At 33.6% G+C, this 71383-nt stretch overlaps 7 protein-coding genes and 1 pseudogene across 16 annotated transcripts in view; 6 read left to right on the top strand and 2 right to left on the bottom strand.

Moving 5' to 3' along the window:
• LOC115995797 (titin homolog) overlaps positions 1–3905 on the bottom strand; it is a 4334-nt gene extending 429 nt beyond the window's left edge. Inside the window, exons 1-7 of the mRNA XM_031234942.1 lie at positions 3489–3905; positions 3279–3394; positions 2636–2754; positions 2358–2520; positions 2044–2264; positions 898–1207; positions 1–797 (exon numbers count right to left, since the gene is read on the bottom strand). The exon at positions 1–797 is cut by the window's left edge and continues 429 nt beyond it. Of these exons, the coding sequence (XP_031090802.1) occupies positions 1–797; positions 898–1207; positions 2044–2264; positions 2358–2520; positions 2636–2754; positions 3279–3394; positions 3489–3650 (1888 nt within the window). The 5' untranslated portion in view covers positions 3651–3905. The remainder of the gene's footprint in view (positions 798–897; positions 1208–2043; positions 2265–2357; positions 2521–2635; positions 2755–3278; positions 3395–3488) is intronic.
• A 2994-nt stretch (positions 3906–6899) lies between these two features.
• On the top strand, positions 6900–11227 carry LOC115995626 (pentatricopeptide repeat-containing protein At5g66631). Of its 2 annotated transcripts, none has more exons than XM_031234722.1 (3): positions 6900–7033; positions 7950–10182; positions 10744–11227. In XM_031234722.1, exon 2 carries the CDS (start codon positions 8012–8014, stop codon positions 10058–10060), a length of 2049 nt encoding a protein of 682 aa, XP_031090582.1. In that variant the 5' UTR covers positions 6900–7033; positions 7950–8011; the 3' UTR covers positions 10061–10182; positions 10744–11227. The 2 variants fall into 2 exon arrangements, with proteins under 2 accessions (XP_031090582.1, XP_031090583.1); XM_031234723.1 differs by having other exon boundaries at positions 10731–11227.
• Positions 11228–11994: 767 nt separating this feature from the next.
• LOC115996398 lies at positions 11995–17329 on the top strand. 7 transcript variants are annotated; one of them, XR_004093610.1, is made up of 5 exons: positions 11995–12104; positions 12547–13668; positions 13781–13919; positions 14785–14895; positions 14987–15074. XR_004093610.1 is itself a non-coding variant. In XM_031235604.1 (4 exons), exons 2-3 carry the CDS (start codon positions 12548–12550, stop codon positions 13917–13919), a joined length of 1260 nt encoding a protein of 419 aa, XP_031091464.1. In that variant the 5' UTR covers positions 11995–12104; position 12547; the 3' UTR covers positions 17147–17329. The 7 variants fall into 7 exon arrangements, 4 of the variants coding, with proteins under 4 accessions (XP_031091464.1, XP_031091463.1, XP_031091462.1 ...); XR_004093609.1 differs by having other exon boundaries at positions 14714–14895; XR_004093608.1 differs by having other exon boundaries at positions 14714–14895; positions 14983–15074.
• Positions 17330–23339: 6010 nt separating this feature from the next.
• Positions 23340–35534, top strand: LOC115997649. 2 transcript variants are annotated; one of them, XR_004093770.1, is made up of 6 exons: positions 23340–23526; positions 23963–25087; positions 25200–25248; positions 34271–34378; positions 35084–35264; positions 35356–35534. XR_004093770.1 is itself a non-coding variant. In XM_031237244.1 (3 exons), the coding sequence occupies exons 2-3, from the start codon at positions 23964–23966 to the stop codon at positions 25336–25338; spliced, it is 1263 nt and encodes a 420-aa protein (XP_031093104.1). In that variant the 5' UTR covers positions 23341–23526; position 23963; the 3' UTR covers positions 25339–25479. The 2 variants fall into 2 exon arrangements, 1 of the variants encoding a protein (XP_031093104.1); XM_031237244.1 differs by lacking the exons at positions 34271–34378; positions 35084–35264; positions 35356–35534 and having other exon boundaries at positions 23341–23526; positions 25200–25479.
• LOC115997655 lies at positions 26358–28878 on the top strand (annotated as a pseudogene).
• A 2998-nt stretch (positions 35535–38532) lies between the features above and the next one.
• Positions 38533–40802, top strand: LOC115997650. Its single transcript, XM_031237245.1, has 3 exons — positions 38533–38714; positions 39149–40273; positions 40386–40802. Exons 2-3 carry the CDS (start codon positions 39150–39152, stop codon positions 40522–40524), a joined length of 1263 nt encoding a protein of 420 aa, XP_031093105.1. The 5' UTR covers positions 38533–38714; position 39149; the 3' UTR covers positions 40525–40802.
• Positions 40803–41532: 730 nt separating this feature from the next.
• On the top strand, positions 41533–44118 carry LOC115997654 (probable 2-oxoglutarate-dependent dioxygenase AOP1). The gene is made up of 3 exons (XM_031237249.1): positions 41533–41918; positions 42848–43172; positions 43688–44118. Exons 1-3 carry the CDS (start codon positions 41533–41535, stop codon positions 43931–43933), a joined length of 957 nt encoding a protein of 318 aa, XP_031093109.1. The 3' UTR covers positions 43934–44118.
• Positions 44119–61927: 17809 nt separating this feature from the next.
• Positions 61928–67317, bottom strand: LOC115997651 (gibberellin 3-beta-dioxygenase 1-like). 2 transcript variants are annotated; one of them, XM_031237246.1, is made up of 4 exons: positions 66755–67317; positions 65476–66109; positions 63497–63572; positions 61928–62556 (listed from the first exon to the last, which is right to left on the bottom strand). In XM_031237246.1, exons 1-4 carry the CDS (start codon positions 67249–67251, stop codon positions 62525–62527), a joined length of 1239 nt encoding a protein of 412 aa, XP_031093106.1. In that variant the 5' UTR covers positions 67252–67317; the 3' UTR covers positions 61928–62524. The 2 variants fall into 2 exon arrangements, with proteins under 2 accessions (XP_031093106.1, XP_031093107.1); XM_031237247.1 differs by lacking the exons at positions 61928–62556; positions 63497–63572 and having other exon boundaries at positions 65327–66109.
• Positions 67318–71383: the final 4066 nt, after the last annotated feature.

Genomic DNA, 71383 nt, shown 5'->3' with positions numbered 1-71383 from the left:
TGCTTTTTCTGGGCTGCAGTCTGTATGGAGGAGGGTTCCGGGAGGGAGTGTTCTTGGCTTTTACCGCCGTAGCTGTTTCTTCCTGTTTTTCTTCGTTTTCTTCATTTGAATTGCTTTTTTCGTTCTCTTTGGCTTTCACAGCTTCTTCTTCTTCTGCATCATTCGATTCTGGAGGGTAATTAAGATCGAGCTTCTCAACATCAGCAGTTCCATCCGTGCTTTCCAACAGCATATGAAGCCATTTTTCAACGTTTCCTTTCCCACGTTGCTTTCTACTCTCTTCATCCTCCTCTATTTCCGGTTCATGGAAACCTGGGAACTCGAGGTTGACAGATGTCCCCTCCAGAAGTTTTTTCTCGCCCTGGTTTTCATTCTCGACATCCACTGCATTTGTTCCGTGTTTCTCAAGTTGTTCCGGGATAGGTTCTTGCTCTTGCTCTTCTTCGATTGCTGATAGTTCTGCTTCTGATGCTTTCTGTTCTTCCTCCAAGAAGACTCTCAATTGCTTATGAATTTGATCGCTCGAGCTTGAGTCTCTGTCGGGTAAATATAACACCATCTTTCCATCTTTTTCTTGCAAATCATCATTATCTTCAACTAGGATATCCATTCTTGATCTTTTTCTTCTCTGCTCACATTCCGGTTTAACTTCTTGTTCTAGCTCGTCTCTCTGCTTATATTTCCGGTACAATTCTTTCTCTGCAGAATCACAGATTGCTCTTTGAGCTTCAAGCCTTGCCATAAGTGCATTACTTGCAGCCAGATTCAATCTCACTTGTTCTTTATACACAACACTCCTGCAAACAGAGAAACAATCGCAGAAATTCCAATAAATTTCGATCCATCACGAGAAATTATTTTAGGCAATGTCTTTACGAGTTTAACAATGGATCTTACTGATGCATGGCGTCTCGAATCATCTTCTCCAGCATTGCTCTATGCGAGGACTGTGCCTCGGATAGCTTGCGACACTTCTCTGCACGCCGCCTTTTCTTGATCAGAATCAACTCCAAATCTTGGATGCTCGCTTTCTCCTCCTCGGCTTTCTGCTTCAACTCGCTCACTTCATCGTCTAATTTCTGTATTTCTCCCTGCATCTTTGCTGCTTCTTCGCGCTGTTTCAAAGAGTTTCGGGCAATCACAATGGCCTGGTATGGATTGCTTACCATGTCAGGAGCTTCATTTTCTTTCAGTTTCTTGGAAGTTGCTGCCACACGAAAAAAGAGTCATTGGTAAGCACAGAAGCATTATATTCAGCTCAATCATAGGTTTTGCCTTCAAAGATTTGTGTTAGGATCAAACGCTATTATGCCAAAAGTCATTGGTAAGCACAGAAGCATTATATTCAGCTCAATCATAAGTTTCGCCTTCAAAGATTTGTGTTAGGATCAAACACAATTATGCCAAAAGTTATAGCTAGTAGCAAAATACAACTTTATTTTTTTTTACTGCCACACTTTCAAGAGGCTGGGTACGGGACTTGACCCTTCATTCAGATCACCTACCCAAGTGCCCAACAATCCTCCTAACCACCTGATCTGGACTTGGTCATTCACTAGCCTTCGCCCAACAATTTATAACTCTAACACCAATTGTTAGCATCAAGCTCTTATTACTACGCCAAAAGTAGCAAGACAAAATTTTACATTTTTATATCGTCACATTTTTGAAAGGCTAGATTTTTAACTAGCTCTAACACTAATTGTTAGCATCAAACTCTTATTACTACGCCAAAAGCTATAGCTAGTAGCAAGACAAAATATTATTTTTTTATGTTGTCACATCTTTGAAAGGCAGGGTGTTGAACTTAGCCCTTCACTTTCATCCAACAATTCCCCCAAGCCCCTTAACATCTGCTAGTTTACCAAACACTTATTATTACGCCAAAAACTATAGTTAGTAGTGACTATTGAATGCGCAATTTTATTTTTTATACTGTCACATTTTAGAGAGATAGGGTGCTAGACTTGATCGTTTAGACCTCCGTCTAACAATCCCCTAATCATCTGGTGCACAGTCTCGGTCCACCAATATGAAACTAACCTATTATTGGGGTGCTTGATCTTGGCCTTCTGTTGATGTCCAAAGACTTGAGAGCTGAATCATAAGATTCCCTCCTGCTGAGAACAACAGCAGCTGGAGCAAGGCCTATCTTCTTTTTCGATTCCATGTAATGTTGAGGGAAAACATGGGAATCTACTGTCTGAGATTCATTCAACTCTTCATTTTCCCCTTCTGGAAACAGCCATGAAAATCCCCTGTGCCTGAAACAACAACAACAAAAGCCTGTCATCAAAACCATCTTCTCCATGCAGCATTTGCTTCAGAAAACATCATCAGCAGAACAAACAGCTCACCTGAAATCCGAATTCGTCGAGGCAAAGATGGATAAAAACTGGTTTATGGATAAGCCAACTTGAAGATCCCACCAAGGTATGAGAAATTCTAGCTGGTTATGCTTTTTCTTGCAAACTTGCCACTGTAAAATTCTTAGATTACTTGGAACAGTTAAACCCCCTCCTGCATATTACCCACGAAACAGCCATGAAATCACAGAATGTTCTAACAGATACTATGAAGGGCAACTTCAGACTCATCAAACATAGAACCCAAAAAGCAGTGTAGTGTAGATTACTTGAGCAAGGAAACCAATGATCAATATGCCATGCCAGGGGTGAAGCTGAATCAGCATGATAGTACACAACATTTCCATATGGATCTACCCGAAACATTTCAGGATCAAAGCCTGCATTCCTGCAATTTTGCAATAAGAAAAAAAAAACCCATTGATCAAACTTCACCTCTGAAAATTCCAAACATGAAAAACAGAGAGTAAAAATTCAATCTTTTTTTTTTTTTTTTTTTTTGATGACGGGAGAAACCCAAGCTACTGCCCGAAGGTGTACCCATGGAAAAAATTCAATTTTTTTTTGGATGATTAAAAAAGCCCCATAGTCACTGCTTGATGGCGCGTAAGGGGTAAAAATTCAATCTTTTTTTGGGCGACGAGGGACACCCGATATTGCAAAAGTTCAATCTTTTTTTGGGTGACGAGAGAAACAAGCAGCTACTGCTCGAGAGTGTGCATGGGTCAAAAGTTCAATTTTTTTGGATGATGAAAAAATCCATAATCACTGCTCGAGGACGTGTAATGGGTAAAAATTCAATCTTTTGGGGTGACGAGAGACACTAGAGAGTGTAAAAATTCATTTTTTTTTAGGTGACGAGAGAAACTAGCCGCTACTACTCGAGAGGGTAAAATTTAAATCTTTGCATACCCAAGGTGGTTGAGTTGCTTCCACAGGAGACTGACAAAAATCTTAGCCTTTGCTGTGGGTTTAGCATTCGGATCAATGATGGGAAACATCTCATCCAATTCCTTCGATCTCAAAACCTGGGAAAATCCGAAACGATCAAGATTTCATAACCATGGCAGCTAAATAAGAGAATCATAGAAATTGCAGAAACCAGAGAAGCGTTTTAATTACCTCTTGGGGAGGCAGGGCGTAAGGAATGAAAGTGAAAGGAGGGGCGCGGCTGTAAGGGCTAAAGCTTCTGTCTTTACACAGCATAGCAAACGCTTTCGGGTAGCCGAGGTTGTCGTCGACCGCCATCTCATCCGCCGTGAAAACGAAATCTCCGGCCGCCATTGTTGTCAGCGATAGAGTTCACAGAATTTCTGACACAGAACTAGCAGTGGTACTGGTTTTGATGATTTGGAAGAGAAGACTATAACGGTCGAATTTTAATTTTTTTTGGGTTTGTTTCAGAAATTTCAAAACAACGTGCAACGGCTAGATCACCTTACCTAACGTTGCCAGTAGATGAAAGACTTATGCACGTGAAAGGACGAAACTACCCTTAGTGGGCCCGATGGGAGCCTACTGGTAATTGTTAATTGTGATGAGTTGAGGGTGTTTTAGTAAAGTGAAGTTGATGCCTTTTTTTTGAAGTTGATGCCTTTTGACTCCTCATTTATCCTAGGTTTGAGCCGTTGGGATATTACATCTGTACTTGTCCTTTGAATAAAATGTTTGTGAGTGTTGACAAAATCTAGTAAAAGCTCCTTTATGGAGAACAATTATGGTGTTTGGTTGGGACATAATTACTCCCCTCCCCTTCATAAGCACCAATATATAAAGTGATATTCAAATTTTAAATGTTATGTTTTAATCTTATAATTATTAGAGCAACTTCAATAGTTATTGATTTTTTGTGGTTTTTGATGTGTCAATTAAGAAAGAGGGGAAGAAGAGAAAAAAGAAAAAAGAAAAAAAAAACAAATTTGACAAAAAATAGAAATATAACATTCTCAATAATTTAGTATTTCTGAAGTAATCTAACATTCCTTAACCAAACTGCCTCTAAAGACTCAAATCTCAATTCCTTACACAGCCTCACTCTAACATTAAAATTATTTGAGGAATAGATGATACGTTCTACATCAAGGAATACTTGATTAATTAGTTCATAAGTCATTTGTCAAAGTTTCATTATTAAGTTAGAATTATAGTTCATTGGCCAATTAACCTATCTATGAGCCAAAATTTGTTACAAGATTCCTCTCTATTTAGAAGCTTTACCTTTGGTTTTATCACCACTATCGTATTAGGAAATTAGGACGATTCCTCTCTATTTAGAAGCATTACCTTTGGTTTTATCACTACTATCACCACTATCGTATTAGGAAATTAGGACAAAATGTAGTATGTGGTTCACATGTTATCTTCCAGACACCTCAATCGCCAGCACCGGCGACAAAAATACTAAAATGCCAACGCATGCATGCAAATTTTTTAGATTCAAATAGATAACTAGGAGGAACCTTCATTTCATTCGATCTGTTATCGTAGTTGATTTGGGTGAAGATATTAGGAATCCTATAAGTAATTTGTGTAAGCCAAAAATTTGTATGAAATTGTTTCACGGATCCTTGTTGGTAAGACGGTCGTGTTACGATTAAATTTAATATTTATACTGAAGAATGTAATAATAATAAAGAATAAAATATTTATTACTTATATGAAAAAATGTAATACTTTTGAAGGAGCATTTTCCATTATAAGTAGCAAACACTTGTCAACATTACGTATAAGGGAAAATGTAATACTTTTGATGAAGTACTAAAAAAAAAAAAATTTGAAAATAATGTTAATAGTACTAAATATGTTATATCATCCCATGTACGTGTCGACGTTGGAGTTATTTACCAGCAATTCTATATATATGCAGTATGGAAACCACAAGGCACTGGTATTCAGATTATATTAGTGGCGCAATGCAAAACATTAGTTGGCTCATTTATTTGTTTATTATTTTGTTTGTTTTTGTAACATTTTACTAACGTTATTCTTACTAAAATTCTTTTTATATGATACAATTTTATCTTATTTATTTATAATTTTTCATTATAGGTAGTCGTGATAAACAAGCATGTTACGAGGCATAATAAAAATATATAAGATTTGATACAAGTTATATGTGATTATGTGTCATTATATTTTTCACAAATTTTAATTTTATAAATTAATTATATTATTTGTGCTTGTGTTCTCTTATTAGCCCTCAAGGATAATGCAACAACTTCATACGACTTAACTAAGCAAAAACATCTAGTGGTACGAAGTGTCTCTCCTAAATGAGAGGTCATAGGTTCAAGTCTTTATGATCAGATATTACACTGTAACAAAATCAATAGCGCAAAAAAAAAAAAAAGTAACCTTAGCAAAAGCATCTTAAATTTGAGTTCTCCGTTTTAGTAGTGTTGTTAATTATGTTAAATTTGTTAGGAGATAAAAGGACTATTTTCAGTTTTTCTTTCACCTTTATATGCAACTAGTATTGTCCCGTGCGATGCACGGATAAGTATTAAAGATTTCTTTGAAGCGTTATAATTAAATGTTAAAGGTATTTGAAGAACAAAAAAGAAGGCATGATAACAATTTAATGGTTTACAAAAAAAATAATTGTCATCTTTATTTTTATTATCTAAATATATAATAAAAAAATTTATCCATGCATCGCACGGGTAATTGAACAATTATTTTCTCTAATTCAAGTAATGAAAACATCAGAAAACATAATTGATCCAACAAATTTCATCAATTGCGCTATATTATATTCGATGCACGATATGTAATAACTCACTTAATGTAATTGTCAATTATTGTCCTTTAGTCTTAGCTAACAAAACCGAATCATCTGATATAAAGAGTATTTAATAATTTTACTTATTAAAAATCACAAAAAATAAGATTTTAAGCAACATAATTTTTTAATAGGAGAGTGTTTTTCAAATTTTACCCAGCAATAAGAATATTACTAGAGCATACAAGAGAAAACATTAAAATTATTTGAGGAATAGATGATACGTTCTACATCAAGGAAATACTTGATTAATTAGTTCATAAGTCATTTGTCAAAGTTTCATTATTAAGTTAGAATTATAGTTCATTGGCCAACCTATCTATGAGCCAAAATTTGTTACAAGATTCCTCTCTATTTAGAAGCTTTACCTTTGGTTTTATCACCACTATCACCACTACCGTATTAGGAAATTTGGATGATTCTTCTCTATTTAGAAGCTTTACCTTTGGTTTTATCACCACTATCGTATTAGGAAATTAGGACAAAATGTAGTATGTGGTTCACATGTTATCTTCCGGACACCTTAATCACCAGCACCGACGACAAACATACTAAAATGCCAACGCATGCATGCAAATTTTTTAGATATATATATAAAACATAAAAGATAACCCTAATTATGTTACATATCTTAATTTTAACTAAACATAGTAATATAACATTCCTTAACCAAACGGTCCAAACTGCCTCTAAAGACTCAAATCTCAATTCCTTACACAGCCTCACGCCCTCACAGCCCCACTCTCGCCTCTCTGCGTCCGCGACTCTGCGATCGACTCTGCCTCCGACGACGTCCGGCCCTCCGTGCCTTCACGGCTTCACTGCCTTCACCCTTGTGCCTCTCAGTTATCTGCTTCTGTCTACTCTCGTCTCTCTAGTCTCTCTGGTAAGTTTTTGTTGTAATGCAATTTGTGATTTTGTTTTAGTATGGGTAATTTTTATTGCTAGGTAATGCTATTTGTTCTAGGTAATTTTTATTGTAATGCTATTGCTAGGCAATTTTTATAAATTGTAATGCTATTTGTTCTAGTATAGGTAATTTTTATAAATTTCAATCCAGTACTTCGGTTTTTTTAATGCTATTTGTTATAGATGTCAACAATGAATTCAATGCTTACTGTTTAGATTAATTGATTATGTATAAATTATAATATCTGAGATTTTATATACTCACTTTTGATTAACTTTTGGATGCAAGTAGCAGGTCTGGAATCTGAAATGTTGAATGCTGATGATCTTTTAGTTATGATTGAAGATTGAAGCATGTTCAATGATGAATTGAAAATTTGGATTGTGTTATACTGTTATCACTTATTCTGTTATTCACTTTGTTTTGTTTCTTATTGAATGTGTTATTATTTATGAAGTCATTGGGACTTGGCGGTTTATGAAGTCATTGATACATGGAACATGTCAGTATGTTTATTATCATTGCCTCATTGGCACTTGACAGTTTGAACTTTGAACTTTGAATCTTGAAAATTGGAATGGTAATTTAGTATTGTATGTTTACTATAAAATTATTTAAAATTAATGTGTTTGCTACACATCTTCGGTTATTTGGTTATCGAAATAACCGATTTGGTTTCGGTCGGTTAGCAAATGTTCGGTCAGTTATGAAGCCTAAAAAATCCCCTTTAGTTAGGGTTTGTTTTATACTTTATTTATTTATTTATTTATTTTTAATTTTCTTCTCTGAAAGAGTGAGCCCCTCTATCCCATTCTTTTGCATATGTACTAAATTCCCAATCCCTAATAGGAATATTATGCCATAAATATTTCATTTATGGTCGTGGTTGCAGAATTGCTGTGACTACTTAATTTATGGTTTTGGTTGCTGCATTTTGTGTACTGTGGGTGCTGTATGAGGACGGTCAACAAGTTTAGCTTTGCTCGGGGTTTGGTTTGCGATTGTGGCGGCTACATGTTTCTTGGAAGATTCTATAAGATAAGTGGCTCATTGAGCCATTTAACTTTGCAACTTCGTCATTTTTCAGGAACCAAAGATGTGAACAAGGTGGCCTTGTACCTAGAGAGGGCGAGGCTCATTGATTCTATAAGGCTCAGTCTTCGGTCAGATTCTGCAGAGTGTCTTTCCTCCCTCCTTAGAAGCCCTGCTTTGGACTCTTTTGTAGTCACGAATGCTCTTCGTTCAGCGCCTTCTCCTGATTCTGCACTGTTTTTTATTGAATCTCTAAAAGCAATTCCGCATTTTTCGCACACTACAAACACCCTTTATGCATTGGCTAAGATTCTTGCCAAATCAGGGCAGACGGGTAAGCTCAGAGCTCTGATCAATGGTATTAACACGGGCAAGTTCACCAATGTTGCACGTGTAAGTTATATGGACCGTATGCACTGGTATGCTGCTGCTGGAGACCTTGATGAGGTTTATAATGTATGGGATGAATGGAGGGGAACCTTGCAGAAGCATCCGTGTACAGAATCTTACAACATTGTGATTGACCTCTGTGCTAAAAAGGGGAAGGACTCTGATGCCGTGAGGGTTTTTGATAGGATGATAAATGATGGGGCGCTTCCGAATTCTAGGACATATACTGTTATAATTGATCATCTTGTAAAATCTGGGAAATTTGATTCAGCCACAGAAGTTTTCCGGATCTTGCCGCAGATGAGGATAAAGCGCACATTGAAGCAGTATTCTATCATGGTGGGAGCATTCATTAGCATTGATCAATTAGATGCTGTCAAAGATTTGTTTGATGAAATGAGGGCTGATGGAATATTGCCTGGTCGAGCTATGCAATGGTCATTGCAGCGAATGCAGGAGGCAGGTTATGATGAAAGTGTTGATGAATTGATCAGAGAAATGCTTCCAGATAGGAGGATTAAGAGTATTGCATATTCCATGGATGCTAATGAGGATGATGAGGAGGAGGAGGAGGAAGAAAATGCTGACTGTGTTTCTGAAGATGCTGGAGATCAACTTCAATTGAAGCCATGGCTGGACCCTGCTGCTTTGACTAGTGCCTTGCAGCATTGGGAACCCGAGGAGGTATCAGCATTGGAGGATGCAAAATTTGTGTGGACAACTCGGTTAGTCTGCAAGATGATCAGGAACTTTAACTCTGCAGAAACAGCATGGCAATTCTTTTGCTGGGTTGCTTATCAACCGGGATTTACTCATGATTGTTACACAATGTCAAGGATGATTACCAAGTTGGCTCGTCATGGCTGTGTCCATTTAGTTGATAAACTTTTGTCTAAGATGGAAAGAGAGGGTTTTAGGTTGTCATTTAGCACCCTTAGATTAATAATTGATTTCTATGGGATTTCCGGTAATGGTGATGCTGCTTTAAAGGTCTTCCACAATGTAAAAACAATATGTGGTCCTATTTCTAAAAGCAGTCAGTTGATTCTGTATTCATCTCTCTTGAGGACATTAGCGAAGTGCAAAAGGAATTCTGATGTCATTACAGTACTTGAGGAAATGATTCTACTCGGGATTTCTCCAGATAGGCAAACATATTCTGGATTGATGCACCATTTTGCCCTTCAAGGGGATATCAAAACAGTGCAGAGACTCTTTGGAATGGTTAGGCAGGGTGGGTTGGAGCCCGATGCTTTTATGTTTAAGGTTCTCATCCATGCTTATTGCAAGTGTGAGAGGGCTTCTCTTGCACTTAGAATTTTCGAGGATATGTGGAGTTGTGGGCAATTGCCTGATGTCACAACCAAAGACTTGCTTGTCAAGAGTCTCTGGAAAGAAGGCAAGCTCAGAGAGGCTGCTGCCGTAGAAGAGCGAAGCGAGGAGCTAAACAATGCTCTTCCACTTGCTTTACCTGGGCATATTTTCACCATGAACTCTTCAGACCTCAGAAGAGTCTATGAGATATACTCTAATAGTTTTGCAACAATGAATACTTTGGATATATATATGGATCAAGTATAAGGAGCTAAACTCTTTATTTCACCATCTTTTATGCATGAGGTGGAGCAAATATGCTTACCTATTGAGCACTGCTTTGAGATGATTCATGCTCAATCAAGCTAACACATAGTCAAAAGACGGAGGTAAATCAATTGAAACCTTTCTACTACTTTCAATATTTTGTCTTATAGAACTGATGTCTCTCCTCTAGGACCTTCTGTAACTGGTCCTCTACATATTCATGATCAGAATTTTAATGTATAGATTGTCAGCACTTTGAACTCTTTGCTTTAGAGGATCAATTTTAGATGTTTTTACTACTCGAGGCTTTTAACTCTTAGATGAGGAAACCAAGGTGCATTACCTCACTTTAAACATCAACAATTCATTTGATTAATATACTTGAAAAACTTTTTTTCTGAAGTAGATGCCAGTGCTTCCCATGTTTATGTATATAGTTGATTTGTCAGCTGTAGTGGTAATCCTCTACTTATATAATGAAATTTAAAATAGCAACTGCTTATAGGTAAAACATTTTTTGGGAAGAATCGTTTATGAGGAAATCGGTGATGGAAACCCTCGAATTTCAAACTAGATCCCTATTTTTTTTTGTGATATGTATCAATGATGGAACTTTACTCTTGGTTTGATTTCTACTCTCCCCTTTACTAGATATTATCAATGATTGTAGATTGTTGCATCAGGTGAAAGGCAACGAAACAATTTGGTTCACTTACCATTGATGCTGTTTGATGTTCTTTGAAAGATTTTCTCATTGTTTGGGTACAAGCCATTGCATGAATATTCTGTTATGACAATCATGGTTTATGGACTTATATAATATGATGAGATCATGCTTAGTGGGACAAGCAGAGCAATTCTTGGTGAGACCAGAAGTATGAGTTGAAGATCAGACATTGTCTATATCAGATTTCATTTCAACCATAGAAGTCTTTGCATCAGAGGATGTATTGGACTATTGGGTTTAATTTATTGGTGAGAATTGAATATGGGGAATTGTTGATTGGAGACTAGTTAGTTACATTAAGCAAGTAGTAAATTGTATGAATAAAAATTAATTTTTTTGAGTACTACTGACTCTATGGAGCTTGAACTCATGACTTTTCATTTGGAAGAACCACTTCATGTCACTAAAGGTTATTGGTAAATAAAATTAAATTAATATCATTAATTGTTTCATTTAATTTTTTCAATAAGTAGAGTTTGACACATGATAAACTGACTAGCAACTCCTTTTTTTTTTTTTTAGAGTGTTATATTTGGGGAATAACAATTAAGCCATTGAAGAACCGAAGAAGAAAATAGAGGAGAGAGAATTAGGGTTTTAAATTTTGACTTCAAAGGGTCAAATGCTTACATATAGTCCAAGTATGATAATAAGAAAAAAATATAAATACACATGACATCTCAATCAGTGCAAACCTGTTGTTAACCTGCTAAAAATGCAATGCTAATTGCTCTTTTTTTCCAGTTCCATAGACGAATTTGAAACTTATTCTTGATGGCTTAATTGCTATTTACCAAATAGTTCAATGACATATTTGTACATTTTTTCAAAAAAAAAAAAAAACATTCTAAACTATTATTTTTTAAACACTTTTATTTTATTTATTTTTTGTGAAAATATCATTTTATTTCTTCTCATGATATTTTCTATTTTAGTAAGGACATTTTTATCTTTTCATATTTTTATTTTGTAATTTTTTTCAGTTTCGATCGGTATAATTAGTTTATAACTTTAAGTAACTTCTGATTTTTAATATTCATATTTGTCAATACTAAACAATCTATTTATTTTGTGGAAAATATTTAAGGAATGAAATTAAAATTCTATAGAAAATAAATTATTAAAATATTTTTTTCCGTTTTAGTGGGTAGAAAAGAAATTACTAAAATACTATAAACCCAGAGACGAGAGAGTCGGTCGTCTCCTTCGGAACTCCTCGACGACGGTGTGACGCAGCGACGGCACTCCACTCCAGTAGTCCAGTCGGCAGTCTACAGAGCTCCAAGTCGTCGGCCAGCATAGCCATTAGCCAGTCAGGTAAATAAATTTATTTTCCTGCCTTTTAATTTAATCTATTTTGTTTAATTATTGATGATCTATGTTAAATACTTGGATTGTTCTAGTGTTAAAACTTTATTGTGCATATATGCATATATCCAATATATATAAAATTATTTGGGGATGCGGCGGGGAGGGGTGTATGAGATCCATGGGGGGATGGGGGGATCCATGGCCCAATATTAAGCTACGGTATTAGAATTGAATTGAGGAATATAATATGGTATAATGCACTGGCAGTTAGTGATGAAGACGAAATTTTTTTAGAGGTATTGTGTCTTTACTGTGTTTAGAGTTGCCAATTTGGAGATCTGCTTCTTTTACAAATTCTACTGTGTTTATATGTGTTATTAGTTTTGATCTAATTATTTTTGTATAATTATGCATCTATGTGTTTTGTTTTTAAATTTTCTTTTTCCAGGATGGCGGAAATCTCAGAATTCAAATATGCTTATTTCATTTCCGGAGCAGAAATAATTCGGATTAAAATCCCTATGACATCTAATAGTTTTAAACCCGAAGCCGAGCTTGTGTTCTCTAATCCATCTCAACCTCTTCCATTAGAAATGGGACTCTTTAGCCACAATCACATTGTATATATGGTTGGGGGCTACCATGGCCGTAGGGCTGTGGGCGTGGACAGCCCTAAGGTTGTGGAGGCGGATGGACTTCAATATTTCGATCGTGTTTATATGTTTGATCCAACCAAGTTCGACGAAATTCCGCTTGAAAACATTAAATCACTTCAGAACTTAAACTTAAACTGTGAACGCATGGTGTATCCTAGCGTCATTCGAGCTGAGGATCGGATTTACCTGTTGTCACTGCGTGATTTTTTTTGTGATCATTTGGACATGATCGGACCTGCCTTCGATTTTCAATACTTTGATCCAAACAAGAATTTGGTTAAAACCCTGCCACCCCCACCCGTCCTACGTGATTATAAAATGGACCTTGTTCGTCTTGGCGCAGATTGTCATTTTTTCCTTAGAGGTTATATATATGTGTTTATTACAGACGCCGAGACTTGTTTTCAAACATTTAAGTTCAACACAATAAATTCAGAATGGGAGGATTGCAAGTCCATGGTGGACAAATTTAAAGAGAAAAATATTCCTTTTCCCTTCTTACATGTTGGCGATATGGGGATTTCGAATGAATTGGCTGATAACACTTGGATTCTAGTCGCCCTTAATGGTGATGCTCTGCCCATTGCATATAATGTTCACCTTAGTGACAAGGGTGATATTGATCCTATATCTCATAGGGTTCTAGCTGAACTTTATACTTCGGATGTTGATATGTATGGCTTAGAAAATGATTGGAAACAATTAGCTGATATGGGAGGTGGAAGGTTTTGTGTGATGTGCTGTGCTTTAGATGAAGTTTTTTTGATATACGGCTTCAAAATTGATTTTGAACTTGAACACACCATTCAAAGGGATAAAACTAAAGAGAGTTCGTCATCTATTATTTTCAAAATGGAATTCAATCATAATTACCCCATCCCTTTGAAGCGTTCACTTACCGGTTTCTGTATAGCGTAAGTACACACCACACCCCACATTCATTCTTCTCATTCATGCTTCTACTTGTGTGAAAAAGCTTATAATTCATTCTTTTGATGTCCTAATTGTTTGTATATTTATTGCCAGCTCTGCTCCGCCTCCTCTTGCATCTCCCGACAATGAAGACCAAGACAAGAATGATAGGAAGAGTAAGAGAAAAAGGGGGAGTAGATTGTTTGTATATTTATTTCCAGCTCTGCTCCTCCTCCTCCTCCGGCGTCGCTAAGTAAGTTTTCTTCTTCTTCTTCTTGCGCTTGTCAACTTTGCCAATTCTCTTTAATGCAACTTGGAAAAACTTTAAAATTTTCATTTGTATGTTTTATTTGCTTAATATAGTAATCAACAGTGTTAATTTATTGGGAACAAAGGGTATGTTTCTTATTTCTTACTTAATGTGAAGTGTTCAAACATTGATAAATGTGTTTCATTCTTTCTTATCTGGCTTTAAGTTGTTCTTGATGGCTTATACATTATACGTATAGATATGTACGTAATGTGGTAAATTATAAAGGAAAACTAGCTTTAGCTACACAAAGTTTGCAATATATATATCTATGTAGTGCACATCAACTCATCAAGTAGTGTGTTTATACAAAATGTTTGAATGGAAAGAAGAGGATTACCTTGAAAACTGCTTTCATGTTTCCTGTGTTTATACAAAATGTTTGAATGGAAAGAAGAGGATTACCTTGAAAACTGCTTTCATGTTTCCTGGAATTCTTTTTGCCGTCTTCTTTATTTGTACTGAATGCTCTGATCTTGGTTATGAATATTTTAGATTCCATTTCTTTAACTACTTCCTTTAAACTTAAAAGAATACTTTTTAGTTTCTTTTGATACTCAATCATGGTTGAAGAACCATTTTGATAGATGTCCAGTTTAAGATTCAGACTTGGCTGTCTTGTAAGAAGAGAACTGAAGGAAATAATCTGGATTTCTGACCACCTCAAGGAAGATTCTTCATAATCTCATTATCACTTACCTTTTTTTTTTATTTTTTTATTTTTTTAATTTTTAAAGAAGGTGATTTTATTAGATAAGCCGGGTGAAAACGAAGCCCCTAAAATCGTACATGAGTGGAAGTTTAACAGTGACAGGTAAAGAAAAAAAGGAGCCAAATATAAATGGTGAGCTACTGCAAAGGCCTTGCCGAAGCAAGAGCGTCTGCAACCTGGTTAGCCTCTCGGTAGTTATGCATTAAGGTGTGACAAATATTTAATGCTGTGTTGACTTCTTCGTATAGTGTTGTTATATGTTAATAGTAAACTTCCCCGCTTGTTCTGGGTCAGGAAGGCACGGGAGCTGGTTCAGGGGAATTTTCACTTTAGAAAATTGAACTCGGTTTCTCTCGAAATTCTTTTCACCAAAAGGGTTCACTTGCCATTCGAGTTATCCGATTGGATTATTATATAAATTGTTAACTGATTAAAAAAAATGTCAATCTTAATATGACAAGGTCTTTTTGGCCATTTACATAATATTCTTCCTTATATAAAATGTTTTAGTTGATCCAGTTTATTGTCAGTCAAAGCATTTTTTAAGAAAAAGAAGACTATGCAAATAACTTACCAAAGAAATTATATCAAATAGGGGCCCACTCCTTTTAAAAAATAAATAAAACAAAAAGAATTAACAATTTTCGTCGTAATAATAATAATAATAATAATAATAATAATAATAATAATAATAATAATAATAATAATAATTTATAGAACTATTCATTAGGATTTGGAAAAAGAATTTTGGCTTTTGAAAACCAAGCTTAGTATTTAAATGGCAAATTGTACCGTGCACCACGTACCTAAACGACGTTGTTTTGAGCATTGTAAACTAATCCTCTATTTTTTTAGAAATCACGTTTCTCGTTTCGCCCGGTCTCTGTATTTATGTTAATATTCTGTGTATTCCAGGCAATCATTCTGTGTATTTTAGGCAACCGTTCTGTGTATTCTAGTCAACCGTTATGTGTATTCATGTTAGTAACACATGTGATGTTTTTGTGCATTCGAATATTTAGGAGGATGAGTTCTGTGTATTTTGTGTCAATATTCTGTGTATTGTGATGTGTTTGTGCATTCGAATGTTAGGAAGATGAGTTCTGTGTATTTTGTGTCAATATTCTGAGCAAACATTCTGTGTATTCTATATAATGATTATGTGTAGATAATGAATTCCCTGGAGTTATTCGCGTCCGCGTCCGCGTCCGCATCCACTAACATCTGTGTATTTTGTGTCAATATTCTGTGTATTCTAGGCAAACATTCTGTGTATTCTAGGCAAATTTTATGTGTATTATAGATAATGATTATGTGTATTATAGATAATGAATTCCCTAATGTCGTTCGCGTCTGCGTCCACTAACACCAAAACGACGTCGTTTTACGTACGTGGTGCACATTGCTATGTGCACCGTGGTGCAGGGTATAACGATTGTATTTAAATGGTATGGGCTTAAGAATTTAATAGTTATAAAATGAGTTTAGAAGGCTATTCTTATATAGATTTTGAATAGTAAAATTTTGATCCATAAAATAATTTTTTTAAAGATTTCATAGCAAAATATTTGTCTTGAAACTATTCTCGTCAAAATATTTATGGTAAAAAATAATTTTATTTTGGGAATATTTGTACAAATCTATCTATACTATATATAAAAATAATATCCTCCTCTAAAATTTTCCCGCCCAAACGTAGGGGCATTTTAGTAATATGATAATTAATTAATTAATTAATTAATAATAATAATAATAATAATAATATAACTTCCATGCAAATTTCTGCCTTAATTGCACCTAATTGACAGAAAATGAAAAAGGAAACCTAATTGATTGAAAATGAAATTAACCTCCAAATAAAACAATGAACACGTACATTTTTTATGTATTCATCAAATGAGATTAATTTTTTTTTTTTTGTAATTTACAAATTTTAAATATTTATTAGTTAAGTAAACAATAATTTTATTGAGATAAATCCATATCTATATCTATCTATATCTATATATCTATCTATATAAATAAATAAATAAATAAATAAATAAATATATATATATATATATATATATATATTAATAATAATAATTTGTAAAAATTATTCCAAAATTCCTATCTCAAAATTTATTCTCCTCTTATTAAATTTATTTCCTTAAATTTAGTGACACAATTACCTAATCTTACCTTAATTAATTTGGCTAATTAGGGGGCTAAATTGTGTAGGGCCCTCCCTCTCTCTCTCTTTATAGCTATAAATACAAGGAGAAACACAATCAGTCACCACCACTAATTTTCATCTCTCTTAAGTTCTGTTGTTTTTTGTTTATATAAAAGCATCAATATTTACATGGGAAGAACCACCATTCTCCATAGATGTGTAATATATTTGTTGTAGCACTTTTGCTCTTCTCCTCATCTCCTTTATCTCTGCATTCTCCAAATTCATGAATCTCTTCAACAGCCCACCGATTTCTCCAATCCCCACCAAACCTCCATCCCCTCTCTGCACCTTCGCATGCATGGATTGAGAAGGGGTTTTGTCTATGGCACTGAAGTAGGGAATTGCAGGGCTGATTGTGTGGATGGGAAGAGAATTTAAGCTTTGCTTTATAGCGTCAATGGCGTGAGCTTCAAGCTCATAAAGTGAAGTGATTAAAAGGTATTGTGCTTTGGCACCATTGATAAGTTACAATTTTTTGGATCACAGGATCTCAAGGTCTTCCAAGAATTGTTCAAGAGTTTACCATTATCATTTCTTAAGTATGCTTTAAATAGGCTTAAGTAGTTAATAGTTGATTGATTTAGTGATAGATAGATGATAGCTAATTGTGTTAATTATTTTTATCCGTTGATATAAATTGGTATGCATAAGAGGAGGTATTTGGTAAATTTAAATAAAAATTTAATAAATGCAAGTACTATAATAATCAACAACTAAGAATAAATTAGATTTTTAAAATGTTTTTGATTGATTTAGTGATATATTGATTTGGTAATATCCTACAAATAATTCACAGATTATTACGTCCATACAATTATGCAAATTATTTCAATTCACATGTTATTACACATATAAAATTATGCTAATGGTTGCTTTTGAATAAAATATTATAATCATGGTAATTAAGAAATTAATTTACACATTATACTTTTATTAAATTGTTTTTTATACTTTCCGTTATATAGATTTTATCTAATCAATTAAGAAATTAATGGTACACATATTACATAATAATTAAAGAAAATTAAACAAAAACATATTCGGACATAATTATAGAAAATTAAATATACACATATTCTGTCTATAATTAAATGAAATTAAACATACACATATTTGGACATAATTAAGGAAAATTAAATATACACATATTAGGTCTATGATTAAATGAAATTAAACACACACATATTATTCATAATTACAAACGTGTATTTAAATTTTCAAAAAAAAAAAAAAACAAATATGTATTTAACACTTTAACCTTACTATGGTAATTAAACATAGAGATTCTTTCATTTGATTATTATATATTTTTTTTTACTTAAAATAATATCAATCTTACTATGGTAATTGAGACTTTTCCTAATATAATTTTTAATTAATCAATTTCAACATGCACGGATATATAAATCTTATAATTTCAAATAAATGTATATTTTCAAATATTAGAATTGATTATAATTTCATCACTAATTTTATTATTTAAATATATATAAGATTGCCATTCAATTCACAAGGAAGACAATTTCAATTAACGCTTTCATATGCAATGTCACAAGGAAGACAATTTCAATTAACGCTTTCATATGCAATGTCTATTAATAGACAATTTCAATTAACGCTTTCATATGCAATGTCTATTAATAAAATTCAAGGGCAAAGTAACAAATATGATCTCATGTTAAATTGTTATTGAGTAAACCAGTTTTTATCGATACTCAATTGTATATTGTTGCATCTAGAGTTAACCATCCCAAAGGTCTCAAAATTTGTATTTGCGGTAACTTTAGAAGAAATTGTACTTCAACTAATAATATAATTTACCAAGAAGTTTTTAATAATTTTTAATTTTAAATAATTTGTATTGAAATTTTAATTAAAAAGTTTTAATTTTAAATAATTTGTATTGAAATTTTAATTAAAAAGTTTTCTTTTAACTAATTACCCATCTTAAATATCAATTCATATTTTAATTTTAACTAATTACCCATCTTAAATATCAATTCATATTTTAATTGTAACTAATTACCCATCTTAAATATCAATTCATATTTTAATTGCAAATATCTATATTCATAACTTTTTCATACATATTTTAATTGCAAATATCTATATTCATAACTTTTTCATATTAAATCAACATAATTATTAAATAACGAAACTATATAAATGAATAAATCTAATATATTCTTTTCATATATGAAAATAATCTAAATATTTCAAATTATTAGTCCGTGCATCGCACGGGTATCATTAAATCGTAACATTATTAGTCCGTGCATCGCACGGGTATCATTAAATCGTAACAAATATTTTCAATCATACTATATTATATATATGCTATCAAAAAATACACGAATTATGAATTTTGGCTGAGATACAAAAATTACAAATGTCAATCATATTATATTATATATATGCTAATATATTACGAATGTCAATCATATTATATAATAATAATAATAATAATAATAATAATAATAATAATAATAATAAGAATAATAATAATATAACTCCTATTCATATTTGTGCCTTAATTGACACCTAATTGATAGAAAATGAAAAAGGAAACGAAAATCCCTAATTGACTATAAATAAATAAATAAAAAAAAAGATCCCTAATTGATTGAAAATGAAAAAGAAAACATAAATTAATCATTAATACTAGAAAATGAAAATTGAAAAAGGAAATGAGAATTACTAATTGCCTGCAAATAAAAAAATGATCCCTACGCCATGCCTATAAAATGATAGGATCGAACTTGAGTTTGCCTTCCCACTGTGCACTACTCAAGAGATTCAAGAATTTAATCCTCTCTCTAAGGTTTTTCCAAGAATGGTGGTTGTCGTCATTCCCGGTCTTGATCGTCGTCGCCATTAACATTTCCATTGATCTGTATCCTCTATCGGTTTTCTTCCTATTTTCTAAGTTTCCCACATGTATGCATATGTTTATTAGCACGTCTTGCGTGTGCAGGAACATGTATGCATATGTTTAAAGATGGGTCCTTTTTTGTTTTTAAGTCCTTTTTATGTGATTTATTTTTGTATATACGTGATGACCTAGCATTGAATCAATTACTTGGACTTTGATGAAATGGTGGAGAAATGACTTAGCATTCAAGTTATTGTTTTTACTATTCAAAGAAAAACAAAAACAAAAACAAACCAACAAAAAACAAAAAATATAAACATATGCATCGATTGAATTGAAGTTTGAGGAATTACCGGAATTAGAAATGCGAAACAAGAACTTTTGCAACCTTTTCCCCTGAAAATTGAAGTACATGCCCAAACACTTCAGCCCAAACAATTTAAAAAAAATATTTAGCAAACAATAGAAAAGAAATATAAAAAACGATCCATAATTCAATGATTAATATTAATAATGTTAGCTGTAAAAATGAAAAATGAAAAAGGAAACAAAATTAACTTATGAGAAAAAATAGAAAACATAACGGAATTAAATTACCAGGAAACGGATTAATAATAATAAGGTTACTAATAAAAAGGAAAATCCTAACAAAATTTCCATTCCGTGTTTTCCCGTCCAACCACTTCTATCCAAACAATAGAAAATGNAAATTATTAGTCCGTGCATCGCACGGGTATCATTAAATCGTAACAAATATTTTCAATCATACTATATTATATATATGCTATCAAAAAATACACGAATTATGAATTTTGGCTGAGATACAAAAATTACAAATGTCAATCATATTATATTATATATATGCTAATATATTACGAATGTCAATCATATTATATAATAATAATAATAATAATAATAATAATAATAATAATAATAATAAGAATAATAATAATATAACTCCTATTCATATTTGTGCCTTAATTGACACCTAATTGATAGAAAATGAAAAAGGAAACGAAAATCCCTAATTGACTATAAATAAATAAATAAAAAAAAAGATCCCTAATTGATTGAAAATGAAAAAGAAAACATAAATTAATCATTAATACTAGAAAATGAAAATTGAAAAAGGAAATGAGAATTACTAATTGCCTGCAAATAAAAAAATGATCCCTACGCCATGCCTATAAAATGATAGGATCGAACTTGAGTTTGCCTTCCCACTGTGCACTACTCAAGAGATTCAAGAATTTAATCCTCTCTCTAAGGTTTTTCCAAGAATGGTGGTTGTCGTCATTCCCGGTCTTGATCGTCGTCGCCATTAACATTTCCATTGATCTGTATCCTCTATCGGTTTTCTTCCTATTTTCTAAGTTTCCCACATGTATGCATATGTTTATTAGCACGTCTTGCGTGTGCAGGAACATGTATGCATATGTTTAAAGATGGGTCCTTTTTTGTTTTTAAGTCCTTTTTATGTGATTTATTTTTGTATATACGTGATGACCTAGCATTGAATCAATTACTTGGACTTTGATGAAATGGTGGAGAAATGACTTAGCATTCAAGTTATTGTTTTTACTATTCAAAGAAAAACAAAAACAAAAACAAACCAACAAAAAACAAAAAATATAAACATATGCATCGATTGAATTGAAGTTTGAGGAATTACCGGAATTAGAAATGCGAAACAAGAACTTTTGCAACCTTTTCCCCTGAAAATTGAAGTACATGCCCAAACACTTCAGCCCAAACAATTTAAAAAAAATATTTAGCAAACAATAGAAAAGAAATATAAAAAACGATCCATAATTCAATGATTAATATTAATAATGTTAGCTGTAAAAATGAAAAATGAAAAAGGAAACAAAATTAACTTATGAGAAAAAATAGAAAACATAACGGAATTAAATTACCAGGAAACGGATTAATAATAATAAGGTTACTAATAAAAAGGAAAATCCTAACAAAATTTCCATTCCGTGTTTTCCCGTCCAACCACTTCTATCCAAACAATAGAAAATGAAAATTTATTGAGGAAACAATAGAAAAGGAAATAAAAAAGGGTCCATAATTTACTGATTAATACTAATANTAATTAAATATTTTATTAGTCAAATAATTAATAAAGTTAATTTAGTAAGAAAATGTAAAATGGAAATGAACTAATATCTATTAATTGGTAATATATTGTTTTTATATTCACATATCAATACTATTAATAAAAGTAAAATCATCCTCTTCAACTTTCCTGCACAAACTAATATTACTAATTAATTGGTAAAAAAAAATTAATAAAGTTTAATTGGTAACAAATTTTATTTACCAAATTCTGAGAATAATTAAACCATTATAATTGTGAGAATAATGGAAACTGAGAATAATTAAACCATTATAATTGTGAGAATAATGGAAACAAAGAATAATTAAACCATTATAATTGTGAGAATAATGGAAACAAATTCTGCTTAAACCATTATAATTGTGAGAATAATGGAAACAAATTCTGCATAATAAATATATAAGAAAATTCCTTGAAAACTATGAGTAGTTTTATAAGAAAAAATAATTTACTAATTATTATTTACACAAATAATAATATTTTGAATACTTATCTATACTTCTATATCTATACTACTATTAATAAAAATAAAATAATCCTTTGTAAAATTCCCGCCCAAACAATAGTAAAGATAAAATGGAAAAGAAAACTGATTTTACTAACTGATTGAAAACATAAAAAGATTCTAATAGAAAAGGAAACGGAAATTNCAAATTGGAAAAGTAAAAGGATATTACTAATTAAATGAAAATTGACTGAAAATTATTTAAAAACTTAAAAAAATAATTACACCATCCTTTTGAAAACTCTAAGTTATTTAAACTTTAAAAAATTAATTAAACATGGGTTATTATATTTTTTATAATAATTACAATTAATTTATTCAAATATGGGGAGGAAGAAAAACTAAATGTGATATGGTGAAAATAAATATACTTAAGGTATAAAAGTATAATTGCACATATATTAGTGTAATTGATTAATAATAATTGTCTAATAATTATTATGGTAATTAAGCTAAACATTGGTCATATTACATAATATAATATAATTAAATTATTTTCCATTTTTCTCATATTTATTTTAGTAATAATATAATTACATATCGATATTTTATGATAATTGTAAACAAACAAGTCATATATTATTCAATTAATTGTGTAATACTTTTGCACTAATCTTATAATCAAATAAATGTATACGTTCAATATTAGAATTTTTTTTATAATTTCGTCTTTATTTTTAATATCTAAATATATAATAAAAATAAATTGCGCTATATACAACGGAAGTTGGACAATTATTTGCTCTAATTCAATCTAGGAAAACATCAGAAAACATAATCAATCCAACCAATTTCATTAATTGCGCTATATAATATTCGATGTTAATTACAATTTATGTAATTGTATATCGATCCAAATATTCTTAAAATATTATAACAAATTCATTCCTTGCAACGCACCGGCGAAAATACTAGTGCAATTAACCCAAAAAACCTAATACCCTTTACGACTTTACCCATTTCCCCTAAAATGCCTAAATCTTAAACTCTAATTTCCCCTTCCCAAATTACAATTGCAATTTGCAAACTCAGAAGAGTACCTCGAGACGAGAGATCAGAGTCGGTCGTCTCCTTCGCAACTCCTCCACTCCAGTAGTCCAGTCGGCAGTCTCCAGACTCCAGTACAGATAAATAAATTTATTTTCCTGCCTTTTAATTTCATTTATTTTGTTTAATTATTGATGATCTGATCTATGTTAAATACTTGGATTGCTCGAGTGTTAAAACTTTATTATGCATATATCGTATATACTGCCAGTGTATGTGTATCCAATATATATTAAATGCGGCGGGGGAAGGGTGTCCCGTCCACGAAAAATTTCCCGATGGCCCAATGTTAAGCTACGGTATTATAAATGAATTGAGGAATATAATGCACTGGCAGTTAGTGATGAAGACGAAATTCTTTTTGGTAGTGTGTCTTTACTGTGTTTAGAGTTGCCAATTTGGAGATCTGCTTCTTTTACAAATTCTACTGTGTTTATATGTGTTATTAGTTTTGATCTAATTATTTTTGTATAATTATGCATCTATGTGTTTTTTTCTCTTTTCTTCCAGGATGGCGGAAATCTCAGAATTCAAATATGCTTATTTCATTTCCGGAGTAGAAATAATTCGGATTAAAATCCCTATGACATCTAATAGTTTTAAACACGAAGTCGAGCTTGTGTTCTCTAATCCATCTCAACCTCTTCCAGGAGGTATGGGACTCTTTAGCCACAATCACATTGTATATATGGTTGGGGGCTACTTTTTCAAAAGGGAGGTGTGCGTGGACAGACCTAAGGTTGTGGATGTGGATGGACTTCAATATTTCGATCTTGTTTATATGTTTGATCCAACCAAGTTTGAAGAAATTCCGCTTGAAAATATTAAACCACTTCAGAACTTAAACTGTGATTGCATGATGTATCCTAACGTCATTCGAGCTGAGGATCGGATTTACCTGTTGTCACTGCCTGATTATTTTGGTCATAATTTTGACATGATCGGACACGCCTTCCATTTTCAATACTTTGATCCAAACAAGAATTTGTTTAAAACCCTGCCACCCCCACCCGTCCTACGTGATTATAATTTAATGAACATGGTTAGTCTTGATGCACGGTGTCATTTTTTCCTTAGAGGTTATATATATGTGTTTATTACAGACGCCAAGACTTGTTTTCAAACATTTAAGTTCAACACCATAAATTCAGATTCAGAATGGGAGGATTGCAAGTCCATGGTGGACAAATTTAAAGAGAAAAATATTCCTTTTCCCTTCTTACATGTTGGCGATATGGGGATTTCGAATGAATTGGTTGATAACACTTGGATTCTAGTCGCCCTTAATGGTGGTGCTCTGCCCATTGCATATAATGTTCACCTTAGTGACAAGGGTGATATTGATCCTATATCTCATAGGGTTCTGGCTGAACTTCATACTTCGGATGTTCATAAGTATGGCAGAGAAAATGATTGGAAACAATTAGCTGATATGGGAGGTGGTAGGTTTTGTGTGATGTGCTGTGCTTTAGATGAAGATTTTTTGATATACGGCTTCGAAATTGATTTTGAACTTGAATGGACCATTCAAAGTGATAAAACTAAAGTGAGTTCGTCATCTATTATTTTCAAAATGGAATTCAATCATAATTACCCCATCCCTTTGAAGGGTCAACTTACCGGTTTCTGTATAGCGTAAGTACACCCCACACCCCACATTCATTCTTCTCATTCATGCTTCTACTTGTGTGAAAAAGCTTATAATTCATTCTTTTGATGTTTTAATTGTTTGTATATTTATTTCTAGCTCTGCTCCTCCTCCTCTTGCATCTCCCGACAATGAAGACCAAGACAAGAATGATAGGAAGAGTAAGAGAAAAAGGGGGAGTAGATTGTTTGTATATTTATTTCCAGCTCTGCTCCTCCTCCTCCTCCGGCACCGCTGAGTATGTTTTCTTCTGTATTTGCTTAATATAGTAATCAGCAATGTTAATTTATTGGGAACAAAGGGTATGCTTCTTATTTCTTACTAAATGTGAAGTGTTCAAACATTGATAATTGTTTCATTCTTTCTTATCTGGCTTTAAGTTGTTCTTGATGGCTTATACATATGTACGTAATATGGTAAATTATAAAGGAAAACTAGGTTTAGCTACACAAAGTTTGCAATATATATGTAGTGCACATTAAGTAGTGTGTTTATACAAAATGTTTGAATGGAAAGAAGAGGATTACCTTGAAACTGCTTTCATGTTTCCTGGAATTCTTTTTGCTGTCTTCTTTATTTGTACTGAATGCTCTGATCTTGGGGGAGCTGTTCCATTTGGAACTATGTTTGATTTCGAAGGTATTTGAGCATCCTTAAATCTCCAGGCGAGCTGCTCCGATCTATCTCATGAGGTGCTTACAATTTAGCGATCCGATCTATCTCATGAGGTACTTACAATATAGCGAGGGAATTAATCATTGTGTTCTAGGTTGGAAATTCTGGGCTACACCCAAAAAAAAAAGGGGTTGAATTGATCTCGGCTGTAGGAACATCATTGTGTTTAGAGTTTTTGTAATTGTATTTGCTAAGCATTAAATTAAATACTCGTCGTAATATTTGTTATTGAACGGAAATCATCACCGAAATATATAAATCTACAATTATTATTTTAAAATGGAAATTTGTATGAAATATTGATTTAAAAATTGTTCATCACGACATATACAATACAAAAATATTATACAATATAATATTTATATATGACGTTTCTTAGAAATAATATAATTGTGAAAATATTCCATTCATAAGCCTCCAAAAACAGGTTTTATGCAATGACAAGTGATAATACGCCAATTTGGACATCTTCTAATGAAATGAAAGTTACTTATTAATTTCCCTCCTCCCACAAATCCTATAAATTAGATCCAACTTTTCAGAGTATTATAAAAAAAAAAAAAAAAAAGAAAATTAAATATAATGGGTTCCTTAACACCCCTCAAACTTCCTGTGATTGATTTCACTAAGGAAGACATGAAACCCGGCACAGATTCCTGGGTTTCAGCTCGTCGAGAATCTGTGTCGGCACTTGAAGAGTATGGGTGCTTTGTAGCATTGTACGATTAAGTGTCAGCAGAAGTTCATGAGAGGGTTTTCAAAGGTTTGGTGGAGCTGTTTGATCTTCCTACGAATGTTAAAGTTCAGAATAAGTCCACAAAACCCTTGTATGGTTACGTGGGACAAATCCCAATCGTCCCTCTTTATGAGAGCATGGGCATTGATCATGCAAACACTCTTCAAGGAATTCAGAGCTTCACAAAACTCATGTGGCCTCATGGGAATCATGATTTCAGGTATCATTTATTAGCTAATTCAATTCATCTTTTTTTTTTTTTTTTTTTTTTTTTTTTTTTTTTTTAATGACGAGGGAAATCCGCAATCATTACCCAAGAGTGTACTGTGTGCATGGTGTAAGTCCTGCCTTATGACCGTAGTCGACAAAGGATCAAAGGGTGGTAAACTAGTTTGGGTTGCCTATAGTTTACCAACTCATCAAATCAAGAAAGCCAATAGGTTGTACTCCTATCGGAAGTCGAATTTGTAACCTTGTGATTATCAAATCAATAGTCAAGCCAATAGGCCGCTCCAATGGGCTTTGTGACCTTAGCCGTCAAAAGACCAAGGAGGTAAACCGGTGTAGGTTACCCATAGTTGATTATATATCTTAAACCAAGAAGAGTAATAAGCTAATTCAATTCATTTTTTTTTCTTTTTGAGTGACGGGGCCGGGAAACCCGCAATCACTATTCGAGAGTATGCATGGTGTAAGTCCAGCCTTATGACCGTAGCCCAAAAGGACCAAAGGGTGGTAAACCAGTCTAGGTTGCTCGTAGCAACTCAAATCAAGAAAACTAATAGCCGCTTCTTCTACGAGAGTCGAACTTGTAAGGTTGTGGTAATTAACAGTCTGACCAAGAAAATCAATAGGCTGCTCCTTTTAGCCTTGTGACCCTAGTTGGCAAAAGACCAAGGAGGTAAATCAGTTAGGCCGGTTGTCTATAGCTGACTAGTTCAAATCACGAAGGCCAACTATTTTATTATTCCCATAGATTAGAGCCGAACTTATAATATTGTGGTTACCAAGTAAACAACCTGACCAATTTGACTGTGATTACATATATTAATTACTTTCTTTGAATTGTCAACTTGAATACCAACTAACCATTATATATATTGTTGTGTTTGTACAGTGAGGCAATGCTGGTGTACTCAAAAGTAGCAGCAGAGCTGGAAGAAATGGTGGTGAGGATGGTGTTTGAGAGCTATGGCGTAGAGAAGTATTATGAATCCCACGTTAAGTCTGCGTGTTATCTGGCAAGGGTTATGAAGTACAGAGAAGCCCAAGAGAATGAACCTAAATTAGGGTTTGTCTCCCACACAGACAAGAGTTTCATGTCCACAATTTATCAGAATTGCAATATTAATGGGTTGGAGATCAAGACTAAAAATGGTGATTGGTTTGGTGTTCAGCTCTCTCCTTCTTCCATTGTAGTCATGGCTGGTGATGCAATTATGGTATGCATGCATGTTCCTTATTTGTTTTATGATGAGTAAGTCATATGTGACACAGTCTTGATCGATCAATTGAGATGTATAATAATTTTTAGTTAAAATGTAATAATTTTTTATACTCATAAAAAATATTACATTTTAACTAAAAAAATAGGTGAGCAGATCAAGACTTATTCTTGTTTTATTTGGATTTATTTTTGGACACTTATCAAAATGATCTCATGAAATGGTGTATGAATTATGATCTACATAAATAGTCAGAAACATAGGATTTACAGTAAAAATTAAATTTTGACCAACTTCCTGACCACTTTAAAAATGTTAAAAAAATATTTGTTACTATTTTCAATCACCAATAGAAATTAAAGTGGCCAGTAGGACCAATGGCTATCAACAATGGTGAAAAAAAGCTGAATACTTTTCTAAATTTCTGTCTACTTTTTAGATAGTTGGAAAAGATAGTAAAAAATTTGACCATTTTTTTAAAAAATAAATCTCCTCAGTCAAGTCTCGAGGGTAAGAATGGATGAAAGGGCCCTCCCGATTGGAATGCAATCTTTTAGAATATATACCGTGTTTTTTTAAAAAATATTTTTATTGTTTCTTTAAATATTATTTGTTTTTTTAGAATATAATATAATTTATATAAAAATAATAGAAAAGTGAAATGTATTTGGAGCAGGCATGGAGCAACAACAGAATAAAGTCTCCCCATCACAGAGTGATGATGGAAGGGAAAGGTCCAAGATACTCTATTGCTCAGTTCTCCTTCATGGAAAAAACCATGATTCAAACTCCCACTGAACTGGTTGATGATGATCATCCCTAGCAGTTTAAGCCGTTTGATCACCTCCATTATCTCGACTTTTTTAGCAAAGAGGAGAATCGCAAACTCCCCTGAGCTCTCAAGACTTATTGCGGTGTTTAACCTGCTGCACTATAGTTATTCTCGACAATAAAAATCTTGTCTTATCTATAAATATGTCTATTTCAAAGTATTGAAGCATTTTGCATGTGTAGTTGAAATTTCTTTGATAAGTTAGACTTATAATTAGGTTTCACTTGTGGTTGTGGAACCAAATTAAAATCGAGCCTATTTAAAAATGTGTATCCTGTCTTTTGTAATCTTATATGTGTATATGTAATGTTCCTTCTTAATTGTATGCCCCATATAATGGAATCAAATGTTATTTGCCAATACTCAACATTCGATCATTTAAACAATATACTTTCTTATATAGCAATCTCAGACACTAATCTATGTTCAGGTGAGAACCTACCTTATTGTGTGAACCTGAGAACCAGTGCACACTCTTGATGTTGCATCATCCAATGATCAGAACATAGTGCACGGAAAACGTAAACTCAGGACGCAGTGCACAATGTGTGTGCATTGTGTTATAAATGTCATGCACCGTTCACTAATCTAGATAAAGGACACATATTTGTTCTTAGATAACATAATATAGGTTCTCATATGAACCTATATATATATATATATATATATATATGAAAGTTGTTTCTACGCTTGGTACAAATTAAAGAATCTGATCTAACCTGGTGTTGCTCCACTTTCTTGTATATATATGTGCTAGCCTGGCACTATGTTTCTATGTATGTTGACCAAGCTTGCATTTGTTTGACATATGTTTGAAGTAGGGCTATTTTGTCTGTCTCATTTTCCGAATGGAATGGACTTCTCATTTCATTAATTAGTTCTACCTCATCCAGGCTAGTGGACTTGGCCCATATACACTAACCAGTCTAACAGTGAAGTAAATGTTTTAAAAAAAATACAATAGTCGGAAAAGAAAAATTAGAATCAATTATCAATTATGTTTAATAAATACAAAGTAGTTTATGACTAACCAGTTTGGTTGGTGTGAGTGGCCGTGCACTCTCATCATTTAAGAGAAGTTGGGAGTTTGAACCTCCTCTTGTATAGAAAAGTCAATCTGACCAGCACTTTGCTCCTTAATTGGACAGACCTAGTTGGTGAACTTGCTCAGGACACCTTGTCCTCGTGGTCCGACAAAAATTACTACAGGTAATGTTGCAAAAATCCTGCTTAGGCACCGATTAATCAGCGGCTGGGCGACTAGGCGGCCGACTAGGCCGCTTAGGCGCTGATCGCCTAGGCCTCCTAAGCACCGACTAGGTCGCCTAGTCGACCAATTAGCTATTGTTTTCTTCTTTTTTTTTTTTAAATGGGTACGTTATTTCACTAAAAAAAGACATCGTTTTGAGCGAAATAACCCTAAATTGTTCAAACTCTAGATATTTTTTAGGTTAATATTTAATATTAACTATTAAAATATTAAATAGTTTATAATTATATCAAGTCTTAAAAATTAATTTTTTTAAAAAATAAAAAAATATATATTGAGCATGTGTCATTTTCATTTTCTTTTTTTTGATGGGTTGGAACAATAATTGTAATGAGGCAGCCAATAAAAAGAATAGAATATTGTACAACATATACATAAGCTAGGCCGCCATGAGCAATAAAAAACTCCAAAAAAATTATGAGCAAACATGGTTGGCCATAGCAACTGGCAACAGGTAGATAGATGTATGAATTGAAAGGGGATGTGCCCTACGCCCAAAAAAAACATCATGACTTCCAGTAACCTTGCAACCTCAATCATCACAAAAACCATTCGACCAACCAACAACGTAACCATATCAAATAACTCAATTGTATGTGCTGTTCCATCCTCCAGCCTCCATCAATTCCCAACATTATTAAACTACTCCTATATGTCAACTGCATATATGCTTCTCCATCATATACATACATATATCCTTACTCTCAAAACACTTATTAGCTTCCTTCCATCTGCTGCTCTTAGGATGGAATGAATTCCTAACATTAATCAATCCAAACTTGCGGCGGCGCATCAGATCAGATCAGTGGTTATTACTTATTATGCATATATCAAGTCTTGTACCTAGTTTCCAAGGTGGGCCTACACCCTGACCTAGTCATTAGTCTCATTTGTGAGACGAATCGGATCGAGATGAAAATGCAATATTTATGTTGGAAAATGTAATACTAATCATGAAAGAATTATTTATTACTTATAATGGAAAGTATAATACTGTCGAGGAAAAATGTAATAGTTTTAGATCAAAATGTAATATTTGAGGGTTGAACAGTTACTTATTATGAGGCAAAACAGTGCAAAGACTCTTTGGAATGGTTAGGCAGGGTGGGTTGGAGCCCGATGCTTTTATGTTTAAGGTTCTCATCCATGCTTATTGCAAGTGTGAGAGGGCTTCTCTTGCACTTAGAATTTTCGAGGATATGTGGAGTTGTGGGCAATTGCCTGATGTCACAACCAAAGACTTGCTTGTCAAGAGTCTCTGGAAAGAAGGCAAGCTCAGAGAGGAGCTAAACGATGCTCTTCCACTTGCTTTACCTGGGCATATGTTCACCATGAACTCTTCAGACGTCAGAAGAGTCTATGAGATATACTCTAATAGTTTTGCGACAATGAATACTTTGGATATATATATGGATCAAGTATAAGGAGCTAAACACTTTATTTCACCCTCTTTTATGCATGAGGTAGAGCAAATATGCTTACCTATGGAGCACTGCTTTGAGATGATTCATGCTCAATCAAGCTAACACATAGTCAAAAGACGAAGGTAAATCAATTGAAACCTTTCTACTACTTTCAATATTTTGAATGTGGGGAATTGTTGATTGGAGACTAGATAGTTATATTAAGCAAGTAGTAAATTGTATGAATAAAAAATTTGAATAAAAATTAAATTTTTTTGAGTACTACAAACTCTGTGAAGCTTGAACCCATGATTTTTCATTTGGAAGAACCGCTTCATGTCACTAAAGGTCTTTGGTAAATAAAAATTAAATTAATATCATTAGTTGTTTCATTTAATTTTTTAAATAATTTTTTCTATAAGAATGTTATATTTCGGGAATAGCAATTAAACCATCGAAGAACTGAAGAAGAAAATAGAGGAGAGAGAATTAGGGTTTTAAATTTTGACTTCAAAGGGTCAAATGCTTACATATAGTTTAAGAAAAAATGTATAAATACACATGACATCTCAATCAACGCTTTTTCCAGTTTCATAAACGAATTTGGAGCTTATTCAAGTTTGATGGCTTAATTGATATTTACCAAATAGTTTAATGACATATTTGTACATTTTTTCAAAAAAAAAAACATTATAAATTATTATTTTTTGAACACTTTTAATTTTAATTTTTTGAAAACAACACTTTTATTTTTTCTTATGACGTTTTCTATTTTAGTAAGGAAATTTTTATCTTTTCGTATTCTTATTTTGTTATTTTTTCAGTTTTAACTGGTATAATTAGTTTAGAACTCTAGGTAACTTCTGATTTTTAATAATCATATTTTTCAATACTAAACAATAACAATCTATTTATTTTGTGGAAAATATTTAAGAAATGAAATTAAAATTCTATAGAAAATAAATTATTAAAATATTTATTCTATTTTAGTTGGTATAAAAGAAATTACTGAAAATACTGTAAACCCAGAGACGGGAGAGTCGATCGTCTCCTTCGGAACTCCTCGACGACGGCGTGACGCAGCGACGGCACTCCACTCCAGTAGTCCAGTCGGCAGTCTACAGAGCTCCAAGTCGTCGGCCAGCATAGCCATGCCAGTCAGGTAAATAAATTTATTTTCATGCATTTTAATTTAATTTATTTTGTTTAATTATTGATGATCTATGTTAAATACTTGGATTGCTCTAGTGTTGAAACTTTATTATGCATATATGCATAAATCCAATATATATTAAATTATTTGGGGATGCGGTGGGGAGGGGTGTGTGAGATCCATGGGGGATGGGGCGATCCATGGCTCCATATTAAGCTACGGTATAATGCACTGGCAGTTAGTGATGAAGACGAAATTCTTTTTGGTAGTGTGTCTTTACTGTGTTTAGAGTTGCCAATTTGGAGGTGCTTCTTTTACAAGTTCTACTGTGTTTATATGTGTTATTAGTTTTGATCTAATTATTTTTGTATAATTATGCATCTATGTGTTTTTTTGGCGGAAATCTCATAATTCAAATATGCTTATTTCATTTCCGGAGCAGAAATAATTCGGATTAAAATCCCTTTGACATCTAATAGTTTTAAACCCGAAGCCGAGCTTGTGTTCTCTAATCCATCTCAACCTCTTCCATTAGAAATGGGACTCTTTAGCCACAATCACATTGTAAATATGGTTGGGGGCTACCATGGCCGTAGGGCTGTGGGCGTGGACAGCCCTAAGGTTGTGGAGGCGGATGGACTTCAATATTTCGATCGTGTTTATATGTTTGATCCAACCAAGTTCGACGAAATTCCGCTTGAAAACATTAAATCACTTCAGAACTTAAACTTAAACTGTGAACGCATGGTGTATCCTAACGTCATTCGAGCTGAGGATCGGATTTACCTGTTGTCACTGCGTGATTTTTTTGTGATCATTTTGACATGATCGGACCCGCCTTCCATTTTCAATACTTTGATCCAAACAAGAATTTGTTTAAAACCCTGCCACCCCCACCCGTCCTACGTGATTATAAAATGGACATTGTTCGTCTTGGCGCAGATTGTCATTTTTTCCTTATAGGTTATATATATGTGTTTATTACAGACGTCGAGACTTGTTTTCAAACATTTAAGTTCAACACCATAAATTCAGAATGGGAGGATTGCAAGTCCATGGTGGACAAATTTAAAGAGAAAAATATTCCTTTTCCCTTCTTACATGTTGGCGATATGGGGATTTCGAATGAATTAACTGATAACACTTGGATTCTAGTCGCCCTTAATGGTGATGCTCTGCCCATTGCATATAATGTTCACCTTAGTGACAAGGGTGATATTGATCCTATATCTCATAGGGTTCTAGCTGAACTTTATACTTCGGATGTTGATATGTATGGCTTAGAAAATGATTGGAAACAATTAGCTGATATGGGAGGTGGAAGGTTTTGTGTGATGTGCTGTGCTTTAGATGAAGTTTTTTTGATATACGGCTTCAAAATTGATTTTGATCTTGAATGGACCATTCAAAGGAATAAAACTAAAGTGAGTTCGTCATGTATTATTTTCAAAATGGAATTCAATCATAATTACCCCATCCCTTTGAAGCGTTCACTTACCGGTTTCTGTATAGCGTAAGTACACACCACACCCCACATTCATTCTTCTCATTCATGCTTCTACTTGTGTGAAAAAGCTTATAATTTATTCTTTTGATGTCTTAATTGTTTGTATATTTATTGCCAGCTCTGCTTCGCCTCCTCTTGCATCTCCCGACAATGAAGACCAAGACAAGAATGATAGGAAGAGTAAGAGAAAAAGGGGGAGTAGATTGTTTGTATATTTATTTCCATCTCTGCTCCTCCTCCTCCTCCGGCGTCGCTAAGTAAGTTTTCTTCTTCTTGTTCTTCTTCCGCTTGTCAACTTTGCCAATTCTCTTTAATGCAACTTGGAAAAAATTTAAAATTTTCATTTGTATGTTGTATTTGCTTAATAAAGTAATCAGCAGTGTTAATTTATTGGGAACAAAGGGTATGCTTTTTATTTCTTACTTAATGTTAAGTGTTCAAACATTGATAAATGTGTTTCATTCTTTCTTATCTGGCTTTAAGTTGTTCTTGATGGCTTATACATTATACGTATACATATGTACGTAATGTGGTAAATTATAAAGGAAAACTAGGTTTAGCTACACAAAGTTTGCAATATATATATCTATGTAGTGCACATCAAGTAGTGTGTTTATAGAAAATGTTTGAATGGAAAGAAGAGGATGACCTTGAAAACTGCTTTCATGTTTCCTGGAATTCTTTCTAGTTTAAGAGACTCTGTTGCTACCTTCTCAACCTACTGAAGCACAACGAGTCAACAATTGCCTCCACTGAGGCTCGGACCCACTCCCATCATCCATGTGGGAGTGTTAATCGGGACACCGAATGCCACTTGACCACAAGGTCTTTGTCACTAGATGGCTGTCTTGTAAGAAGAGAATTGAAGGAAAAAATCTGGATTTCTGACCACCTCAAGGAAGATTCTTCATAATCTCATTATCACTTACCCTTTTTTTTTTCTTTTTTTTTTTTTTCAAAAGAAGGTGATTTTATTAAATAAGCCAGGTGAAAGTGAAGCCCCTAAAATCGTACATGAGTGGAAGTTTAGCACCGACAGGTAAAGAAAAAAAGGAGCCAAAAATAAATGGTGAGCTACTGCAAAGGCCTTCCGAAGCAAGAGCGTCTGCAACCTGGTTAGCCTCTCGGTAGATATGCGTTAAGGTGTGACAAATATTTAATGTTGTGTTGACTTCTTCGTATGGTGTTGTTATATGTTAATAGTAAACTTCCCCGCTTCTTCTGGGTCAGGAAGGCACGGGAGCTGGTTCAGGGGAATCATTACTTTAGAAAATTGAACTCGGATTCTCTCGAAATTCTTTCCACCAAAAGGGCTCACTTGCCACTCGAGTTACCCGATTGGATTATATAATTTGTTAACTGATTAAAAAAATGTCAATCTTAATATGACAAGGTCTTTTTTGGCCATTTACATAATATTCTTCCTTCTATAAAATGTTTTAGTTGATCCTGTTTATTGTCAGCTGCAACAATCCGTCAAAGCATTTTTTAAGAAAAAGAAGACTATGCAAATACAATCGTTATACCCTGCACCACGATGCACATAGCAATGTGCACCACGAACGTAAAACGACGTCGTTTCGGTGTTAGTGAACGCAGATGCGAATGACTCAGGGAATTCATTATCTATAATACACATAATCATTATCTATAATACACAGAACGTTTGCCTAGAATACACAGAATGTTTGCCCAGAATACACAGAATATTGACACAAAATACACAGATGTTAGTGGACGCGGACGCGAATGACTCTAGGGAATTCATTATCTATAATACACATAATCATTATATAAAATACACAGAAAGTTTGCCTATAATACACAGAATGTTTGTCCAGAATACACAGAATATTGACACAAAATACACAGATCTCATCCTCCTAACATTCGAATGCACAAACACATCACAACATGTGTTAATAACATGAATACACAGAATATTTACACAAAATACACATAACTTATCATCCTAAACATTCGAATGCACAAACACATCACAACATGTGTTACTAACATGAAATCACAATATGTGTTACTAACATGAATACACATAACGGTTGTCTAGAATACACAGAACGGTTGCCTAGAATACACAGAATGATTGCCTGGAATATACAGAATATTAACATAAATACAGAGACTGGCCGAAACGGGAAACGTGATTTCCAAAATAAATGGACGATTAGTTTACAATGCTCAAAACGACGTCGTTTAGGTACGTGGTGCACATTGCTATGTGCACCGGGGAGCAATGTGCACTGGGGTGCACAGTATAATTCGCCATGCAAATAACTTACCTAAGAAATTATATCAAATAGGGGCCCACACCTTTTAAAAAATAAATAAAACAAAAAAGAATTAACAATTTTCGTCAAATGAAATTAAAAATGACATTTCTCATTTATTTAATATTACCATTAACATACATCATTCTTTTTGTCAATTTCACATTTAAAAATAAATCTTTAATTAGTAAAATAAAATAAGAAATAAAGACTTTAAAAAAAAAAAAACTACAATCAAACCTATATGTTTAACATAATTATATCAATATCTTTAATGGGGATGTGACTCGAACATGTGACTTTTCGTTTGAAACAATAACAATAATGTTATGAAATCACAAGATATTTAAGCCATGTTTGGTAAAATAATTAGCCTATCAGCTAATTTTGACTTATTTGATCACTATTAGTTATTTGACTTGGTTAAAAAATCAATATAAGGATTTGGTTAATTAACTTTTTGTAACTCCAAAATGCTAAAAATTTAAGAAAACTAATAAAAGCAATTTTTTTAATTAGCTTTTTGAGAAAAGAAATTATACCAAACATATATCAGCTAACAACTAATTTACCAAATACTTTTCTACAATCCGCTAATGTTATCAACTAGTTATATTCTATAACTCAATTAGCTAACAACTATCAACTAACAACTATTTACAAAACATGACCTTAGCATAAAGAGTTGGTTGTTAGAGTGTATCCAAAGAAACGAATTGTTTTGGTTGTTGGGCTTAGAATAATTGATAGGCTTAGATAATAAAGTCATTTGGGCTCAGTGGTGGTCATTAGGTATAAAATCTACGTATTGAGCTTAGGATATTTTGGGTGATGAAATAATAATAATAATTTTTTTGATAATAAAAACTTAATGTATTAAATCGGTAGAAAGACAATCAACAAGAAAGAGGGGAGGGCTATCAAACCATTCCCCGCAACCTGACTCAGAAACAGCTTCCCTAGCAACAGTGTGGGCAGCACGGTTCGCAGATCGCTTAACAAAATAGAAATTAACATCATTTATCATTGATGCAATTTCTTTAACATCGTCAATAACAAAGCCAAAAATAGAAATAAAGGACTCAGAACATAAAGCATTATAAACCAACTGGGAATCGCAAATTATATCGTGGACCGTGGTCCACAATGCATTGTGGACCGCGGATCAAAACGACGGTCGTTTTGATTAATGAAAATAGACGGGTGAATTCGCCCCACTCACTTTCAGTTCATATACATTGCAGTTACATTTCAACACAACTGCAGTTACATTTCAACACAACTACAGTTACATTTTGATATAACTACAGTTCATTCGATAATATAAAAACACAAATGTGAAACTGTTATTCAGTATCAGTTCATATACACTGCAGTTACATTTCAACACAATTACAGTTACATTTCGATATAACTACAGTTCCATTCGATAATATAAAACACAAATGTGAAACTGTTATTTAGTATCAGTTCATATACACTGCAGTTACATTTCAATGCAACTACAGTTACATTTCGATATAACTACAGTTTCATTCGATAATATCAAAACAAATGTAAGTCAGTATCTTTTGAGATGAACTGTAATGTCAATTACGGGGGCTCCGTCTCCCACTTACTGAAACGACGTCGTTTTGGGACCACGGTCCACAATGCATTGTGGACCGCGATCCACGATATAAGAACTGACTGGGAATCGATTTCGACATCAACATTACCCATGCTCGTATCCTTCAGCCAACTAAGAGCCTCACGTATGCAAACTACTTCAGCCTCTCTAACAGTGTACTGACCCATAAATCGAATTCCTTTTGCAGCCAAAAAGTGACCCTCATATTTATAGAAATATTCATTAGGATTTGGAAAAAGAATTTTGGCTTTTGAAAATCAGGCTTAGTATTTAAATGGTATGGGCTTAGGAATTTAATAGTTATAAAATGAGTTTTGAAGGCTATTCTTAAATAGATTTTGGATAGTAAAATTTTGATCCATAAAATAAATTTTTTTAGATTTCATAGCAAAATATTTGTCTTGAAACTATTCTCGTCAAAATATTTATGGTAAAAAATAATTTTATTTTGAGAATATTTTTTAACAAATGTAATTAACCCAAAAAACCTAATACCCTTTACGACTTTACCCATTTCCCCTAAAATGCCTAAATCTTAAACTCTAATTTCCCCTTCCCAAATTACAATTGCAATTTGCAAACTCAGAAGAGTACCTCGAGACGAGAGATCAGAGTCGGTCGTCTCCTTCGCAACTCCTCCACTCCAGTAGTCCAGTCGGCAGTCTCCAGACTCCAGTACAGATAAATAAATTTATTTTCCTGCCTTTTAATTTCATTTATTTTGTTTAATTATTGATGATCTGATCTATGTTAAATACTTGGATTGCTCGAGTGTTAAAACTTTATTATGCATATATCGTATATACTGCCAGTGTATGTGTATCCAATATATATTAAATGCGGCGGGGGAAGGGTGTCCCGTCCACGAAAATTTTCCCGATGGCCCAATATTAAGCTACGGTATTATAAATGAATTGAGGAATATAATGCACTGGCAGTTAGTGATGAAGACGAAATTCTTTTTGGTAGTGTGTCTTTACTGTGTTTAGAGTTGCCAATTTGGAGGTGCTTCTTTTACAAGTTCTACTGTGTTTATATGTGTTATTAGTTTTGATCTAATTATTTTTGTATAATTATGCATCTATGTGTTTTTTTTTCTTTTCTTCCAGGATGACGGAAATCTCAGAATTCAAATATGCTTATTTCATTTCCGGAGTAGAAATAATTCGGATTAAAATCCCTATGACATCTAATAGTTTTAAACACGAAGTCGAGCTTGTGTTCTCTAATCCATCTCAACCTCTTCCAAGAGGTATGGGACTCTTTAGCCACAATCACATTGTATATATGGTTGGGGGCTACTTTTTCAAAAGGGAGGTGTGCGTGGACAGACCTAAGGTTGTGGATGTGGATGGACTTCAATATTTCGATCTTGTTTATATGTTTGATCCAACCAAGTTTGAAGAAATTCCGCTTGAAAATATTAAACCACTTCAGAACTTAAACTGTGATTGCATGATGTATCCTAACGTCATTCGAGCTGAGGATCGGATTTACCTGTTGTCACTGCCTGATTATTTTGGTCAAAATTTTGACATGATCGGACACGCCTTCCATTTTCAATACTTTGATCCAAACAAGAATTTGTTTAAAACCCTGCCACCCCCACCCGTCCTACGTGATTATAATTTAATGAACATGGTTAGTCTTGATGCACGGTGTCATTTTTTCCTTAGAGGTTATATATATGTGTTTATTACAGACGCCAAGACTTGTTTTCAAACATTTAAGTTCAACACCATAAATTCAGATTCAGAATGGGAGGATTGCAAGTCCATGGTGGACAAATTTAAAGAGAAAAATATTCCTTTTCCCTTCTTACATGTTGGCGATATGGGGATTTCGAATGAATTGGTTGATAACACTTGGATTCTAGTCGCCCTTAATGGTGGTGCTCTGCCCATTGCATATAATGTTCACCTTAGTGACAAGGGTGATATTGATCCTATATCTCATAGGGTTCTGGCTGAACTTCATACTTCGGATGTTCATAAGTATGGCAGAGAAAATGATTGGAAACAATTAGCTGATATGGGAGGTGGTAGGTTTTGTGTGATGTGCTGTGCTTTAGATGAAGATTTTTTGATATACGGCTTCGAAATTGATTTTGAACTTGAATGGACCATTCAAAGTGATAAAACTAAAGTGAGTTCGTCATCTATTATTTTCAAAATGGAATTCAATCATAATTACCCCATCCCTTTGAAGGGTCAACTTACCGGTTTCTGTATAGCGTAAGTACACCCCACACCCCACATTCATTCTTCTCATTCATGCTTCTACTTGTGTGAAAAAGCTTATAATTCATTCTTTTGATGTTTTAATTGTTTGTATATTTATTTCTAGCTCTGCTCCTCCTCCTCTTGCATCTCCCGACAATGAAGACCAAGACAAGAATGATAGGAAGAGTAAGAGAAAAAGGGGAAGTAGATTGTTTGTATATTTATTTCCAGCTCTGCTCCTCCTTCTCCTCCGGCGCCGCTGAGTATGTTTTCTTCTGTATTTGCTTAATATAGTAATCAGCAATGTTAATTTATTGGGAACAAAGGGTATGCTTCTTATTTCTTATTGAATGTGAAGTGTTCAAACATTGATAATTGTGTTTCATTCTTTCTTATCTGGCTTTAAGTTGTTCTTGATGGCTTATACATATGTACGTAATGTGGTAAATTATAAAGAAAAACTAGGTTTAGCTCTTCAAGTTTGCAATATATATGTAGTGCACATCAAGTAGTGTGTTTATACAAAATGTTTGAATGGAAAGAAGAGGATTACCTTGAAAACTGCTTTCATGTTTCCTGGAATTCTTTTTGCTGTCTTCTTTGTACTGAATGCTCTGATCTTGGGGGAGCTGTTCCATTTGGAACTATGTTTGATTTCGAAGGTATTTGAGCATCCTTAAATCTCCAGACAAGCTACTGCTCTGATCTATCTCATGAGGTGCTTTCAATTTAGCGATCCGATCTATCTCATGATCAGGTGCTTACAATTTAGCGAGGGAATTAATCACTGTGTCCTAGGGTGGAAACTCTGGACTACAAAAAAAATGGGGTTGAATTGATCTCGTCTGTAGGGACATCATTGTGTTTAGAGTTTTTGTAATTGTATTTGCTAAGCATTAAATATTCGTCGTAATATTTGTTATTGAACGGAATCATCACCGTAATATATAAATCTACAATTATTATTTTAAAATGGAAATTTGTATGAAATAATGATTTAAAAATTGTTCATCACGGCATATACAATACAAAAATATTATACAATATAATATTTATATATGACGTTTCATAGAAATAATATAATTGTGAAAATATTCCATTCATAAGTCTCCAAAAACAGGTTTTATGCAATGACAAGTGATAATACGCCAATTTGGACATCTTCTAATGAAATGAAAGTTACTTATTAATTTCCCTCCTCCCACAAATCCTACAAATTAGATCCAACTTTTCAGAATATTATAAAAAAAAACGAAAGAAAATTAAATATAATGGGTTCCTTAACACCCTTAAAACTTCCTGTGATTGATTTCACTAAGGAAGACATGAAACCCGGCACATATTCCTGGGTTTCAGCTCGTCGAGAATCTGTGTCGGCCCTTGAAGAGTATGGCTGCTTTGTAGCATTGTACGATAAAGTATCATCAGAAGTTCATGAGAGGGTTTTCAAAGGTTTGGTGGAGTTGTTTGATCTTCCTACGAATGTTAAAGTTCAGAATAAGTCCACAAAACCCTTGTATGGCTACGTGGGACAAATCCCAATCGTCCCTCTTTATGAGAGCATGGNTGAGAGCATGGGCATTGATCATGCGAACACTCTTCAAGGAATTCAGAGCTTCACAAAACTCATGTGGCCTCATGGGAATCATGATTTCAGGTATCATTAATTTAGCTAATTCAATTCATCCTTTTATTTTTATTTTTATTTATTTATTTATTTTGAGTGACGAGGGAAACCCGCAATCACTATTTGAGAGTATGCGTGGTGTACTGTAAGTCCTGCCTTATGACCGTAGCCGACAAAGCTTGGACCAAAGGGTGGTAAATCAGTCTGGGTTTTCCATAGCAGCTCAAGCCAAGAAAGCCAATAGCCGCTTCTACGAGAGTCGAACTTGTAAAGTTGTGGTAATTAATAGTTGGACCAAGAAAATTAATAGGCTGCTCCACTTTATCTTGTGACCCTAATCGGAAAAAGTCCAAGGGAGTAAACACCGGTTGTCTATAGTTGACTAGTTCAGACCACAAAGGCCCACTATTATATTCCCACAAATTAGAGTCAAACTTATAATATTATGGTTACCAAGTATGGCTACGTGGGACATACTTGGTATGTCTAGGACCAAAGGGTGGTAAACAACACCAGTCTGGGTTGCTCATAATTAACAGCTGATCAATCCAAGAAAGCCAATAGCCGCTTCTACGGGAGTCGAACTTGTAAGGTTGTGGTAATTAATAGTCTGGCCAAGAAAATCAATAGGCTGCTCCGGCCACTTAGCCTTGTGATCTAGTCGGCAAAATACTAAGGAGGTTAACCAATCTAAACCGATTGTCTATACTTGACTAGTTCAGACCACAAAGGCCAACTATTATATTCCCATAGATTAGAGTCAAACTTATAATATTGTGGTTACCAAGTAAACAACCTGACCAATTTGACTATGATTGCCGGCCTCTTCCATCAATTCATTTGTTTAGAACTTGTACTAGAAGACGTTATTTCATGTTTGTTACATATATTAATTACTTTCTTTGAATTGTCAACTTGAATACCAACTAACCATTATATATATTGTTGTGTTTGTACAGTGAGGCAATGCTGGTGTACTCAAAAGTAGCAGCAGAGCTGGAAGAAATGGTGGTGAGGATGGTGTTTGAGAGCTATGGCGTAGAGAAGTATTATGAATCCCACGTTAAGTCTGCGTGTTATTTGGCAAGGGTTATGAAGTACAGAGAAGCCCAAGAGAATGAACCTAAATTAGGGTTTGTTTCCCACACAGACAAGAGTTTCATGTCCACAATTTATCAGAATTGTCATATCAATGGCTTGGAGATCAAGACTAAAAATGGTGATTGGTTTGGTGTTCAGCTCTCTCCTTCTTCCATTGTAGTCATGGCTGGTGATGCAATTATGGTATGCATGTTTCTTATTTGCTTAGATAGTTGAAAAAGATAGTGAAAAATTGAGATTTTTTCAAAATATCTCCTCCGTCGAGTTTCCAGGGTAAGAACGCATTAAAAGGTCCTCGGGATTGAAATGCAATCTTTTAGAATGAGTAAATTACCAAAATAGTCCATCGACTATATTGATTTCACCTTTTTGATCTTATTCATTTTGCTAATAATATGCTAAAAAAAAATTGCGGTCTAAGTCGTCTGAGGATCAAAATGGTTAAAAAAAAATGATAGTCGAAAGATATAATTAGTCAGTCAAAATGACTAGGACCAAAAAGGTGAAATCATCATAGTTGTGGGACCATTTTGGTAATTTATTCATTTTAGAATATATACTACACCTACAGTGTCTTCCTTTTTATTTTTTTTAAATAATTTTAATTTTTTTATTGTTTCTTTAAATATTATTTGTTTAATTAAAATATAATATGATTTATATAAAAATAATAGAAAAGTGAAATGTATTTGGAGCAGGCTTGGAGCAACAACAGAATAAAATCTCCCCATCACAGAGTGATGATGGAAGGGAAAGGTCCAAGATACTCTATTGCTCAGTTCTCCTTCATGGAAAAAACCATGATTCAAACTCCCACTGAACTGGTTGATGATGATCATCCCTTGCAGTTTAAGCCGTTTGATCACCTCCATTATCTCGACTTTTTTAGCAAAGAGGAGAATCGTCGACTCCCCTGTGCTCTCAAGACTTATTGCGGTGTTTAACCTGCTACACTATAGGTATTCTCGACAATAAAGATCTTGTATGATCTATAAATATGTCCATTATTTCACTTGTGGTTGTGGAACCAAAATTGAGCATATTTAAAAATGTGTATCCTATCTTTTGTAGAACGTTAGATATTATCTTATATGTGTATATGTAATGTTCCTTCTTAATTGAATTGTATGCCCAATTATTAATGGAATCAAATGTTATTTGCCAATACTCAACAGTACATTTGATCATTTAAACAATATACTCTCATACATAGCAATCTCACACACACTAGTTTGTGTTCAGGTGAGAACCTACCTTATTGTGTAAACTGAGAACTAATGCACACCCTTAATGTTGCATCATCCAATGATCAGAACATAGTGCACAGAAAACGTAAACTCAGGACGCGGTGCACAACGTGTGTGCATTGTGTACTGTTGTAGATGTCATGCACCATTCACTAATCTAGATAAAGGACACATATTTATTCTCAGATAAACATGTTAATATATATAGGTTCTCATATGAACCTAAATATATACATATATGAAAGTTATTTCTAAGGTTGGTACAAATTAAAGAATCTGATCTAACCTGGTGTTACTCCACTTTCTTGTATATATATATGTGCTGGCCTGGCACCACGTTTCTATGTATATATGTTGACCAAGCTTGCTTTTGTTTGACATATGTTTGGAGACTGGAGTAGGGCTATTTTGTCTGTCTGATTTTCCGAATGGAATGGACCTCTCGTTTCATTAATTAGTTCTACCTCATCCAGGCTAGTGGACTTGGCCCATATACACTAACCACTCTAACAGTGAAGTAAATGTTTAAAAAAAAAAATACAAGTCGGAAAAGAAAAATTAGAATCAATTATCAATTATGTTTAATAAATATAAAGTAGTTTATGAATAATCAGCTTGATTGGTGTGAGTAGTCGTGCACTCTCATCCTTTAAGAGAAGTTGAGACTTGAGAGTTTAAACTCCCTCTCGTATAGAAAAGTCAATCTGACCAGCACTTTGCTCCTTAATTGGACCTACCTGGTGGACTTGCTCAGGACACCTTGTCCTTGTGGTATGACAAAAAAAAGTAGCTTATACTATTGTTAATATTGCAAAAATCCTGCCTAGGTACCGATTAATTGGCGCCTAGGCGCTGGCCGGCCGCCTAGCGTATCACCATAATCAATGGTCTAGGCGGCTGGCCGACTAGGCCGCTTAGGCGCTGATCGCCTAGGCGTCCTAGGTCGTCTAGTCGACCAATTAGCTATTGTTCTCTTTTTTTTTTTTAATGGGTTATTTCACTCAAAAACATCGTTTTGAGCGAAATAACCCTAAATTGTTCAAACTCTAGATATTTTGTAGGTTAATATTTAATATTTTAATATTGACTATTAAAGTATTAAATAGTTTATAATTATCAAGTCTTAAAAATTAATTTTTAAAAAAAATAAAAAATATATTGAGCATGTGTCATTTTCATTTTCTTTTTTGATGGGTTGGAACAATAATTGTAATGAGGTAGCCAATAAAAAGAATAGAATATTGTACAACATATATATAAGCTAGGCCGCCATGAGCAATAAAAAACAGTCCAAAAAAATTATGAGCAAACATGGTTGGCCATAGCAACTGGCAACAGGTAGATGTATGAATTGAAAGGGGATGTGCCCTACGCCTACGCCTACGCCCAAAAAAAACATAATGACTTCCAGTAACCTCGCAACCTCAATGATCACAAAAACCATTCGACCAACCAACAACGTAACCATATCAAACTCAATTGTGCTGTTTCCATCCTCCAGCCTCCATCAATTCCCAACATTAAACTATTCCTATATGTCAACTGCATATATGCTTCTACATCATATACACAATACATATATCCTTACTCTCAAAAACACTTATTAGCTTCCTTCCATCTGCTGCTCTGATCTTAGGATGGAATGAATTCCTAACATTAATCAATCCAAACTTGCGGCGGCGCATCAGATCAGATCAGTGGTTACGTTATTATGCATATATCAAGTCTTGTACCTAGTTTCCAAGCTGGGCCTACACCCTAGCCTAGTCATTAGTCTCATCTGTGAGACGAGTCGGGTCGAGATGAAAATGCAATACTTATGTTGGAAAATGTAATACTAATCATGAAGGAATTATTTATTACTTATAATGGAAAGTATAATACTGTTGAGGAAAAATGTAATAGTTTTAGATCAAAATGTAATATTTGAGGGTTGAACAGTTACTTATTATGAGGAAGAACATAACACTAATCATGGATAAATTGATTGGTTGATATATATATGAATTCAATGATATTTGGAGCATTTTAGATGCATGTAGAGTCATTGGGAACCAATGAGAAGTTAAGGAGATGGATGCAACACCCTTTACGGAAGAGCCAAAGAATGGTGTTTTAATTTCAATGGTTTTGATCATATAGGCAAACCAAGGTAAAAGTGGATCAAAAGATTAAAGAGTTGCAATTCTCGCACAACTTGTCCACTGCTATATTTCGATCATATCTTAGCGTAGGATGTCTAAATCAAGTGATTCTTGCGACATTGGAAAGCCAACTCAAAGGGATACGACTTTTATGAAGACCATCAAGCTTAATTCTGATATTAAAGTTGTCGAAAATAGCATGGAAAGAAGTAGATTTCCTCTGGGACGCCTATTGAAGATGGTGCCAACCATTGGTCTAAAAAATCAAGTTTCTAAGCATTTTGGAAATGGTTGATAATAATCAAACTCATGATTATTAGGTGCAAGAATTATGTTTCATTCACCACCGCACCTTTTGGGCATTATACTAATCAATATTCTTGCCAAGCTAAGGGAAGGATTGATGTGGTATAGGATTACTAGATACCTTTTTCATTCATGTAAATATTGTAATCCGTAATAGCTATTATTGTAAATTTCACAGAGAAACACAATTGCTTTCATTTCGAAATAATATAAAAATAATGCCAAAAAAATAAATAAATAAAGAGACAAATCAGATCAAACAATGAAGTAAACGTCAAACTGGAGGACCACATCGTTGATCCCCACTAGCATGCTGTCATTAACATCTATATATACATATATGTGTGTATATATTAGTGTACTTGCAAATTAATGATGTTTGTTTGTAGTCGCTAGGAATCCAAATTCTGAGTCGTGTCAAGAAAGAGCCACATTATTTCAGAAATTTAATGTGACGTTACGATATATATTTATGTGTAGTATTATGTTAATAATATGGTCCAATCAATTCTAGTACCAGATTGAAAGCGAACCTGTACTAATGCCAAAAAAAAAAACATAACTTAATTCAAATTAAATAAAGATTACATTATCTTTATCAAGCTCCTCTTATTAAGCAAAAAAATTATAACTACTAGTGAAAGTAAAACTTTATTTTCTTATATTTTGTGTAGGAGTTGGAGTTACACAAAGTTTAATATATGTGTCTACATGCACGCATGTATATATACATACATACATGAGAACAAGTTCATAGGAGAAAACTAAGAACTAATTACAACTACCTTACATCTAGAAAAATTGAACGCACCAGATCATTTTTTTTAAAAAAAATGCGGTAGCAGTTTCGTAATTATAATCAACTTTACTATGTAAACGTGAACACTAAAATCTGCAATTTTTAGACTTTTTTCATGTTTGCACATTTAGTATTAACGTTTTGAACATTTAATGTTAACATTTTGCATATTTAGTATTAAATGTTTGCAATTAGGGTTCCAATTTTAGAGTTTTATGACTGAATTTTTTTATTTTATTTAGTGGTTCACTTTTTACTGCTTAATATCAAACATTTATGGTTTATATTTAAAATTTAGCCTTTTCGTTGATTTTATTGAATTTACCAGGTTTGCATATTTAGTTGTTAAAGATTGCATATTTAAATGTTAAAGTTTGCATAGTGGAGTTGATGATAATTACGAAACTCCCATCGCGTTTTTTTTTTATATATATATAAATATGATATGATCTGTTGAATTTTTATAAATGTAAAGTTGAGATTGGTTTTTATTTCTCTCCTAGGGAAGTGTTCTCATAGAATCCATAGCCTATATATATATATATATATATATATTAGCTAGGGGTGTAAACAAGTCGAGTGGCTCGCAAGCCGTTCGGTTCGAGCTCGAGCCGACTCGTTAGATCATTGAGTCGAGCTCAAGTTTAAATATTTTTTGCTCATGGCTCGTCGAGCCGATTGCGAGCGCTCTCTCTCTATATATATATACCCCTATTTCCCCCACTGTTCGGACCATGTTTGTACTCCACAAATGACTAAGTTGTGCATTAGAAATAGGTTTATATAGAGGTTGAGACAATTTTCATTTTTGGCATTGTCTACCACTAGCAGAGGAACACTAGCACTTCATTGTTAAGCATATAGGAAATGCAATAGCAAAAAATAGTACTTTTTTTGGACCTGTTATTGACCTAGACCCATCAATTTGGTTTAGTCAATTGTGAAAAATCGGTTACTTGATTATCAATTACCTAACAAAAATTTTCAATTTTTAACTCAAACCCACTGAAATATGAGAATACCTCAATATATAGAAAAAAAAAAAAAGCAAGAATAAAATGTGATGATTTGCGGGGATTAAGATCCTGAAATTTATTAGGACTCTGTATATTCTAAGCACACTAGAATTATTCTTTCTCCTCTTTCTTGTATTATTAAGTATATATCATTTAGCCTGGGACAGCTCAACTGGTCACAAGGGTAAAGTTTAGGAGAAGAGACCAGGGGTTGAGTCTTACCAGCCACATTGTGGGAGCTGTGTTCAGTTGAGTTACCATGATTTAACCTTACAAACAACTTAATACTTTATTTCCATTAAACTATATGTTTTTGAAGACTCAACTTGTTCTCTTTTTCTCGTGGATACATTGATGTCATATTACCATGTCCAGTTTCATTTATTAAGGCTCTACATTGATGTCATATTACCATGTCCAGTTTCATTTATTAGGGCTCTGCTTGATTGCTCCGTTGTAGTTAATCATGCGACCGAAAATTTGGTTCGCTAAAATTCTTTTATTTTGTGCATGCCCATCTTGTCTCCGTCTAATGAAGTTTTATATATGTTGTATAGTAGTGGGATATGCCATGCCCCGGGCCCTATGACAGACTATTGAAGTCGCCTTTGGGTCTTCTTCTCAGGCACGATATATAAGTCTCCATAGTCGGCTGCAATCTTTGCGCTAGGAGATTCCACTATGAGTGAGTATCTTGGCAAAGTCAAAGTTTTAATTGGACTTCTTGCAGAAGCCGGCCGACCAATTAATTTGAATGAACAAAATCTCTATCTATTTAAAGGCCTCCGCCCTAAGTAACGCGTTATAATCTCCTCATTGACTACTAAAAAAAACCTGTGATAATTGATCAACTCAACAACTACCATTTTATTTGTGACAAAGTAGTATCAAAGCAAGTACGAGTAAACTACATATTCACAAAAAGACCAACTGATGGCTGGACATCTTCACCAAACCACTAACCATAACAAGGTTAAATGATCTAATTAAGAGACAAACATATTGTTCTCTATAGAGAACCTTAGAATTCTTTCTATTATAGGCACTCTAGAATTCTTTCTCTCTCTTCCTATATTATTGAGAATATATCATTTGTCATTCTTATCTTGACGAGGATTCTTTTTATCCTTATAAATGCATATTTTCCTGGACTTTAAATACAATGTATTGATCAATAATAAGATCATATTTAGAACAATTATTCTCATTGAATTCAATAATAATCAATAGGGAAATAACAATTTTCATCTATGAATGAATTATAGAAAATTAAAACAACACTTTTCGTTCTTCAATTATAACATTACTATTTTTATCTTTTAATAATTATTTACAAATTAAAGTAGTGGTTCTCTTCGTCCTTCAGTTGTCCGCAAAGTGACTTTTTTAAAGTCAACCTTAATAGAACATAAGGACTAACAACCAGCGTAATTAATTGGGGGACAAAAATATAATGTTAGTTCTCTATAATTAAGGACGACAAGATATAAATACACTTATAATATCATTGAGATACATAATTTATCCAAATATAAGTTAAGAAAAATCATATTTAAAGTTCAAAGTAATAAATAAATTCATTTGAAAAAAAAAGGTATAACAATATCTATAATATTTTTTTTTAGTACTATAAACTTTATTACAAAGTAATATACATACAAATAATGAACCCAAATAATTTTAAATAAAAATGCAAATAATGCACATACAATGGAAACCTAATAATTCATTGAATAATTGTGCAAACACTTTTGTAGATTGAGACCTAAAAATAAAAAGACTTTTTGAGTGGATGGACAACGTCTTTTACCGCATGATCCATGACGTCATTGTGTCTTTTTACTTTTTTTTTTTTTTTTTTTTTGCCCTAATAAGAATCTAAAATTAGTGAATCCTATTCCATATTCCTTAACCTTTTGTCCTCCTTTAAAGCAATTTGTAATGCTACCTTTTTCTCCTATCACGATAAATATACAATCTTTAAATTAATAATAATAAAAATAGGTGTTTTTTTTTTCCTATTAAAGTTTCTCTGTATTATTCACTGGCAAGTTTTAAAAAGAACTTAAAAAAAATTATTAGCTTTGAGCCTTTGAGAAATGAGAATTGGTCGACTTGTTATAATTAGTTAATACCTCAATCTTAATTTGAAATCGATAAATTAATCTAATAAGACCAAAAAAGTTTAGGGTTAAGGTACAAAAATTTAGCCGAATAAGTCCAACATTGATAAATCCAATGGTCTGAACAGGTTAGCTCGAAATTTAATGGACTAGCTCGATAGCCCTAACCACTTAAGACTATTGTTTGTTTCACAAGTGAAGTGATGTGAAACAAAATATGCATGAGGTTTATATGTAAGCTCATATTTAGTTTTTTTTTTTTAAATTACTTTGTAAATAACATTTTAACAAATATATTATTAAATTTATTACAAAATAAAATAGTTTTTTATGAAAATAAATAGTGAAAACTTTTTTTTTTTGAAAGAAATAGTGAAAACTTAAAACTTATTATAATTAGAGATAATACCACAAATGGGCATCTAACTATTGGGTTAGTACTCCTTGTAGCCTTCAACTTTTATTCAACCAAAACACGTACCTTGACATTCATTTTTAACCACAAATAGTCATTCGTTAAAACTTATATTAAATGGGTTTCAAATCTAAGGGTATTATATTACTATCAAATCAAATAATATGATTATGATTACCTCTTTTAGATAATTATGTAGGTTAATTTAATATGAATATGATTACCTCTTTAAGAGAACTATATAGCAACATAATTACTTTCAAATAATAATAAAATTAAAGTTATTAAATATGAAATCATATTATAAAATGTAAAGTAAAAATATTATTAATATATAAATTATTCTCATATTGTTAAGCTAAAATATTATTCTTCTTAGACTAAAATCTATAAAAGATAAATATTTATTATTATTCCAAAAGTACAGTTATATAGTTATAGTATCAAACAAATTAAATTAATTGATGATACAATTTTATGCTATAGGTTGATAAATTACAATAAAAAAAATACTTATTTTGAAAATTTAAAAAATCCTTTCACAAATAATAAACGATTAACATTACACTTTCATCTTAAATTTATCTTATAATATTCATCTCCTTATGTGGTAATATATTTGATTAGATATTATTTTTTATTATATATTGAGTAGATTCCCTTTTTAACTTGTGGTAGGATCAACGAATTAATGAACAAATCAATGTTTATAAATAATTTTATTACCATTCAGAAGGTGAACATAGACTCGAATGTGATAGAATTCATGAGAGAAAATAACATATATAAATAAGAGTTAGTAATATGAAGTTAATTTATACATATATAAAGTACTTCTTATTTACATATAGTTAAGATGAGATTAATTATATTGAATTACAATCTATGAGAGAGAATTATTTTTCAATATTGTCAAAATACTTTTATTGTTTTAATTTATAGAAAATCAGCATCAGCTACCTAAAGGTGTGATCGGGATGAAACCACCTCGTGACCTAGAAAGAAAAAGCTAGACTACAATGAAGTAATTAAATTGACCTAGGTAAGCTATCATAGTTTATCAACTCAAATTAATAAGACCAATAAGTAGTTTCTATCAATAATCAAACTTGAAAGCTTGTCGTTATCAAGTCAACTGTCTGACCAACTCGCGCGATTGTGAGTTCCCCTAAAATGCATTTATTAACAATTACAATTTGATATCTACTATTATGTACAATAATTCACCTCTTATTTTAGTTGTTTTGATGCTTATTTTCTTTATCCTAGTGAAATTGAGAGTTGTTTGTGTGTTATATTGTCCCAAGGGATGAATTATCCACAAGTAGCAGCAAAGGAAAAATTTTGGAATATTTTGGACAAGTTTTGGAAGAAAAGAAAATTACCTAAGGAAAGGAAAGGAATCAAGAATAAGAATTGAATAAGAATTGGAAGTTGCCTCATGGGCCCAAGGCCCATCTATATCCTATATATTCTACATATTTTCTACAATTTAAAGAGTTGCCAACCCTAGTTAGTTTGAGGTTATTTTTCTCTCTTCTCTTTAGATTTCCCTAGCATAGTTTAGATTAGTTTTACATTAGATTATTTAATTTCAAGTTTGGAATCTTGGATTGAAGTTGGATTTGTTCTTCATCATTAGTAAAGTTCTCTTCTTCCTTTATTTACTTTCTTTTCAGATTTCTTGCAATGTTTATGGTTATTTATTATTGCTTTGCTTTGTTTACTTTTATGATGTATGAGTAGTTAACTTTTGTGTTTGGATTAGGGTTCTATTGTTATTCTTGATGTTAGGTTTATGATTATTGCATAAAGGGATAATTTATTAACCTAGGGTTTTTATGCTTGAATTGGATTATAAATTTCTCTTATTGATAATTGATGCGCAGCTTTTATTGATTTGCTTTGGAGAGGATTTCATCGCAACGAAAGTTGGGCGAAAGACTCAGCCTAACCAATTTTAACCCAATTTTTGCTACTATGAGAATATGGGTAATTTGGGGGCTTACAATGCTTTTGTGTTTAAGGTTATGATTGATCCATCACGAAAGTGAGGTAATCTTAGCCTAATTCTAGTTTATTGATGGTGTTGGGATACTTGGATTGGGCATCGACATGACTTTAGGCTAAATGAGCAATCCATTGATCATATTCATACTAAATTAACTCACATAATTCTCTAAAAGAAGTAACCATAATCATATTAATTGATTTGACAATAATACCTCTAACACCCATTTAACAAAAATTTTAACAGATGACTATTTATGATTAAAAATGAAATTCAAGGTATATGTTTTGGTCGAATTGAAAGTTGATGATGACTAAAATGAGTACTAGCCCAATAGTTTTTTTTTTTTTTTTTGAAAATAAACGTAGCTATTCCATTAATTCATAACATAAAACGCTTACATCAACGATCAATGAAATGATAAACCATTCCTTACAGTCAGACATAGAAACAACTTTTCTAACTATGCTATAGAAAACTTGAATCGCAGACTGTTTCATAACTAGGAAGCTATGTTCCTTTAAGGAGCTTAAAGCTTCATCAAAGATCTGGGTCTTCATCATCATTCTTTTTTGCTCGCCCAGGATAAGATCAACACTTGCCGAAACCAAACTAAACGATTTATGCTAATAATAATGAAAAGCTCGTGAAAGTAACGAGAGGAAAAAGCCCGTGAAAGTAACGAGAGGAAAACACAATAATAGAGAAAATAAAAAAGTGGTAAAGCCAAAGTAGGGTTGGGAGTTCAAGACTACCAACACAAACCCCAATACCTACCTACTATTATTTTATTCAAAGGGAAAGAAAACGGAAGAAGAAGATCTGTGGCGGTGGTCGGAGGCGGACGGAGCTGCGACGGTGGTCGGGGNACTCGCGCGATTGTGAGTTCCCCTAAAATGCATTTATTAACAATTACAATTTGATATCTACTATTATGTACAATAATTCACCTCTTATTTTAGTTGTTTTGATGCTTATTTTCTTTATCCTAGTGAAATTGAGAGTTGTTTGTGTGTTATATTGTCCCAAGGGATGAATTATCCACAAGTAGCAGCAAAGGAAAAATTTTGGAATATTTTGGACAAGTTTTGGAAGAAAAGAAAATTACCTAAGGAAAGGAAAGGAATCAAGAATAAGAATTGAATAAGAATTGGAAGTTGCCTCATGGGCCCAAGGCCCATCTATATCCTATATATTCTACATATTTTCTACAATTTAAAGAGTTGCCAACCCTAGTTAGTTTGAGGTTATTTTTCTCTCTTCTCTTTAGATTTCCCTAGCATAGTTTAGATTAGTTTTACATTAGATTATTTAATTTCAAGTTTGGAATCTTGGATTGAAGTTGGATTTGTTCTTCATCATTAGTAAAGTTCTCTTCTTCCTTTATTTACTTTCTTTTCAGATTTCTTGCAATGTTTATGGTTATTTATTATTGCTTTGCTTTGTTTACTTTTATGATGTATGAGTAGTTAACTTTTGTGTTTGGATTAGGGTTCTATTGTTATTCTTGATGTTAGGTTTATGATTATTGCATAAAGGGATAATTTATTAACCTAGGGTTTTTATGCTTGAATTGGATTATAAATTTCTCTTATTGATAATTGATGCGCAGCTTTTATTGATTTGCTTTGGAGAGGATTTCATCGCAACGAAAGTTGGGCGAAAGACTCAGCCTAACCAATTTTAACCCAATTTTTGCTACTATGAGAATATGGGTAATTTGGGGGCTTACAATGCTTTTGTGTTTAAGGTTATGATTGATCCATCACGAAAGTGAGGTAATCTTAGCCTAATTCTAGTTTATTGATGGTGTTGGGATACTTGGATTGGGCATCGACATGACTTTAGGCTAAATGAGCAATCCATTGATCATATTCATACTAAATTAACTCACATAATTCTCTAAAAGAAGTAACCATAATCATATTAATTGATTTGACAATAATACCTCTAACACCCATTTAACAAAAATTTTAACAGATGACTATTTATGATTAAAAATGAAATTCAAGGTATATGTTTTGGTCGAATTGAAAGTTGATGATGACTAAAATGAGTACTAGCCCAATAGTTTTTTTTTTTTTTTTTGAAAATAAACGTAGCTATTCCATTAATTCATAACATAAAACGCTTACATCAACGATCAATGAAATGATAAACCATTCCTTACAGTCAGACATAGAAACAACTTTTCTAACTATGCTATAGAAAACTTGAATCGCAGACTGTTTCATAACTAGGAAGCTATGTTCCTTTAAGGAGCTTAAAGCTTCATCAAAGATCTGGGTCTTCATCATCATTCTTTTTTGCTCGCCCAGGATAAGATCAACACTTGCCGAAACCAAACTAAACGATTTATGCTAATAATAATGAAAAGCTCGTGAAAGTAACGAGAGGAAAAAGCCCGTGAAAGTAACGAGAGGAAAACACAATAATAGAGAAAATAAAAAAGTGGTAAAGCCAAAGTAGGGTTGGGAGTTCAAGACTACCAACACAAACCCCAATACCTACCTACTATTATTTTATTCAAAGGGAAAGAAAACGGAAGAAGAAGATCTGTGGCGGTGGTCGGAGGCGGACGGAGCTGCGACGGGGGTCGGGGCGGAAGAAGAGCGAGAGGAAACGTAGAAGGGGACCAAAACCGCCGGCTCAAAGCTCCATTAGAGCTCCGGCCGGAGGCCGGCGGTGGAAGCCGAAGTTGAGCAGCAGAGAAAAGCTTTTTGTTTTAGAGAGAAAAGGGAGGCAACATTAGTACGTGAAGATTTAATTTCCTTGGCTGGCAGTCAAGTAGCGTACTAGCCCAATAGTTAGATAACCATTTTTTGGTATTAACTCTTATAATTATTATTAGTTTTTTTTATGCGCGATGCGCAAAAACTGTGTCCAATACTAATATTTTTATTAAAATTTTAAATTTATTTAGATTTTTGATATTTAAATTATTGTAAATAATAATAATAATAATGTAAATATTTTTATAAATTTTATATTTATATTAACATATAACTCAAATATATAATATGTATATATTATTATTATTGAAGAAAATAAGAAAATATATAGTGGATGCATGTGCATGGTAACAATAGTGGAAAAGATAACGGAAGTTATAACGGTAGGGGTATGTTTGTCTAATATATTGTAAAGTACAATTTTTATAACATAATGTACAAAAAAATTTAACGGAAAAAAACGGACATAAATGAAGGGTATAACCTTCATTCACATATGTTATAAATTTCTGTATCTTGTGTTGTGAAATTCAGTGTCTGAACACAAATTATGTACCTATATCAAATTTGAAAAATAAGTGAATATATAACATGTGTATCTGTCTTGTCTTATACAATTTTGTATCTTACGAGTATGAATTATATACATCGACCATCGTCATTTCAATCAAAGATCCATAATGCTATATGGATCTTAACCCACGATATAAATTGCGGATGAAACACTCATGCCATAGCACCCTCAAACCACATTGATCATGGATGAAACATTTCAGTGAGAAATCAATATATAGCTCTTTTTTTGGGTGACAAGATCAATAATTCTATTTTTGCTCCATATAAACGTGTAACTTTTGTTTATTTATTTTATGAGTAAATACCAGTGGAGGTCCTCCGACTTTGATGGCACCGCCACTTTTAGTCCTCAACTTTTAAATTAACCACTTTTAGTCTCCCGACTTTGATGGCATTGCCACTTTTAGTCCTCAACTTTTAAATCAACAATTTTTAGTCCTCTTACTTTTGTTTCTAGCTACCTATGGTCCTTCATTTACAATTGGACATCTAATGTCATTTTCTCAAGGACAATTCAGTCATTTTGTCCAAAATTTAGTGTTAACAAAGCAGAGTGGAGAATATGGTTTCTTCAATTATTCTGATGAGGAAACATAATCCTTAATATATTAATTATGAAATGACTAAATTATTCTTGAGAAAATGACATTAGATGTCCAATTGTAAAGGAAGGACCATAGGTGGCTAGAAACAAAAAGTAATAGGACTAAAAGTGGTTGATTTAAAAGTCGAGGACTAAAAGTGGCGGTGCCATCAAAGTCAGAGGACTAAAAGTGACTGATTTAACAGTTGAGGACTAAAAGTGACGGTGCCATCAAAGTCGAGGGACCTCCACTGATATTTACTCTTTATTTTATTTTATTATTTTGTAATTTGTTGTGATGGGTAGCTAGGGCTGTAAAGTGGGCCAAAGCCCGCGAGCTGGCCCGCAATCGCCCCGCGGTGAGGCGGGTTAGGGTCATGAAAAAATAGGCCCGCGAAAATGCGGACCTATTGGGACGGGCCAAAATTAAACCCCGGCCCGCGGGCTAAATTAAAAAAAATAAAAGTATATATATATATATTCACACACTGTGAATATATATATATTCACGCACTGTGAATATATTTGAATATATATATATTCACAGTGTGTGAATATATATATATATATATATATATACACTTATACTGTGAATATATATCCATTGTACTGTGAATATATATATATATATATATATATATATATATATATATATATATATATATATATATATATATATATTTATTTATTGGATAGTGTGTGAATATATATATATATATATATATATATATATATATATATATATATATATTCACACACTGTGAATATATATATTACTATTTTAAAAAAAAAAAGAGAGAGAGGAAGATGAAAAGCCCGCGGGGCCCGCGAACCCGTGCGAGACGGGTTAGGGTTACACAAATTTTGGCCCGCGGGCCTAACGGGTTGACCCGTAAAAACCCGTCAGAAATTTGGCCCGCGGTGGGGCGGGCCAGCCCGCTTTAACAGTACTATGGGTAGCACTTTCCTAAGTCCTTTTGTTGCCTAATGCAAATTATAGGTGGTTACCGGCCTAGGTAGGTTGATAGGTGAGTGAAAAACGAGTGAAAAGAGACAAGGTAACTATCATGAAGGCGAAAGCTAGCTAGCTACATTGAGATCAGATCAACTATGAAGATTACCTTTTATTCAAACTGCTTTTATATCCGTTCAATTGTATTCAAATGAGTGTCCAAATGGAACATTTTAGGCCTATAGGCTTGATTGTCATCATGATTTAATTTGTGAAGGTAGATTGTCGGTGAAATTATTTGATATGATTGTAAAAATAGAAATTTATAATCACTTCAAATAAAGAGGACGTGAGTTCACTCCAATTTTAAATATAAATATATACAGACTTTAACCTAGACAATAAATCAATCTAAAATATCAATTCCATATTTCCATCATATGATTTGATTTTTGAAAGCAAATTATTAATGAAATGTTTTAACCTAATGACAATGACAAAATGTTGGTTTGACTTTTTATTTTTTTAAGAATTGGAAATTTCACAATCACTTCTTGAGAGTGTGCACTGAGTAAGTCAGATAAAGGACTAGAACTAGATAAACAAGTCTATGTTGCCTATAGCTACCGGCTCAAATGAAGAAGGCCAATAGGCCGCTCCCATCAGGAGTTGAACTTGAAACCTTATGGTTACCAGGTTAACAGTGGTTGCCCTTGACGAGGTTTATTTTTGAACTTATTTCTTATTTTAAATTACAAATACTTTATATGTTCAGTTTGGTAAATGAAAAAAAGAGTTTGAAATAATAGTTTATTTTGAATGCAACTTAAACTAGCATTTTAAAAATAAGCTCATAGCTCCGCCCATCCCGGTTTTCATATTATTATTTGAAAAAAACAAAACTTTTGGCGCCTGAATTGCTTTTAAAAATTTGATGCCTGTTATTATTTTTGAGTACTATCGACTCTGTTACAATGTAGTATCTGTTCATACATATACTTTCTCAACATACCTCTCACTTGGGAGAACCACAACTATACCACTCGACCACAAGATCTTTGACGAATGTGTATTATTTGATAATATGATCCATACCGGCACATCGCTACGTGAATCATCATCCACAATTGTTCTCAAACTACTATCTAATCCTCCGCAAAGAGGCTCCAACAATATTTAAATCAAAGAAAGAATATCTTTATGCCTTCTAATGATTGTTCCAAACTAATAGTATCTCAAATGCTCATTCATTTGTCCCATGTTTACAAGAAAGTCAACACATTTATTCATTTCCTTCAAGACGTGAGAGATTCGAGAAATTCTTGAGTGCTCTTTTAGCTCAAATAGTACACTCGTCCTAATAATGGTATATAAATTCGAAACATTATTTCATGTCCTTGTATATCTTTATTTATTTTATTTTTTTTCTTTCTTATCTTTTCATTTGTACCATTGGTTGAACTTATTCAAGCAATAATGACGACTGAAAATTCCCGACATTTCGCAAAAATACAGTTTACAGTTCATTTTGTATTGTATTGTATCGCAGCACTTATAATGGAATTTCCTTTAAAAAAATTATTTTAATAATGTAAGCAAAACTATTAAAAAGAAATTAAATATTAAAAAAAAATGGGGAAAAAACATGTCGTACCTCTCTCAAATCAGAACGTGAAAACCATATGACCCAAAGGTTCAATATTCAAAGTACCACTACATTTGAGGGGGCAAAAATTACAAAAATTTGGACTAGTGACACTAATAATAATTAGGTTTACCAGGATTTCGTTTCAGACAAGACACAATATTTAACAATATATTTTAAAATATGCATAAAAATGTACGAATGTTTATATGTATTGGTCTACAACACATCAATTTTCGATGTAGAACAAATTTTCTGTTGGTGAAAATAATGATTTAACATTTTAAACTCAGACCAGTAAAAAAATGCATTGTAAATTAAAGTAGAGAGAATGAGGGATGGCTGGCATTACTTATATCTACTCATATAAAATCATCGGTCTAAGTCCACTTATATCTGATTACATGTAATAGAGGATTCTGCTTAAAATGGTTTCTCGAATTGGTTACTCATCACAGGCCAATTTTCTGCCAACCAGTATAAAAATTAGTCTCGACTGAATATGTTTAACTGTACAAACCCAACATTGGTGAAAATCCCGGAATGGTACTATGTGAAACCAATCAATTGCTTACCACTATACTAAAAGTTATAACTCACAGCGAATGTGTAACTTTATTTCCTTGTATACCATCACATTGCCCCACATTTTTGAAAGGTAAGATGTTGAATTTAGCCCTTCACCAGTCTCTACCCAACAATTCCCTAGCCACCAATTGCTGGACATGGCCTTTCACAAGCCCATCCCCAAAAATTCCTCATCCCAGCACTTGTCAGTCTTAACCCGTGACCTGACTAAGATACGACTTTAATTTGTTAGGATCAAACACTTATCACTACGTCAAAAATTATAGCTCATAGCGAAGATACAACTTTATTTCCTTATATACCACCACATTTTCAATGTGTTGGATGCTAGACTTGGCCCTTTACTGGCCTTTGCCCAACAATTCTCCCTCCCAACACCGCATCTGCCAATCTTAACTACATAATGTTTACTCTTGCAGGGACTCGAACCCGTGACTTGACTCTGATACCACTTGTTAAGTATATATGTCTAGAACGAATTGGGTCGGACCCATAGTATATAGGTATTTTTGTACTTGTATATGTTTAGAGTTGCATATAAATATGATGCTTGTAACACTGAATGTCTTATCATCACCATCACAATTAATTAAAAAAAAAATAATATCACACCTTTAAACGTAGACACATTATCGAACTACATAAATTTTCTGTCATTGTTATAGTTTCTTATTATAGTAATTAATCTCAACAACACTCGACATAAAAACTAGTTTCGCTGTTAATATGTTTGACCGTATAAATCCAATGTAGGTGAAAAATCAAATTAATCCACCCAATGTAAAACCATTCAACATGGAGATCGAATCTCTAGCAATTAAGGGACCTGGAGTCATATCACCTGGACAGCTATCATTAGAGCAGGAAAAGATTAAATAGGAAACAAAGAGCTGAGGTTTACAAACTCCGATACATAGTAGAGTTCAAAAAGAACACGAGGCGTCAAGGAATCATGATTAAGGATTGACGACAAGGCTATGATATACATGCGTGCATGTTTGGTTTCTTGGGGGAGCCGAGCCGAGGTGGTTTAATTTTAATCCGTTGTGTTAGGAGCACATGGTGGCAGAGAGGGTGGTGTTGATCGGAGGGCCGCCGTGCTCCCCTTTCTCATTTGTCTTTACAATAATTACCAAAAAAAGCCTTATCCCTACCCCCCCCCCCCAGAGAGTTTTGAATTGTCATGGGAAGAAATCAAGACTGTGATGAAAGAAAGAAAGGGACAATGAATGAGATGAATTCAGGTCCAATATAATGTGACAAATTAAACATGGCCTCCCATTATTATTTGTGTTATGTCATTTTCCTCTACTTTATTTTAACTACGTCTCCATATTCTCTCTCGATCATATCATATCTGCATATATATAAAATTAGGACAACCTCCTAATCATGTCACTATTCTCAATAAAGATATAAAACTGAGTTAATATCTTAAATGGTCTTTCGACTATTTTAAGATACTAAAATTCTTCTTCAACTTTGGGTACTCAAGTTGGTACTATACATTGTGATTACTAATGTGATAGTGAAACGATGACATGTAATTATTATTAGTGACACTCGAGTTATTGGACCAAAGAGTGTCCTTATAACCCAATCAAAGTGGGTAGTGGATATTTGTGACCTTTAGAATGAAGAGAGTTAGGGTTTGGTGGGAGGTGATCAACACAATAAAAATAAGAGTTAATACTCAAAATGGTCCTCCGACTATTAGGTAATACTGGATTTAGTCCCAAAGTATTTTTCGTACCCAATTTAATCTTCTGTCTTTTGAAACGGTACTCAATGCCGTCCACCGTTAGAAATTGATCGTTTCCACCGTTATTATTAAGGGCAAATAAGTCATTTAAATTTATGAAGCCTTCTTTAAGGGGCGTTTGGTTCAGGTGGAATGGAAAGCACCTGCTCCCAAGCCAAATCAACTACAATTACAAAGCTTTAATTCAATTTCACTGAATATATAACAAAAAATCGATCAAAACCGCCGCCGACGCTCTCCTCGTCGATCCTCCACATCACGACGTTGCTGCTCCGTCGCATCCTCTGCGACAACCTCATCACCATCGCCGCCATCGCCGCCGCCGCACCCTCTGCGACGACCTCATCGCCATCGCCGCCGTTGCCGCACCCTTTGCGACGACCTCATCGCTATCGCCGCCGCCGCCACACCCTCTACGACGACTTCATCGCTATCGCCGCTGCCGCCGCATCCTCTGCGACGACCTGATCGCCATCACCGCCGCTGCCTGCTGCTGCTTCATGTACTGCTACATCAGCCTCTCCAACTCGATCTTACCCTCCATGCTGTGCATCGACGCCGCCTTCAGAAGCTCCTGGTAATGCTCGCTGCCGTTGGACCCCTGCTCGCTCCGTTGGACCCCTGCTCGATCCTACACTATAGCTCCGTTGAACCCTCGACTCCTTCGACTGGTTCACCACCGCGTAATTGTTAATGCACTTAATTTAAGAAATCTTAGGAATCTCATGAATGTGTTTCCAGTAACCCTCGGCTCCTCGCTTTGCCGCCTTTCATATAATTTGTTTAAGCAACCAAAATGGAGTCTCTACAGAGACTAGAGGAAGATACCAGAGGAAGAAACATGTTTTGCCCAAGTAAAATGACTATTTTGCCCTCAAAATAACGGTTCAATGACGGCAATTGTAACGGTGGACGAAATTGGGTGTGATTTTAAAGACAGAGGATTAAATTGGGTACGAAAAATACTTTGGGACTAAATCGAGTATTAGCGAATAGTCGGAGGACCATTTTGGGTATTAACTCATAAAATAAAATCAAATGATTTTGATAAGAAAATTTAGGATTTTCATAATTTTAGTTTGAAAAAGGGGTTTTCCACTTATAATAATTATAAAGGGAAAAGATAATGGAAAAAAAAACCTTAAAAAATAGAAATGTTCCTATATTCAAGTGATAAAAATAGTATCATCTTATTAACCTCAGCTCCATCAACTCAATCAACCTCTTGCAATAAGTCTTTGCCTCACTGATTTAAATAGTTGAAGATCAACTATTCAATTATTCTTCATGTTGTGGTGAATGACCGTTATAATAAAATGTTTAAATCCTATTCACCAAGTACCATAATATATATACTCTCCCTTTTTCTGTTGATAACTTAGATTTCTCGGCTTCATCGAATTATATTTTAGACTTCATGAACCCACTCTCTATGTTCATGAGAAGGTAAATCGAATCAATCTAACTTTGAGTTGAGATTTAACTCCAAACTGTAGACAAGGAGCTCAACCCAAACCCCTAATGTTCGTGGCAGAAATCGAACCCCCACCCTGACGCTGAAAGCAAATCTAAGAAATAGTCCACTATGACAAACTTAGACTAATTTACCTCTTTGATATTTGGGAAAGCCCACAACCGTACCACTATTCAAATAGGTGCTTTGGGTGAAGCATGCTTTGTGAATCTAGCAAAAAATTGACCACAAAGAGATAAATCAGTCTAAGATGTCCATCAGCTCAAACCAAAAAGATCAATAGACAACTTTCACATGGAGTCGAATTTGAAAATTTGTAGTTATCAAATTTAAGTGAAACTTAGCTTCTTATTCACCAAGTCAATACACAGCCCGGAAAAAATTAAAATACCCAGCCCGGGACCATAATATATATACTTCCCATTTTTGAAAAGAAATATTGATTGTTATGATTGAATTGGCATAATAATCATCTTACGCATATTGAATGATGGCCATTAAATTAAACCTTACATAATTACATTAATCGAGATCGTCCATTCTATGGCAACATTTAAAGATTGGAACAAAGTAGCTAGTTTTACTTTTATTTTTTATGATTATTAAAATGCAAACAAAGTTAAATAAAAGAAAATGCAAACAAACTACCTAAAATGTTGCAAAGTCACAATATGCTACCCATCTAAGAAATAGTCATATATACCAAATTAGGTCTAATGTATATATCATTTTGCCATAAGTTAGAACTAATAACTAATATACAACTTTATTTTCTTATATTTATATAGTAGTTAATTACTACCATGTTTTGATAATTAGATGTTAGATTTGGCATTTTAAACTTTCGCCCAATAACATCCCACTTGGGGGAATCAAACATATGGAGATTCGGCCAACCGAAAATCAAATCTTTGAACTTGTTGTCATGTGGATGCATACCCTATGCTGTCCACCATTGAAGAGAATATCAAACAAGTTCACTTGAAAATCTTTGAATAATTTTGTTGTCATTCAGTCTGCACAGTTATTAATTTCTTGGTACATTTATTGTCACTGATATGATGAAGTGGAACTTATAGATTGGGATAGGATAATAAGTAATTGAAAAAAGAAAGTTGAGTGGAAGTTTAATGGAGAAAAAGCCAAGAGGGGGGTGGGGGGTGGGGTTGGTTTTGTGTATGGAAATTAGTGATAGATACTGGTAGATCGATTTATTAAATTATTTTGTTTTGTTCCTCAATCCAATCCAATCCAATCCAGTGATGATTCAACTTTGTTGTAGCTAATCTAGCTAAAGGCTGTGTCCTATTGTATGTTGGTGTTTCATTGTGAGAGGGACGATCTTCCTTCATATCCGGGGCAAGCTCAAAGATGTCCGTTCTGATGTCCTCTTCTACTGCCACTTCTTATCACAATATATATATATATATATATATATATATATATATATATATATATATGTATATTCAAATTGGCCAAATTAAAAATAATTAATAAATAATTTATTGCCCTCTCTCTAAAATTCTATATACACTGGGAGACAGAAAAGCCCAACAGAGACTTATTTTTGTTGGGATCCCCTTCATGATTTGATTGTGCTCAATTGCTTTAAAATATGTCCTCTCGCCTTTATGCCCCCCACCTCCACCTCCATAAATATCCTTGCATAATTTCCCCCTTCAATATCCTTATGTGCCTATGTGTATGTGTGCCCGAAATTCACGAGATACACATACATAGTCGAGTTGACATTTAAAATCTTATTTAAACTGACGTTTCAATTTCAAATCTTATATCATAAACTGATTGCTCTAGTCGTAAGGAGCAAAGCAATTTGAGTCACGCAAGTGCTTTAATGTCACTGTCATTGCTTTAACTATTTCAATATTGCTAGTTGCTCTCTTTAGAAGTGCCGCCTATAATACAATAGTATGAACATAAACTTTTTAAATTTTATTAGTTAGTTAATTAAAAGATGATGGGTTTATTAAGGAAACAAAAATGTATTTCTTAATTATCCTCAATGGGGGTTACAATACAATAATACAATAAAAGATGAATTAACAATAATAATATAATGCAAATTAAAGAAGAGAAAATAAACTTAGCCAACCTGGACCCGATTATGATCATTGGTATCGGAAAATCCTGCGTTTCGGGGGGCGCAAATTAGCCGGACGGAGGAGAGCGCCTTGTCGAAGTGCTTAGCTTTGGTGCGGAGATATTCGCTCCACGTGATTGCCCGGAACAGCGGCGGCTGCCCTTCCGCCACCAGCTTCTGCAGCGGCGATATCTTGATCCCCGGCGGCGGGCCGTACAGGTACGCCACGGAAATGCGGTGCCTGCTGCGGTTCACCACCGCGCGGTGGAGGACGCTGTGGTACAGCCCGTTGGAGAGGATGTGGAGGAGGTCGCCGGCGTTTATGACGAGCGCGCCGGGGATGGGCGGCACGGTGACCCAGGCTCCGGCGGCGGTGGAGGTGGCTTGCCGGAAGACCTGGAGGCCGCTGGTGTTGTTTTGGTGGAGGATTGTGAGGAGGGTGGAATCCGTGTGCTCTGCTAGGCCCATGGCTCGGCCCGGATCAGGGCAGGCTGGGTAGGAGTTGAGCTGCAGGGCAGAACATCTTCCTTTGGATTCCATTGCCCATTTTGCGTCTTCCTCTGCTACCCCTAAGGATTCCAAGATTAGCTTCATCATTCTCCCTGCCAGCTTTTTCATCTCCTTCTCGTATTCTTCCACCACCTCACTGAACAAACCCAAACACACATACAGGTCAGACCTCAGAGTCGGGCAGCTCAATTGGTTATAGGAGTGAAGTTTAAAAGAAAATATTAGGAATCGAGTTTCACAAGCTACAGTGTGGGAGGAGCTCTTTGTGCACAGTAAGCAAAAGTCTAGTCTTTATGTTCAATTGAGTTATCATGATTTATCTTTCTTGATGTTCTGTCGAACCGGGGCATGGAGGTCCTTGGGGTACCTTTTGGGAAGTAATGAAAATATTTTTCCTATTTAACATTCTAATATTTAGTGGGCCCTTTAATTAAGGGATTCTATGAGGTAAGGGAAAAGAAGCATTTTCTATATTTTCAATTGGTTATAGAGCTAAAATTTGGCACAAGAGACTGTCTCACTAACTAAGTGGGGGAGCAATCTCTCAAATGAGAGACTCCCGTCCTTGTGAGTTGTGAGTAAAAATTTTACCTTTATTGATCAGTTGAGTTACTACTTATCCATGTTTACGATCTTGTTAAGTTGGGATGTGAGGTGTCTAGGGTGGGCGATTATATTCTACTTTTTATAAGAAGAGTATTTGTGTGTAGAACAAATGCATTAAATATTTTTTTGGTAATTGATGTGTTTGCATGGGGAGGATATAAGAGTGTATACGTACCAGAAGAAGTTGAAGTCTTGGGGCCAAAGAAGGCGGGAATGTTCGAGCGGGGAGCCGACGATGGTGAAGCCTTCAGACCACATAAGTTTGGGGAAGAACGAAGAAATCCGGGCGACGCCGTAGCCGGAGACGCCGTTGGGCGAGCGGGCCGCCCTCATCTTCTGGTGCAACGGGAGCGAGAAAAGCCGTTTTCCGGCGGCCTCCACCCGCCCCAACAACTCCCCGGAAATGCCGTGATTAATCACCTGAAACGCACCCCACGTCTTGCATGCACGCCCTATCTGCTCCGCCGCCGCGCCGCTCTTCGACGCCAGGTCCACCACCGGGATCGACTCCTCCGCGCCGCCGCCGCCGACCACCACGTCGCCGTCGGCCGACGTCGTCCATGCATGCGACTCCGGCAATTCCTTCGCCGCGCTCAAGTCTAAGTATTGTTTTTGTTGACCAAAAGCCCGGTGGTTGACCTCAAAGTCGTCGTCTGAAACCCTCGAAGGCATTTTTCTTATCAAAACCCCAATAATTTTGAATTGATTATTAGTAAGTTTGTTCTTGTAGGTGCTAGAGAGAACTGAAGCTGTATATGTGAAAGAGATGTATGTGATGCCATGGAGTTTATATAGGGGGTTGTAGGGGGAAGGGTGGGGGGTAGGGGGGATCGGAGAAATTAAATTATATAAAAAATATATATAATAATAATTAGAGAATAATAATTTGTGAATGTTTGTATGGTGTAGATAGCCTTGAGTTTTGATGAGGGGACAAGAAAAGGAAGAGGTTAATTTTCCAAGTGGACAATACAAAGAACAAAAAAGATGAAAGGACCCTTTTGTCCTCAGCTCCAAAGTCTTGTAGAAATTACACCTCCACCACAAACTTTAATTAGCTAGCTATATGGGTACATTAGCTAGCTTATTAGGGTAGCTTGCTAGCTAGGTAGAATCTTGTTTTAGTAGTGCTAAAACCTCCTTTTCCCTATTTGAGGATTACAATAAATTTTTGATAAAAAAAAAAAGTCATTGATCAGCGTTTATACACTGATGCTTACACCATAATTGATTTTACACCTGTTATTCGTAGAAATAGGAATTGAATCATACATTTTACAATTGATAACAATAAAGTTAAACTGGTTGTTAAACTGTTCTATTTTAAGTTAATTGACTAGTGAATTATTGTCGGAGCAGCAATTTTGAAGAACCTTCATGTGGCTATGTCGTGTACTCAAGTAGAAAAACATCTACATCATCGTTGCCCCTGCTTGGTCCTAATCCATTGGAGCAAACAGACAACAGTGTTCAAATCCTCCTCCTTTGCTATATATCCCGCCGTGGAAATGACAAAACCACCCTCGCCGTCATGCATCTCTTTCCAATTAGTTATTAGGTGTGATGGAACTTTTGTCCACAAAACTCTTGGGACTCGAAAGGAAAAACAAAAATAAAACTAGCAACGTTTGTGTGCTTGGTGTTATCCTTTTGGGAACATGGGAGGAATTGAAGGGTAGTTTTGTCCTTTCGATAGAGAAAATTAAAAATTATATAAAAAAATTTGTGTGTCTCAAAAAAATAAAAATGAATTGTAGCTTTCTTTCGTTTTCGCTTTTCTATCCATTTTGCATATTTGGTCATTTCTAGCGATAAGCAGTAAAGTGACTTTTGTATTATGTGTGGTTAGATTTTGTGTCTTTTGTCCTGTCTATCCCTAGTGGGCTCTCTAATTATCATCTTTACACCCTAATCCTGCTTCTTAATATTAGCTCATCATGCCCTAACCGGTAATTTCACCTTTCGTCCATTAAAATATTGTAATCCCTCTCCTATGTCCCTTCAATTCCCCATAAGTCTGACATGTGTGTGTATATGTATGTATGTATCTATATATATATATATATATTCAAATTCTTATCTTAATATTGTTGTTTAGTTTTAGCCTATTGACTAAAGAGAGGTCAAAATTTTACTTAGTGCATACTGATGAGAATATTATTTCCATTAATGAAAAAGTTTAATCGTAAATTTTGTCCATTTTCTTTAAACTTTTGCATTATAATTGTTAATTAACCTAAAATTCATGAATTTCCACTAAACCCGATTCATTTTGATCATACATATACATAATATATATATACGTGAGATTAATATATTTTATGCGATTCACATAAAAAAGATATCACACAGAAAAGGAGTCATGCACTAGCTAGCTCCATCACAAAAGATGGCTCAGCTCAAAAGTACCATTTCATAATCTTTTATTGATTCGATGCGTGATCATATAAAAAAACTTAATAGTAACAAACATATATAAACAATTTTTTTTACACAGGTATTAATCATATTGGTGTCAATAATATTTGATACAATAAGTACAACACGCAGGATTGTACTTGATATTATCAGTACCATATAAAATAATAATAATAATAATAATAATAAAATGAGTCTAAAAATAGAGATTGGTTAGAGAATAGAACGAAAACAAGAATTGGTAGGGTGTCACAATGGGTTTTATGTTGGGACAATTGTGTATGGGGCATGTGATAGTAAACTATCAAAGGATACATAACCCCCATGCCATGCACGAATAATATAGTCATTTTAGCTGCACATGCTATTCACGTGGCACAAACGTGGTTAGGCCGGAAACATACAAATCCATGTGTAATACATATGTATGCACTATACTATATCTATACTAAATTTTATACTCATTTTATAATAATTTATTATCATATCAAGTCTTTCCTACCAAAATTTATAAATTTTGGCATAACAATAAACATTTAATTTGATTCCAATAATTAGTATCAAAGCAGATCATGACTTCAAATCCCATTGAAACCATTATATGCGCTGACAAATGCTAAGAAATGATTGTTACACAAGTATAAGAAATAAAGTTGTGATTTGGAGAGTCAAGTTCGATCAACTAACATCTTGCCATTGAAAATGGCAGTGTTGATTGTAATTTTTGGCATAGTGATAAGTGTTTGACCTTGACAATTAGTATTAAAGAATAACATGAGTTGATTGATATTTTGGCACCAAAATTTCCAATATTTGACATAATATCCACGACCAATAAATTGAAAAGAAAAAGAAATTTAGTTTCATCACATCAAATAGTACAAGATTTTTTTTTTTTTTCAAATAGTCTTTTTTCTAGAAAAAAACTTAAGCCTTTTATTTGATTTTGATTTTTTGGAGATATATTAGTGTAGGTTTGAAAGATACCCTAGATTCCGTTGTTTTATTAATGTGTTTTTTTTTCGATATGTGTTTATATATATATATATATATATATATATATATATATATATATATATATATATATGACTGGTCACCATTGATAGACAAATATTAATATCCTATAGTCAATTCTTATTTTAAATTGTGTATGAAATTATTTTTCCGTAACATTTATGTCATTTTGGTTTCTTCAACATCGTGATTTTAGAATACTAATTTTTATTTTTTTTTGACAGAGAATACTAATTATGTGTTTACTAGACTAATTTTTTTTTTTTTTGGAGGAATAGAAAACTGGAAAAAAAAACATAAGAAAAGAAAAAAGAGAATATATTTACATGTATAATACTCTTGGTTTTGGGGGTAAAACAGAATAAAAAGAAAGAATGGTAGAGAGAAAATTTTAGAGAAAGGAAAATGAAATAAATTCACTTCAACTAAAAGCTTAAACTTTATATATTATATTATATGTTAAATGGGTTTTGATACCAAATTGAACCATGTGCTCTATCTCAACTAAAAGATTAAATTGATAGTTGGACTACGCATTTATGTTTATATATCATGTGCTCAACATAATTAAGCAAAGGTCTCATGTTTGAGCTTGTGTATATAGGTGTTTTGCTACCACGTCAGTGAGGTCCTACTATCATGAATACGATAAGTTTCTCCTAGTTTACTGGTGAGATGAGAACACTTGTGATCGAAAAAAAAAAAAAAGGAAAATCAACCTATACTTTTATCCTTATCCAATAAAAGCATTTGTTAGATGAACAAAAACTTTTTACCTAATATTGATAGAATGTGTTGCAATCAATCAATAAGTTAAAACATAGTAATTTAACTAATATGTTATATTAGTATGTATAGAAACTTTTGGTGCACTAAATATTAATGGATAAAAAAGATCAAACATGAGACCTTTTGGTAGTAACTAATCAATCATGAATATTTAACTTGCAGAATATAACTTTTTAAGAAAAGGAGTAGACTTTCAAAAAATATGTTCTTACTTTATATGAAAATTTTACATTCAAATATTCGGAGTAATTAATAAAGTAAAAAGATTAAGAGTCGAGCATCTTGTGTTAAAATGAAACCTCAACTTACTCCACTTTGAGCCGTTTAAAATCAATTTGTAGATTTTAAAGCACCTTAAAAATAGTGAATTAAAGGATATGAAGCAAATGCTTGATTAAGTGGGAGAGCAATTTGGAACACCCACTAGAAGATATGGATAGTTGTTGTGACTTGTGAGTGCTTCCGAGATAGAATTTTTGACGGATAAGATTCCTTTTTTTTTTTTTAACTTAAATGGTGCCAGTTTTGTCGGATCAATCCTAAACTCACCCAAGACTTCGCTCCTAGAGTCACTGTACTGTAG

This window comes from Ipomoea triloba, chromosome 11, assembly GCF_003576645.1.
Source record: "Ipomoea triloba cultivar NCNSP0323 chromosome 11, ASM357664v1".
Lineage (NCBI taxonomy): Eukaryota > Viridiplantae > Streptophyta > Magnoliopsida > Solanales > Convolvulaceae > Ipomoea > Ipomoea triloba.
Note: the sequence above shows the minus strand (reverse complement) of the source record. Positions and strands in the feature narration are given on the sequence as shown.

What these genes read in the sequence shown, in the direction of transcription:
- LOC115995626 (XM_031234722.1), top strand. Translation starts at nt 8,012, where the DNA reads ATGAGGACGGTCAACAAGTTTAGCTTTGCTCGGGGTTTGGTTTGCGAT.
- LOC115997651 (XM_031237246.1), bottom strand. Translation starts at nt 67,251, where the DNA reads ATGCCTTCGAGGGTTTCAGACGACGACTTTGAGGTCAACCACCGGGCT. An exon ending in ATGATCATAATCGGGTCCAG is followed by an intron (nt 63,573 to 65,475) that starts GTTGGCTAAGTT and finishes ATTTTTTGCTAG; the next exon opens with ATTCACAAAGCATGCTTCAC. An exon ending in CTTTCCCAAATATCAAAGAG is followed by an intron (nt 62,557 to 63,496) that starts GTAAATTAGTCT and finishes GTGGTGAACCAG; the next exon opens with TCGAAGGAGTCGAGGGTTCA.
- LOC115997650 (XM_031237245.1), top strand. Translation starts at nt 39,150, where the DNA reads ATGACGGAAATCTCAGAATTCAAATATGCTTATTTCATTTCCGGAGTA. An exon ending in CTTACCGGTTTCTGTATAGC is followed by an intron (nt 40,274 to 40,385) that starts GTAAGTACACCC and finishes ATTTATTTCTAG; the next exon opens with CTCTGCTCCTCCTCCTCTTG.
- LOC115996398 (XM_031235604.1), top strand. Translation starts at nt 12,548, where the DNA reads ATGGCGGAAATCTCAGAATTCAAATATGCTTATTTCATTTCCGGAGCA. An exon ending in CTTACCGGTTTCTGTATAGC is followed by an intron (nt 13,669 to 13,780) that starts GTAAGTACACAC and finishes ATTTATTGCCAG; the next exon opens with CTCTGCTCCGCCTCCTCTTG.
- LOC115997649 (XM_031237244.1), top strand. Translation starts at nt 23,964, where the DNA reads ATGGCGGAAATCTCAGAATTCAAATATGCTTATTTCATTTCCGGAGTA. An exon ending in CTTACCGGTTTCTGTATAGC is followed by an intron (nt 25,088 to 25,199) that starts GTAAGTACACCC and finishes ATTTATTTCTAG; the next exon opens with CTCTGCTCCTCCTCCTCTTG.